This window comes from Pelodiscus sinensis, chromosome 14, assembly GCF_052426305.1.
Source record: "Pelodiscus sinensis isolate ZL-2025 chromosome 14, ASM5242630v1, whole genome shotgun sequence".
NCBI lineage: Eukaryota > Metazoa > Chordata > Testudines > Trionychidae > Pelodiscus > Pelodiscus sinensis.
Genome location: NC_143065.1, coordinates 46895067 through 46953459, shown reverse-complemented (window position 1 = coordinate 46953459; position 58393 = coordinate 46895067). Strand labels below are relative to the sequence as shown.

General features: G+C 70.7%; 1 protein-coding gene across 1 annotated transcript; it reads left to right on the top strand.

Moving 5' to 3' along the window:
* Positions 1-8634: 8634 nt before the first annotated feature.
* FES (FES proto-oncogene, tyrosine kinase) lies at positions 8635-58156 on the top strand. Its single transcript, XM_089781870.1, is given in 20 exon segments — positions 8635-8679; positions 9435-9496; positions 16563-16801; positions 19529-19702; positions 23684-23789; positions 24294-24536; positions 24539-24653; positions 24734-24853; positions 25917-26039; positions 28182-28344; positions 29155-29238; positions 30952-31161; positions 37582-37704; positions 39806-39859; positions 42364-42482; positions 45985-46079; positions 53884-54007; positions 54200-54357; positions 54656-54778; positions 57459-58156. Coding segments are annotated over 20 exon segments (2598 nt in total). The 5' UTR covers positions 8635-8659; the 3' UTR covers positions 57602-58156.
* The last annotated feature ends 237 nt before the right edge of the window (positions 58157-58393 follow it).

The following is a 58393-nucleotide window of genomic DNA, read 5'->3' as shown; positions in this document are numbered from 1 at the left end:
CCCCCCCTTGTCACATTGACCAGTAACATCCGGGCACTGAGCCCCCCCCGTGTGCAACCCCCCTCTGAGCCCCCAAAACTCCCCCCTTGTCACATTGACCAGTAACATCCGGGTACTGAGCCCCCCCCCGTGTGCAACCCCCCCTGAGCCCCCAAAACTCCCCCCCTTGTCACATTGACCAGTAACATCCGGGCACTGAGCCCCCCCCGTGTGTACACCCCCCCCCTGAGCCCCCAAAACTCCCCCCCTTGTCACATTGACCAGTAACATCCGGGCACTGAGCCCCCCCCCGTGTGCAACCCCCCCCCCCCAAAACTCCCCCCCTTGTCACATTGACCAGTAACATCCGGGCACTGAGCCCCCCCCGTGTGCAACCCCCCCCTGAGCCCCCAAAACTCCCCCCTTGTCACATTGACCAGTAACATCCGGGCACTGAGCCCCCCCGTGTGCAACCCCCCCTCTGAGCCCCCAAAACTCCCCCCTTGTCACATTGACCAGTAACATCCGGGCACTGAGCCCCCCCGTGTGCAACCCCCCCCTGAGCCCCCAAAACTCCCCCCCTTGTCACATTGACCAGTAACATCCGGGCACTGAGCCCCCCCGTGTGCAACCCCCCCCTGAGCCCCCAAAACTCCCCCCCTTGTCACATTGACCAGTAACATCTGGGCACTGAGCCCCCCGTGTGCAGCCCCCCCCCCCCCCCTCTGAGCCCCCAAAACTCCCCCCCTTGTCACATTGACCAGTAACATCTGGGCACTGAGCCCCCCCGTGTGCAACCCCCCTCTGAGCCCCCAAAACTCCCCCCCTTGTCACATTGACCAGTAACATCCGGGCACGGAGCCCCCCCCGTGTGCAACCCCCCCCTGAGCCCTCAAAACTCCCCCCCTTGTCACATTCACCAGTAACATCCGGGCACTGAACCCCCCCCGTGTGCAACCCCCCTGAACCCCCAAAACTCCCCCCCTTGTCACATTGACCAGTAACATCCGGGCACTGAGCCCCCCCGTGTGCAACCCCCCCCTGAGCCCCCAGGAGGCTGGCAGATGAGTTCACAGAGAGCCGGTCCGGGTGTGAACGGGAGTCCCGGAGAGAAAGGGAATCGCGCAGAGACCGGATCTCGGCTGAGCGACGGAGAGAGGCACCTCCGAGGTGAGCCCCAGGGACCAGGACCAGTCATCGATACCCCAGAAAACCAGCCAGGGCCTGGGCGGAGCCGACCCAAAAGGGCCCGCAGAACCTAACTTGCCATCGCTGTGGGCAACGAGGCCACAAGAGGTCTCAATGCACCAGGCGCAAGAACAGGTCCCATGACCTGGGACGTTCCAGGGTTAACAGGCTGGGGCGGGAGGAAGGGCAGGCTGCCCAGAGGCAGGGGCTGGCCGGCAAACCTCAGCTCAGAGTGGAGGGAAGGATGCTCAGTGCACCTCCCCTGGGAGGTCTGACCCTTGGGAGGAGGATTTCTCTGTATATCGGGTGGGGCAGGACGGCCCCTGCGGCGGGACTGCCTCGTACCCCTGGAGGTGGATGGTAGGAAGGTGACGCTGGCCCGACCCGGCATAGTGGCCCCAGACCGTATGCTACCCGACACTCAGCTGACACTGAGGGGCATAGACGGCACCCCCTTTAAGGTACCCGTAGCCAGGGTGCATCTGAAATGGGAGGCCAAGGAGGGCCTCAAGGAAGTGGGGGTGCACCCGCACTTACCCACCGAGGTGCTGATGGGGGTGACCTAGAGGAGTGGCCAGACGGACCCCACAGGACGCTGGTCACCACCCGTAGCCAGAGCAAGCGAGGGGCTGGCGGCCCAGAACTCATAAGAACATAAGAACGGCCGTTCTGGGTCAGACCAAAGGTCCATCTAGCCCAGTATCCTGTCTGCTGACAGCAGCCAACACCAGGTACCCCAGAGGAGATGGACTGAAGACAATGATCAAGCGATTTGTCTCCTGCCATCCCTCCCCAGCCTCTGACAGACAGAGGCCAAGGACACCATTTTATCCCCTGGCTAATAGCCTTTTATGGACCTAACCTCCATGAAATTATCTAGCTTCTCTTTAAACTCTATTATAGTCCTAGCCTTCACAGCCTCCTCTGGCAGGGAGTTCCACAGGTTGACTACACGCTGTGTGAAGAAGAACTTTCTTTTATTAGTTTTTAACCTGCTACCCATTAATTTCATTTGGTGTCCTCTAGTTCTTCTATTTAGGGAACTAATAAATAACTTCTCTTTATCAGCCCTCTCCACACCACTCATGATTTTATAGACCTCTATCATATCCCCCCTCAGTCTCCTCTTTTCCAAACTGAAAAGTCCCAGTCGCTTTAACCTCTCCTCATATGGGACCCGTTCCAAACCCCTAATCATTTTAGTTGCCCTTTTCTGAACCCTTTCCAAGGCCAAAATATCTTTTTTGAGGTGAGGAGACCACATCTGTACACAGTATTCAAGATGTGGGCGTACCATAGTTTTATACAAGGGCAGTAAGATATTCTGGGTCTTATTTTCTATCCCTTTCTTAATAATTCCTAGCATCCTATTTGCCTTTTTGACCGCCGCTGCACTCTGTGTGGAAGTTTTCAGAGAACTGTCCACGATAACTCCAAGATCTCTTTCCTGATTTGTTGTAGCCAAATTAGCCCCCATCATATGTACGTATAGTTGGGGTTATTTTTCCCGATGTGCATTACTTTACACTTAGCCACATTAAATTTCATTTGCCATTTTGTTGCCCAATCACTCAGTTTGGTGAGATCTTCTTGGAGTCCCTCACGGTCTGCTTCTGTCTTGACTGTCCTAAACAGTTTTGTATCATCTGCAAACTTTACTACCTCACTGCTTACCCCTTTCTCTAGATCATTTATGAATAAGTTGAACAGGATTGGTCCCAGGACTGACCCTTGGGGTACACCACTAGTTACCCCTCTCCAATCTGAAAATTTACCATTTATTCCTACCCTTTGTTTCCTGTCTTTTAAACAGTTCTCAATCCAAAAAAGGACCTTTCCTCTTATCCCATGGCCATGTAATTTACACAAGAGCCTTTGCTGAGGGACCTTGTCAAAGGCTTTCTGGAAATCCAAGTATACTATATCTACTGGATCCCCCTTGTCCGCATGTTTGTTAACCCCTTCAAGGAACTCTAATAGATTAGTAAGACAGGATTTCCCTTTACAGAAACCATGTTGACTTTTGTCCAACAAATTATGTTCTTCTACATGCCTCACAATTTTATTCTTTACTATTGTTTCAACTAATTTGCCCGGTACTGAAGTTAGACTTACCGGTCTGTAATTGCCAGGATCGCCTCTACAGCCCTTTTTAAATATTGGCGTAACATTGGCTACCTGCCAGTCAGTACGGAAGCCGATTTAAAGGATAGGTTACAAACCACAGATAATAGCTCAGCAATTTCCCATTTGAGTTTTTAGAACCCTTGGATGAATGCCATCTGGTGCCGGAGATTTGTTAACATTAAGTTTTTCTATTTGTTCTAAAACCTCCTCTAATGACACTTCAATCTGGGACAGTTCCTCAGATTCATCACCCACAAAGGACGGTGCAGATTCGGGAATCTCCCCAACGTCCTCAGCCGTGAAGACTGAAGCAAAGAAATCATTTAGTTTCTCCGCAATGGATTTATCGTCCTTGATTGCTCCTTTTTTAGCTCAATCATCTAGGGGACCCACAGGCTTTTTAGCAGGCTTCCTGCTTCTAATGTACTTAAAAAACATTTTGTTATTTCTTTTTGAGCTTTTGGCTAGCTGTTCCTCAAAATATTTTTTCACTTTTCTTATTACATTTTTACACTTGATTTGACAGTGTTTATGTTCCTTTCTATTTATCTCACTAGGATTGGACTTCCACTTATTAAAAGATACCTTTTTGTCCCTCACTGCTTCTTTTACATGGTGGTTAAGCCACGGTGACTCTTTTTTAGGTCTCTTGCTATGTTTTTTAATTTGGGGTGTACATTTAAATTGGGCCTCTATTATGGTGTCTTTAAAACTCGAGGAGGTTCCCCAACAGGGGGCCCAGGGCCCTATCCCAGCAGACATGGAGTTGGACCTAGGCAGTGGGGGGAACCACGCCCCTGTCCCAGCCCCAGCCACTGAATTCCAGGCGGAGGTGCGAGCGGATCCCTCCTTACAGTCCCTGAGGGACCGGGCTGACCTGGGTGCCGCTCAACCCCTAGGAGGAGATTGCCAGGAGAAGTTCCAGTGGGAGAGGGGATTTCTGTACCGGGAATGGCTTCCCCCTGGGAAGAAAGGGGAGTGGGGGCTCCAGCGGCAGCTGGTGGTCCCCCAAAGGTATCGCCGCAAGCTGCTACACCTGGCCCATGACATCCCGTTCTCGGGACACCAGGGGATCCGGCGCACCCGGCTGAGGCTGCTCCAAAACTTCTCCTGGCCGGGGATGTTTGCAGCTGTCCAGCGGTACTGCCGGTCCTGCGACTCCTTCCAGCGAGTGGGGAAAGCCCAAGACAGGAGGAAAGCTGCGTTGAGACCCCTGCCCATCATAGAGGAGCCTTTCCAGAAGGTGATGATGGATATTGTGGGGCCCTTCAAGAGAGTGACCCAGACGGGGAAGAAATACATCCTGGTGGGGTGGACTTTGCCACCTGCTACCCCGAGGCCATGGCCAACGGGCTGGTGGAGAGGTTCAATGGGACTCTGGAACAGATGCTATGGACCTTTATGCACAAACACCCGCAGGACTGGGACAAGTACCTACCCCACCTGCTGTTTGCGTACAGGGAAGTGCCCCAGGAGTCCACGGGGTTCTCGCCGTTCGTGCTGTTATATGGGAGGCGAGTGAGGGGCCCCCTGGACTTACTGAAAGACGAGTGGGAGGGGAAGGTCTCCCCGGAGGGTGAGCCGGTCGTGGAATACGTCCTGACGTTCCGGGAAAGACTTGCCGAGCTCATGGGCCTGGCCAGAGAGAACCTGAGCAGGGCCCAGAGGAAGCAGAAGGTCTGGTACGACCTCAATGCACGGGCCCGCGCCTACGCTACCGGGGACCAGGTGATGGTCCTGATCCCCATGCGGAAGAACAAGCTGCAAGCCGCCTGGGACGGCTCCTTCAAGGTGGTTAAGCAGCTGAACGAGGTGAACTACGTGGTGGAGCTGACGGGCCGGACGTGCGGCCAGCGGGTACAGGCAGTCCCCGGGTTACGTACAAGATAGGGACTGTAGGTTTGTTCTTAAGTTGAATCTGTATGTAAGTCGGAACTGGCGTCCAGATTCAGACACTGCTGAAACTGACCGCCAGTTCTGACTTACATACAGAATCAACTTAAGAACCCCAGGCGTCCCCAAGTCAGCTGCTGCTGAAACTGATCAGCAGCTGATTCCAGGAAGCCCGGGGCAGAGCAACTCTGCCTGGGGCTTCCTGTAGTCAGCGCTGGCCAGTTTCAGCAGAAGCTGACTTGGGGACGCCTGGGGCAGAGCAGCTGGGGTGCTACTGGACCAACCCAGCAGCACCCCATCTGCTCTGCCCCAGACGTCCTGATTCAGCCGCTGCTGAAACTGACCAGCAGCGGCTGAATCAGGACCTGGGGCAGAGCAGCTGGGGTGCTGCCGGGTTGGTCCAGTAGTGCCCACGGGCGCTGCAGGACCAATCGGCAGCGCCCCAGCTGCTCTGCCCCAGAGTCCAAAACAAAAGCCTGGTCTGCTGGGGGGGGGGGGGAGCACACTAGCTGCGCCCCCCCCCCCAGCAGACCAGGGACACGGGGAGCAGAGCCGCAGCGGCAGCGGGGTGCCGCGCCTCTGAGGCTTTGCTCTGGCAAAGCCTCTGAGGCGCGGGACCCCCCGCGGCTGCGGCTTCAGTCAGGGTGCCTGTGGTCTGCTGGGGACTGTCCCCAGCAGACCACAGGCACCGGGTCTCATGCGGCAGCAGCGGGGGTTCCCGCGCTTCTGAGGCTTTGCTCTGGCAAAGCCTCAGAAGCGCGGGAACCCGCCTGGTGCCCCTGGTCTGCTGGAGACGGTCTCCAGCAGACCAGGGGTACCGGAGCAGCTTACGAACGGGGCTTTCTCGCCCCGACTTCCGGGGCGAGAAAGCTCCGTTCGTAATTGCGGATCCGACGTAAAGTCGGATCCGCGTAAGTCGGGGACTGCCTGTATATCATGTTAACATGATGAAGCCGTACTGGGACAGGGAGAACTTGGTGCTGGCCGTGTGTAAGCCCTGGGAGGAGCAGGGGGAGGATCCCCTGGTGGGCCTGTTCCCTGGGACCGGAGAGGACTCTTCGCTGGAGTCAATTTCCCTCTCGGACCAGCTCACCCCGGCCCAGCAGGCCGAGATCCGAGAGGTGCTGTGCTCCCACCAGCAGCTGTTCTCCAACAAGCCGGGTCTCACCAACCTGGCTGTCCACCGGGTGCAGACGGGCACTCACTCCCCGGTGCGCTGCTCCCCATTCAGGGTCACGGGGAAAACAGCCCAGGACCTGGAGAGAGAGGTCCAGGACATGTTGGCCCTGGGGGTGATCCAGCCGTCCTCCAGCCCCTGGGCCTCTCCCATGGTGCTGGTTCCCAAGAAGGACGGGTCGATCCGGTTCTGCGTGGACTACCGGAAGCTCAACGCCATCACGGTGTCCGACGCCTACCCGATGCCAAGGCCCGACGAGCTCCTGGACAAGCTGGGGGGAGCTCGCTATCTCACCACCCTGGACCTCACCAAGGGCTACTGGCAGGTGCCGCTCGACCAGGAGGCCAGACTGAAATCGGCTTTCATCACGCCGCTGGGGCTCTATGAGTTCCTGGTCCTGCCCTTTGGCCTCAAAGGGGCGCCGGCCACCTTCCAGCGCCTGGTGGACCAGCTGCTGCGGGGAATGGAGAACTGTGCCCTAGCGTACATCGATGACATCTGCGTCTTCAGCCAGTCCTGGGAGGACCACGTGGCCCACGTCAGCCAGGTACTGGATCGGCTGAGGGAGGCTGGGCTGACCGTAAAGGCTGGGAAGTGCAAGGTTGGAATGGCCGAAGTGTCCTACCTGGGCCATAAGGTGGGGAGCGGCTGCTTGAAGCCAGAGCCGGCCAAAGTGGAGGCCATCCGGGACTGGCCTGTGCCCCAGCCCAAGAAGCAGGTCCAGGCTTTCATTGGGATGGCGGGGTACTACCGGAGGTTTGTGCCCAACTTCAGCTCCATCGCTGCCCCGATCACAGAGCTGTGCAGGAAGGGGAGGCCCGACAGGGTGGTCTGGACGGAGCAGTGCCAGAGGGCTCTCTGTGCACTGAAGGGAGCCCTGGCCAAGGCTCCAGTGTTGGTAAACCCAGACTTCGACAAGCCCTTTATCGTGTTTACGGACGCCTCGGACACTGGGCTGGGGGCGGTGCTGATGCAGGCGGACGAGAAAGGGGAACGTCACCCCATCGTGTACCTGAGCAGGAAGCTGCTGCCCCGGGAGCGGAGCTACGCGACCGTAGAGAGGGAATGCCTGGCCATGGTGTGGGCTCTGCAAAAGCTGCAGCCGTACCTGTTTGGCCGGCGTTTCACGGTGTACACCGACCACTGCCCCCTGACCTGGCTGCACCAGATGAAAGGGACCAACGCCAAGCTGCTGCGGTGGAGCCTGCTCCTGCAGGACTACGACATGGAAGTGTGATCCACGTCAAGGGGAGCGCCAACATCATCGCCGACGCGCTGTCCCGTGGGGGGGCCCGAACTTCCCTAGGTCACGAGTGGAGTGACCCTGCTCAGTTCGCTCTCGGAGGGGGGAGAACTGTGACGTAGTGGGGGTACTTGCTGGGCTGTGGTGACCTCTGCTGTCTGGTCATTATGCAAAGGGGGCTCCAAACCTGTCTGACCAGCCACCCCCCATGGAGAGGAGCAAAGGAAGGTGGATGCTGCCCTGGCTGGGGGCAGGGCTGGAGGAGAGGGAGTTAGTTTCTGTCTGGAATCATGGAGGAAGCAGCCTAAGCAAGGGGCTGGGATTTAGGGGCCCAGGCTCCCCCATCTCAAGGGGGGCTGAGGCATCCTAGCCCAGCTCTGTGACCAGATTCCATCTGTTCTGTGCTGTATCCTGGAGAGGCAATAAACTTCCTCTAGTCCACCGGCTGGTGCAGTCTGTTTGTGCCATTTCAGGGTGCAGGAGACGGGGGACCCCCAACGCACCGTCACAGCCCCCCACCTGCATGAGGCCTGGCCCCACCCCACCCCTCCTCTTCCCCCAGGACCCCGCCCCGGCCAGGCGGGAGGTTGGCTCTGGGGGCAGGGGCGGGGGCTGCTCCCAGGAGAGGCTGCTGGGTGGACGCTGCCCATGGCTGCGCTGTCCGCCTGTGCAGGGCGCCCCTCATGCTGGGGTTGAGTGGGAATGTCTCATAATCCTGTGTATGACCAGTGTGCCTGCCTCAGTTTCCCCAATGTGGGCAGCGGTTAGCTGGGTGGTGAGACAGGCTCGTTACAGGGCCCCGGGCGGGTGGGGGCCTGGCCCCATGCCCGTGGAGACTCAGACGACAATGGGTCTTTGATTGCCTGGGATTTGGCCAACTGCCCTCTGCAGGAGGCCGGCCGGGCACAAGCCGCTGGAGAGCAAAGGGCGAAGGAGGAGCCTGACTCCGTTTGCCTGACAGGGACAAAAGGTGGGGGAAGGGCCAGGCAGGTTGTCAGTGGGGCAGGTGGAGTGTTAACAGGGCGGCTGGGAGCAGAGTAGGTCGGGTGTTAATGGGGTGGCCAGGAGCAGGGTAGGTGGGTTGTTATGGGGCAGTTGGATTGTCAGTAGGGTGGCTGGGAGGGGGCAGGTGGATTGTTATGGGGCGACCAGGTGAGGGACAGGCAGGTTGTTATGGAGCGGCTGGGGGGGCAGGTAGGTTGTTATGGGGGGGCTGAGTGCGGGTCGGCGGGTGGTTGTGGAGAGGTTGGGGGGCAGGTAGGTTGTTATGGGGGGGCTGAGTGCGGGTCGGCGGGTGGTTGTGGAGAGGTTGGGGGGCAGGTAGGTTGTTATGGGGGGCACACAGGTTGTTATGGAGCGGCTGGGGGGGCAGGTAGGTTGTTATGGGGGGCACACAGGTTGTTATGGAGTGGCTGGGGGGGCAGGTAGGTTGATATGGGGGGTGGCTGAGTGTGGGGCCGGCGGGTTGTGGGGTTTGTGGGTGATTCCATTCCCCTGTGCGTGCGATGAAGCAGGGATTTTCGCTGAGTGTTGCACAAGGACTGTGGCTGATTCCGTCCCTCGTGTGCTGAGTGTGCAATGAAGCAGGGATTTTCTCAGCGCGTTGCACAAGGACACGGGGGCTGGGCTGGGGCCGGAGCAGGGCCAGAGGTGTAAAGGGGGACATTGGGGCACAGTGACCCTGCCCCTCCTTGTTCCCAGCTTGTCCTGGAGCAGCGACTCTGCAGGGGCTGGCGGGGCCGGGGCCGGGCGGGGCCGGGGGGAGGAAGTGTGGGAAATCGTGCAAGGTCGCTGGTCAGCGCAGCGTTTCCTGTTCCTCTTTCCCAGCTGGGGCCGTGCAGCGCCAGGGAACCCAGTGCACGGGGGGCTGGCCGGGGCTGCAGGCACAGGTGAGTCTTTCCGGGGTGCAACGGGCCCTTTGGCTCTGGCTCCCGCCCCCCCAGCACCGCTGCCCCCTGCACTGGCTCCCGCCCCCCCAGCACCGCTGCCCCCTGCTCTGGCTCCCGCCCCCCCCAGCACCGCTGCCCCCTGCTCTGGCTCCCGCCCCCCCAGCACCGCTGCCCCCTGCACTGGCTCCCGCCCCCCCAGCACCGCTGCCCCCTGCTCTGGCTCCCGCCCCCCCCCAGCACCGCTGCCCCCTGCACTGGATCCCCCCAGCACCGCTGCCCCCTGCATTGGCTCCCGCCCCCCCCCAGCATCGCTGCCCCCTGCTCTGGCTCCCGCCCCCCCCCAGCACCGCTGCCCCCTGCACTGGATCCCCCCCAGCACCGCTGCCCCCTGCATTGGCTCCCGCCCCCCCCCAGCATCGCTGCCCCCTGCTCTGGCTCCCGCCCCCCCCAGCATCGCTGCCCCCTGCTCTGGCTCCCGCCCCCCCCCAGCACCGCTGCCCCCTGCACTGGATCCCCCCAGCACCGCTGCCCCCTGCACTGGCTCCCGCCCCCCCCCAGCATCGCTGCCCCCTGCTCTGGCTCCCGCCCCCCCCCAGCATCGCTGCCCCCTGCTCTGGGTCCCGCCCCCCCCAGCATTGCTGCCCCCTGCTCTGGCTCCCGCCCCCCCCAGCATCGCTGCCCCCTGCTCTGGCTCCCGCCCCCCCAGCATCGCTGCCCCCTGCTCTGGCTCCCGCCCCCCCCAGCATCGCTGCCCCCTGCTCTGGCTCCCGCCCCCCCAGCACCGCTGCCCCCTGCTCTGGCTCCCGCCCCCCCCCCCGCATCGCTGCCCCCTGCACTGGCTCCCGCCCCCCCAGCACCGCTGCCCCCTGCTCTGGCTCCCGCCCCCCCCAGCACCGCTGCCCCCTGCTCTGGCTCCCGCCCCCCCCCCCCCCAGCATCGCTGCCCCCTGCTCTGGCTCCCGCCCCCCCCCCAGCATCGCTGCCCCCTGCTCTGGCTCCCGCCCCCCCCCCAGCATCGCTGCCCCCTGCTCTGGCTCCCGCCCCCCCCCAGCACCGCTGCCCCCTGCTCTGGCTCCTGGCCTTTCTCAAGCCCGAGCAACAAGTGCAGTGCTGGGCTCCCTCCTCTCCCTTCTGCCTGGCTGGAGCCCTCTCGGCTCCCTCCCCGGCCGGCCAGAGCAGCTCAGTCCCCCCCGCTCAGTGCCCCCGCCCCTTGCCAGCTGCGCCTGCCGGGCCCCCTGCCCCTCTGCCCTGCACAGAGGGGCTTCCCCCCCCAACGGCAAATGTCTGTGCAGCTCTGACGGGCCCATGGCTCGGCCTCTGGCTGCCCCCCGGGTACCCCTGCACTGCCTCTCCCCTCGCCTGTCACTCCTGGGGGCTGCTCCCCCCCCGGGCCGGGTCCTGCCCCCCGGGCACCCCCTGCACTGCCTCTCCCCTCGCCTGTCACTCCTGGGGGCTGCTCCCCCCCCCCGGGCACCCCCTGCACTGCCTCTCCCCTCGCCTGTCACTCCTGGGGGCTGCTCCCCCCCCCGGGCCGGGTCCTGCCCCCCGGGCACCCCCTGCACTGCCTCTCCCCTCGCTGTCACTCCTGGGGGCTGCTCCCCCCCAGGGCCGGGTCCTGCCCCCCGGGCACCCCCTGCACTGCCTCTCACCTCGCCGGTCACTCCTGGGGGCTGCTCCCCCCCCGGGCCGGGTCCTGCCCCCCGGGCACCCCCTGCACTGCCTCTCACCTCGCCGGTCACTCCTGGGGGCTGCTCCCCCCCCCGGGCCGGGTCCTGCCCCCCGGGCACCCCCTGCACTGCCTCTCCCCTCGCCTGTCACTCCTGGGGGCTGCTCCCCCCCCCCGGGCACCCCCTGCACTGCCTCTCCCCTCGCTGTCACTCCTGGGGGCTGCTCCCCCCCCGGGCCGGGTCCTGCCCCCCGGGCACCCCCTGCACTGCCTCTCCCCTCGCCTGTCACTCCTGGGGGCTGCTCCCCCCCCGGGCACCCCCTGCACTGCCTCTCCCCTCGCTGTCACTCCTGGGGGCTGCTCCCCCCCCCGGGCCGGGTCCTGCCCCCCGGGCACCCCCTGCACTGCCTCTCCCCTCGCCTGTCACTCCTGGGGGCTGCTCCCCCCCCGGGCCGGGTCCTGCCCCCCGGGCACCCCCTGCACTGCCTCTCCCCTCGCCTGTCACTCCTGGGGGCTGCTCCCCCACCGGGCTGGGTCCTGCCCCCCGGGCACCTCCTGCACTGCCTCTCCCCTCGCCTGTCACTCCTGGGGGCTGCTCCCCCCCCGGGCCGGGTCCTGCCCCCCGGGTACACCTGCACTGCCTCTCCCCTCGCCTGTCACTCCTGGGGGCTGCTCCCCCACCGGGCTGGGTCCTGCCCCCCGGGCACCCCCTGCACTGCCTCTCCCCTCGCCTGTCACTCCTGGGGGCTGCTCCCCTCCCGGGGCCGGGGCCGGGTCCTGCCCCCCGGGCTTCCAGCCCTTCCCCCGCCTCTCGGCTCCCAGCTCCTCCTGCCCTGGAGGGCCCGGGACTGGAGCCCTTTGGCCCCGCGGAGGCAGGCGGGGGCCCCCCTGTCTCTGGCCTGGTGGCTCGGGGGAAGCAGCCCCCCACCATGAGGGGCTGGCTCTGGCGCTCAGCGAGTAGCAGCAGCACCAGAGTCTATTTCTGACCCCACCACTTCCTCCCTCCGAGCTGTGGGAGCAGCCCCGGCCTTGCACGCCGGCTCCCCCCGGGCTGCTCCCGCCAGGCTGGGCCCCCGCTCGGCTCCGCTCGCAGGTCCGATCTGTGGGGCCGGGGCGCTTTCCCCAGCCCGCCAGGCTCCTTCAGGACCAGCCCCACGGCGCGTCCCTGAGCCACACAGACATGGTCTGCCATGGGGCTGTGCCCCGAACCTGCCCATGCTGTGTGCCCGGAGCCCCCGTGGGGCTGTGCCCCGAACCCTGCCCGTGCTGTGCCCGGAGCCCCCCATGGGGCTGTGCCCCGAACCCTGCCTGTGATGTGTGCCCGGAGCCCCCGTGGGGCTGTGCCCCAAACCTGCCCGTGCTGTGCCCGGAGCCCCCCATGGGGCTGTGCCCCGAACCCTGCCCGTGCTGTGCCCGGAGCCCCCCATGGGGCTGTGCCCCGAACCCTGCCCGTGCTGTGCCCGGAGCCCCCCATGGGGCTGTGCCCCGAACCCTGCCCGTGCTGTGTGCCCGGAGCCCCTGTGGGGCTGTGCCCCGAACCCTGCCCGTGCTGTGCCCGGAGCCCCTGTGGGGCTGTGCCCCGAACCCTGCCCGTGCTGTGCCTGGAGCCCCCCATGGGGCTGTGCCCCGAACTCTGCCCCTGCTGTGTGCCCGGAGCCCCCCATGGGGCTGTGCCCCGAACTCTGCCCGTGCTGTGTGCCCGGAGCCCCCCATGGGGCTGTGCCCCGAACTCTGCCCGTGCTGTGTGCCCGGAACCCCCCATGGGGCTGTGCCCCGAACCCTGCCTGTGCTGTGTGCCCGGAGCCCCCCATGGGGCTGTGCCCCGAACCTGCCCATGCTGTGTGCCCGGAGCCCCCCATGGGGCTGTGCCCCGAACCCTGCCTGTGCTGTGTGCCCGGAGCCCCTGTGGGGCTGTGCCCCGAACCCTGCCTGTGCTGTGTGCCCGGAGCCCCCCATGGGGCTGTGCCCCGAATCTGCCCGTGCTGTGTGCCCGGAGCCCCCCATGGGGCTGTGCCCCGAACCTGCCTGTGCTGTGTGCCCGGAGCCCCTGTGGGGCTGTGCCCTGAACCTGCCCATGCTGTGTGCCCAGAGCCCCTGTGGGGCTGTGCCCCGAACCCTGCCTGTGCTGTGTGCCCGGAGCCCCTGTGGGGCTGTGCCCCGAACCCTGCCTGTGCTGTGTGCCCGGAGCCCCTGTGGGGCTGTGCCCCGAACCCTGCCTGTGCTGTGTGCCCGGAGCCCCTGTGAGGCTGTGCCCCGAACCCTGCCCGCGCTGTGCCCGGAGCCTCCGTGGGGCTGTGCCCCGAACCCTGCCCGCGCTGTGCCCGGAGCCTCCGTGGGGCTGTGCCCCACCTCCTGTATGACCAGGTGTCCATTGGGGACCTTGTGGTTCTATTCAGCCCCTCCCCAAAGCCAACATGGGTGAGCCAGGAACATGCAAAGGGGACCCGCCTACAGGCAAATGAGCCAGGGAAGGGGCAGGGTGTGGGGCCAGGCACAGGACGGCTTGGGCACAGCGCCGGGGGAGGGGCAGGTGTCTCAGGCTGCGGGGAGGCCCCGGGCCCTGCACCCCTGTGATGTAGGGGGGGGGGGTGTCTGCCCTGTGACCCGGGTGGGGGTGTGTGATGGTGCGTTGGGGTCCCCGTCTCCTGCACCCCCGGAATGGCACGAACAGACTCCCCCAGCCGGTAGAACAGGGAGTTTATTGTCTCCCCAGCATACAGCCCAGCACAGATGTCACCAGGTCACAGGGCAGGCCTAGGATGCCTCAGCCCCCCTTGAGATGGGGGGGGTCTCGGCTTCTAAACCCCCCAGCCTGTTGCTGAGGCTGCTTCCTCCAGGCTCCCAGACAGAAACTAACTCCCTCTCCTCCAGCCCTGCCCCCAGCCAGGGCAGCATCCCCCTTCCTTTGCTCCTCTCCATGGGGGGGTGGCTGGTCGGACAGGTTGAGAGACCCTTTGCATAGTGACTCATCCTGTTTTGCTGGGTCGTGGTACCCACGGCAGCCAGTGGGGGTTACCCCAGAGCCAGCAGCCTAGAAACCAGCCAGGTACCCCCACTACGTCACAGGGTGTGATAGTGGGGGGGTCTGCTCTGTGACCCGGGGTCCCCCTGGCTGTGGGTGGGGGTGCGATAGTGGGGGGGTCTGCTCTGTGACCCGGGGTCCCCCTGGCTGCGGGTGGGGGTGCGATAGTGGGGGGAGTCTGCTCTGTGACCCGGGGTCCCCCTGGCTGTGGGTGGGGGTGCGATAGGGGGGGGGTCTGCGCTGTGACCCGGGGTCCCCCTGGCTGTGGGTGGGGGTGCGATAGTGGGGGGGTCTGCTCTGTGACCCGGGGTCCCCCTGGCTGTGGGTGGGGGTGCGATAGTGGGGAGGTCTGTGCTGTGATCCGGGGTCCCCCCTGGCTGCGGGTGGGGGTGCGATAGTGGGGGGGGTCTGTGCTGTGATCCGGGGTCCCCCTGGCTGTGGGTGGGGGTGCGATAGTGGGGGGGTCCGCTCTGTGACCCGGGGTCCCCCTGGCTGTGGGTGGGGGTGCGATAGTGGGGGGGGTCTGCGCTGTGACCTGGGGTCCCCCTGGCTGTGGGTGGGGGTGCGATAGTGGGGGGGGTCTGCGCTGTGACCCGGGATCCCCCTGGCTGTGGGTGGGGGTGTGACAGTGGGGGGGTCTGCGCTGTGACCCGGGGTCCCCCCTGGCTGTGGGTGGGGGTGCGATAGTGGGGGGGGTCTGCGCTGTAACCCGGGGTCCCCCTGGCTGCGGGTGGGGGTGCGATAGTGGGGGGGTCTGCGCTGTGACCCGGGGTCCCCCCCGGCTGCGGGTGGGGGTGCGATAGTGGGGGGGGTCTGCGCTGTGACCCGGGGTCCCCCCCGGCTGCGGGTGGGGGTGCGATAGTGGGGGGGTCTGCGCTGTGACCCGGGGTCCCCCCTGGCTGCGGGTGGGGGTGCGATAGTGGGGGGGTCTGCGCTGTGACCCGGGGTCCCCCCTGGCTGTGGGTGGGGGTGCGATAGTGGGGGGGGTCTGCGCTGTGACCCGGGGTCCCCCCTGGCTGTGGGTGGGGGTGCGACAGTGGGGGGGGTCTGCGCTGTGACCCGGGATCCCCCTGGCTGTGGGTGGGGGTGCGACAGTGGGGGGGTCTGTGCTGTGACCCGGGGTCCCCCCTGGCTGTGGGTGGGGGTGCGACAGTGGGGGGGTCTGCTCTGTGACCCGGGGTCCCCCCTGGCTGTGGGTGGGGGTGTGACAGTGGGGGGGTCTGCTCTGTGACCCGGGGTCCCCCTGGCTGTGGGGGGGGGGGTGACAGTGGGGGGGCTGCTCAGGACCCAGCCCGGGGGGGGGGGCAGGTGCAGGACGGCTGGTGCCCAGCGCCCGGGGGGGCGGGTGCAGGACGGCTGGTGCCCAGCGCCCGGGGGGGGCGGGTGCAGGACGGCTGGGGCCCAGCGCCCGGGGGGGCGGGTGCAGGACGGCTGGGGCCCAGCGCCCGGGGGGGCGGGTGCAGGACGGCTGGTGCCCAGCGCCCGGGGGGGCGGGTGCAGGACGGCTGGGGCCCAGCGCCCGGGGGAGGCGGGTGCAGGACGGCTGGGGCCCAGCGCCCGGGGGGGGCGGGTGCAGGACGGCTGGTGCCCAGCGCCGGGGGGGGCGGGTGCAGGACGGCTGGGGCCCAGCCCCCGGGGGGGGCGGGTGCAGGACGGCTGGGGCCCAGCGCCCGGGGAGGGGCGGGTGGCAGGACGGCTGGTGCCCAGCGGTGGGTGCAGGACGGCTGGGGCCCAGCGCCCGGGGGGGCGGGTGCAGGACGGCCGGGGCCCAGCGCCCGGGGGGGGGCGGTGCAGGACGGCCGGGGCCCAGCGCCCGGGGGGGGGGCGGGTGCAGGACGGCCGGGGCCCAGCGCCCGGGGGGGCGGGTGCAGGACGGCCGGGGCCCAGCGCCCGGGGGGGGCGGGTGCAGGACGGCCGGGGCCCAGCGCCCGGGGGGGGCGGGTGCAGGACGGCCGGGGCCCAGCGCCCGGGGGGGGGGCGGGTGCAGGACGGCTGGGGCCCAGCGCCCGGGGGGGCGGGTGCAGGACGGCTGGGGCCCAGCGCCCGGGGGGGGCGGGTGCAGGACGGCTGGGGCCCAGCGCCCGGGGGGGGCGGGTGCAGGACGGCTGGGGCCCAGCGCCCGGGGGGGCGGGTGCAGGACGGCTGGGGCCCAGCGCACGGGGGGGGGGGCGGGTGCAGGACGGCTGGGGCCCAGCGCCCGGGGGGGCGGGTGCAGGACGGCTGGTGCCCAGCGGCGGGTGCAGGACGGCTGGGGCCCAGCGCCCGGGGGGGGCGGGTGCAGGACGGCTGGGGCCCAGCGCCCGGGGGGGCGGGTGCAGGACGGCTGGGGCCCAGCGCCGGGGGGGTGCTCTGAGCTCAGCTCGGCTGCTCTCTCTCCAGCAGCGGGGGAGGCCTGGGGGCTCCGGATGGACCTGTGTGGCCCCCAGGCGCACGGCGCCCTGCTGCGGCTGCAGGACTCGGAGCTGCGCCTGCTGGAGCTGATGAAGAAGTGGATGGCGCAGCGCGCCAAGAGTGACCGGGAGTACGCGGCCCTGCTCCACGCCATGTTCAGCCAGCTGGAGAAGCAGGAGGGCCAGGCCCAGGCCCGGCCGGGAGACTACAAAAGCCAGATCAGCGAGGTAGGGAGCCCGGCCCCCAGCCGTCCCCAGCGCCTGCGGCCTCCGCTAGACATGGGAGGGGCTGGAGCCGAATAGGTCCCTGGAAGCACGGCACCTGGGCTGGCTCAGTCTCGGGGCTCGGGCTGCGGGTTTCACCGGGACTCGGGCTGCGGGTTTCACCGGGACTCGGGCTGCGGGTTTCACCGGGGCTCGGGCTGCGGGTTTCACCGGGACTCGGGCTGCGGGTTTCACCGGGGCTCGGGCTGCGGGTTTCACCGGGACTCGGGCTGCGGGTTTCACCGGGGCTCGGGCTGCGGGTTTCACCGGGACTCGGGCTGCGGGTTTCACCGGGGCTCGGGCTGCGGGTTTCACCGGGACTCGGGCTGCGGGTTTCACCGGGACTCGGGCTGCGGGTTTCACCGGGACTCGGGCTGCGGGTTTCACCGGGACTCGGGCTGCGGGTTTCACCGGGACTCGGGCTGCGGGTTTCACCGGGCTCGGGCTGCGGGTTTCACCGGGACTCGGGCTGCAGGTTTCACCGGGACTCGGGCTGCGGGTTTCACCGGGACTCGGGCTGCCCGTTTCACCGGGACTCGGGCTGCGGGTTTCACCGGGACTCGGGCTGCGGGTTTCACCGGGACTCGGGCTGCCCGTTTCACCGGGACTCGGGCTGCGGGTTTCACCGGGACTCGGGCTGCGGGTTTCACCGGGCTCGGGCTGCGGGTTTCACCGGGGCTCGGGCTGCGGGTTTCACCGGGGCTCGGGCTGCCCGTTTCACCGGGACTCGGGCTGCGGGTTTCACCGGGGCTCGGGCTGCAGGTTTCACCGGGACTCGGGCTGCGGGTTTCACCGGGACTCGGGCTGCCCGTTTCACCGGGACTCGGGCTGCGGGTTTCACCGGGACTCGGGCTGCAGGTTTCACCGGGACTCGGGCTGCGGGTTTCACCGGGACTCGGGCTGCCCGTTTCACCGGGACTCGGGCTGCGGGTTTCACCGGGACTCGGGCTGCGGGTTTCACCGGGGCTCGGGCTGCGGGTTTCACCGGGACTCGGGCTGCGGGTTTCACCGGGGCTCGGGCTGCGGGTTTCACCGGGGCTCGGGCTGCCCGTTTCACCGGGACTCGGGCTGCGGGTTTCACCGGGACTCGGGCTGCGGGTTTCACCGGGGCTCGGGCTGCCCGTTTCACTGGGACTCGGGCTGCCCGTTTCACCGGGACTCGGGCTGCGGGTTTCACCGGGACTCGGGCTGCGGGTTTCACCGGGACTCGGGCTGCGGGTTTCACCGGGCTCGGGCTGCGGGTTTCACTGGGACTCGGGCTGCCCGTTTCACCGGGGCTCGGGCTGCGGGTTTCACCGGGACTCGGGCTGCCCGTTTCACCGGGACTCGGGCTGCGGGTTTCACCGGGACTCGGGCTGCCCGTTTCACCGGGACTCGGGCTGCCCGTTTCACCGGGACTCGGGCTGCGGGTTTCACCGGGACTCGGGCTGCGGGTTTCACCGGGGCTCGGGCTGCGGGTTTCACCGGGGCTCGGGCTGCGGGTTTCACCGGGGCTCGGGCTGCGGGTTTCACCGGGGCTCGGGCTGCCCGTTTCACTGGGACTCGGGCTGCCCGTTTCACCGGGGCTCGGGCTGCGGGTTTCACCGGGACTCGGGCTGCGGGTTTCACCGGGACTCGGGCTGCCCGTTTCACTGGGACTCGGGCTGCGGGTTTCACCGGGACTCGGGCTGCGGGTTTCACCGGGACTCGGGCTGCGGGTTTCACTGGGACTCGGGCTGCCCGTTTCACCGGGACTCGGGCTGCGGGTTTCACCGGGACTCGGGCTGCGGGTTTCACCGGGACTCGGGCTGCCCGTTTCACCGGGACTCGGGCTGCGGGTTTCACCGGGGCTCGGGCTGCGGGTTTCACCGGGGCTCGGGCTGCGGGTTTCACCGGGACTCGGGCTGCGGGTTTCACCGGGGCTCGGGCTGCCCGTTTCACCGGGGCTCGGGCTGTGGGTTTCACCGGGACTCGGGCTGCCCGTTTCACCGGGACTCGGGCTGCGGGTTTCACCGGGGCTCGGGCTGCGGGTTTCACCGGGGACGGGCTGCGGGTTTCACCGGGACTCGGGCTGCGGGTTTCACCGGGACTCGGGCTGCGGGTTTCACCGGGACTCGGGCTGCGGGTTTCACTGGGACTCGGGCTGCCCGTTTCACCGGGGCTCGGGCTGCGGGTTTCACCGGGACTCGGGCTGCCCGTTTCACCGGGGCTCGGGCTGCAGGTTTCACCGGGACTCGGGCTGCGGGTTTCACCGGGGCTCGGGCTGCGGGTTTCACCGGGACTCGGGCTGCAGGTTTCACCGGGGCTCGGGCTGCGGGTTTCACCGGGGCTCGGGCTGCGGGTTTCACCGGGGCTCGGGCTGCGGGTTTCACCGGGACTCGGGCTGCCCGTTTCACCCGCTCTCGTGGCCCCTGACTCTCGTGGCCCCTGACTCTTGTGGCCCCTGGCTCTCGTGGCCCCTGACTCCCGCTCTCGTGGCCCCTGACTCTCGTGGCCCCTGACTCCCGCTCTCGTGGCCCCTGACTCTTGTGGCCCCTGGCTCTCGTGGCCCCTGACTCCCGCTCTCGTGGCCCCTGACTCTCGTGGCCCCTGACTCCCGCTCTCGTGGCCCCTGACTCTCGTAGCCCCTGACTCCCGCTCTCGTGGCCCCTGACTCTCGTGGCCCCTGACTCTCGTGGCCCCTGACTCTCGTGGCCCCTGACTCTCGTGCAGTCCTGGTGGGTGCTGGCGAGCCAGACGGAGGTGCTGAGTCAGATCTTGCGGCGCCATGCGGAGGACCTGGCCGCCGGGCCCCTGCACAAGCTGAGCCTGCTGATCCGGGACAAGCAGCAGCTGCGCAAGGCCTACAGCGAGCAGTGGCAGCAGCTGAGCCAGGACTACACTAGGGTAGGAGGCGCCCGGCCTGCCCCACAGCCCCCGGCAACCCCGCCCCCAGGGCTGCTGCAGGCGCCGGCCTGCCCCACAGACCCGCCCCCAGGGCTGCTGCAGGCGCTGGCCTGCCCCACAGACCCGCCCCCAGGGCTGCTGCAGGCGCCCGGCCTGCCCCACAGACCCGCCCCCAGGGCTGCTGCAGGCGCCGGCCTGCCCCACAGACCCGCCCCAGGGCTGCTGCAGGCGCCGGCCTGCCCCACAGACCCGCCCCCAGGGCTGCTGCAGGCACCGGCCTGCCCCACAGACCCGCCCCCAGGGCTGCTGCAGGCGCAGGCCTGCCCCACAGACCCGCCCCCAGGGCTGCTGCAGGCGCCCGGCCTGCCCCACAGACCCGCCCCAGGGCTGCTGCAGGCGCCCGGCCTGCCCCACAGACCCGCCCCAGGGCTGCTGCAGGCACCGGCCTGCCCCACAGACCCGCCCCCAGGGCTGCTGCAGGCGCCCGGCCTGCCCCACAGACCCGCCCCCAGGGCTGCTGCAGGCGCCCGGCCTGCCCCACAGACCCGCCCCCAGGGCTGCTGCAGGCGCCCGGCCTGCCCCACAGACCCGCCCCCAGGGCTGCTGCAGGCGCCGGCCTGCCCCACAGACCCGCCCCCAGGGCTGCTGCAGGCACCGGCCTGCCCCACAGACCCGCCCCCAGGGCTGCTGCAGGCGCCGGCCTGCCCCACAGACCCGCCCCCAGGGCTGCTGCAGGCGCCCGGCCTGCCCCACAGACCCGCCCCCAGGGCTGCTGCAGGCGCCCGGCCTGCCCCACAGACCCGCCCCCAGGGCTGCTGCAGGCGCCGGCCTGCCCCACAGACCCGCCCCCAGGGCTGCTGCAGGCGCCGGCCTGCCCCACAGACCCGCCCCCAGGGCTGCTGCAGGCGCCGGCCTGCCCCACAGACCCGCCCCAGGGCTGCTGCAGGCACCGGCCTGCCCCACAGACCCGCCCCCAGGGCTGCTGCAGGCACCGGCCTGCCCCACAGACCCGCCCCAGGGCTGCTGCAGGCGCCGGCCTGCCCCACAGACCCGCCCCAGGGCTGCTGCAGGCGCCCGGCCTGCCCCACAGACCCGCCCCAGGGCTGCTGCAGGCGCCCGGCCTGCCCCACAGACCCGCCCCAGGGCTGCTGCAGGCGCCGGCCTGACCCACAGACCCGCCCCAGGGCTGCTGCAGGCACCGGCCTGCCCCACAGACCCGCCCCCAGGGCTGCTGCAGGCGCCGGCCTGCCCCACAGACCCGCCCCAGGGCTGCTGCAGGCACCGGCCTGCCCCACAGACCCGCCCCCAGGGCTGCTGCAGGCGCCCGGCCTGCCCCACAGACCCGCCCCCAGGGCTGCTGCAGGCGCCGGCCTGCCCCACAGACCCGCCCCAGGGCTGCTGCAGGCACCGGCCTGCCCCACAGACCCGCCCCCAGGGCTGCTGCAGGCGCCCGGCCTGCCCCACAGACCCGCCCCCAGGGCTGCTGCAGGCGCCCGGCCTGCCCCACAGACCCGCCCCCAGGGCTGCTGCAGGCGCCGGCCTGCCCCACAGACCCGCCCCCAGGGCTGCTGCAGGCGCCGGCCTGCCCCACAGACCCGCCCCCAGGGCTGCTGCAGGCGCCGGCCTGCCCCACAGACCCGCCCCCAGGGCTGCTGCAGGCGCCCGGCCTGCCCCACAGACCCGCCCCCAGGGCTGCTGCAGGCGCCGGCCTGCCCCACAGACCCGCCCCCAGGGCTGCTGCAGGCGCCGGCCTGCCCCACAGACCCGCCCCCAGGGCTGCTGCAGGCGCCGGCCTGCCCCACAGACCCGCCCCCAGGGCTGCTGCAGGCGCCCGGCCTGACCCACAGACCCGCCCCCAGGCCCTGCTCCGTCGTGGCTCAGGTGTTTCCACTCATGGGAGACGCCCTGCCCTGGGGGTAGCTGGGCTGGCAGCCTCCTTCCCTGTTGCCCGCAGAGCCCAGCCAGGCCTGGGATACCCAGCCTCTGCCCCAGGCAGCCCCTCGCCCCGGCTCTGCCCCCACCCGCAGCCAGACGGACTCTGGGGCGGAACAGAAGGGTTATTGGCTGCCAGGGACACAGCGTAGCTCAGGCTTGTCACAGGAACCAGGAGCCGCCAGTGCAGCCCGTCTTGGCCCCGGTCCCCCCGCCCCCGGCCAGCCAAAACCTAACTCCCCCTCCCAGCCACTGCTCCGGCCCCCAGGCAGCCCCCCCCCGCTTCGTCCTGCTTCCAGGCCCAAGGTGCTATCTGCGCTCACCTGGGCCTCAGGCCGTGAGACTGAACACACTGCCCCAGTGCCGGGCCCGGCCTCCCCTCCTCGGGCGCAGTGCCCAGGGAAACCGAGGCACGCACCCAGAGTTACTCCAGAACAGCCCAGGACAGTAGAATCTCACACACTCAACAAAGCAAACCGGGCCCGGGGGGGCGCCAGGAACCCCAGCCCCCCAAGGCCCATGCCCTGCCCACGTGGGGGGGGCGGGAACCCCAGCCCCCCAAGGCCCATGCCCTGCCCACGTGGGGGGGGGCCAGGAACCCCAGCCCCCCAAGGCCCATGCCCTGCCCACGTGGGGGGGGGCCAGGAACCCCAGCCCCCCAAGGCCCATGCCCTGCCCGCAGGGGGGGGGGGGCCAGGAACCCCAGCCCCCCAAGGCCCATGCCCTGCCCGCGCGGGGGGGGTGCCAGGAACCCCAGCCCCCCAAGGCCCATGCCCTGCCCACGTGGGGGGGGGGGCCGGGAAGCCCAGCCCCCCAAGGCCCATGCCCTGCCCGCGCGGGGGGGGGGCGCCAGGAACCCCAGCCCCCCAAGGACCATGCCCTGCCCGCGCGGGGGGGGGGGCGGGCGCCAGGAACCCCAGCCCCCAAGGCCCATGCCCTGCCCACGTGGGGGGGGGCCGGGAAGCCCAGCCCCCCAAGGCCCATGCCCTGCCCGCGTGGGGGGGGGCCGGGAACCCCAGCCCCCCAAGGCCCATGCCCTGCCCACGTGGGGGGGGCCGGGAACCCCAGCCCCCCAAGGACCATGCCCTGCCCACGTGGGGGGGGGGCGGGAACCCCAGCCCCCCAAGGCCCATGCCCTGCCCACATGGGGGGGGGCCGGGAACCCCAGCCCCCCAAGGACCATGCCCTGCCCGTGTGGGGGGGGTGCCGGGAACCCCAGCCCCCAAGGCCCATGCCCTGCCCGCGCAGGGGGGCTGGGGGGGGTGCCAGGAACCCCAGCCCCCCAAGGCCCATGCCCTGCCCGCGCGGGGGGGGGGGCGGCGCCAGGAACCCCAGCCCCCCAAGGCCCATGCCCTGCCCACGTGGGGGGGGCCGGGAACCCCAGCCCCCCAAGGACCATGCCCTGCCCACGTGGGGGGGGGCGGGAACCCCAGCCCCCCAAGGCCCATGCCCTGCCCACGTGGGGGGGGGGCGGGAACCCCAGCCCCCCAAGGCCCATGCCCTGCCCACGTGGGGGGGGGCCAGGAACCCCAGCCCCCCAAGGCCCATGCCCTGCCCACGTGGGGGGGGGCGGGAACCCCAGCCCCCCAAGGCCCATGCCCTGCCCACGTGGGGGGGGCCGGGAACCCCAGCCCCCCAAGGCCCATGCCCTGCCCACGTGGGGGGGGCCGGGAACCCCAGCCCCCCAAGGCCCATGCCCTGCCCACGTGGGGGGGGGGGGCGGGAACCCCAGCCCCCCAAGGCCCATGCCCTGCCCACGTGGGGGGGGGGGCGGGAACCCCAGCCCCCCAAGGCCCATGCCCTGCCCACGTGGGGGGGGGCCAGGAACCCCAGCCCCCCAAGGCCCATGCCCTGCCCACGTGGGGGGGGCCGGGAACCCCAGCCCCCCAAGGCCCATGCCCTGCCCACGTGGGGGGGGGCGGGAACCCCAGCCCCCCAAGGCCCATGCCCTGCCCACGTGGGGGGGGGGCGGGAACCCCAGCCCCCCAAGGCCCATGCCCTGCCCCCGCGGGGGGGGGCGCCGGGACTGGCTCTGTGTCTTGCTCACAGACCAGCCAGCAGGAGCTGGAGAAGCTGAAGTCTCAGTACCGGAGTCTGGCCCGGGACAGCGCCCAGGCCAAGCGCAAGTTCCAGGAGGCCAGCAAAGGTGGGTGCTGCAGGACCACTGCACAGGTGCCCGGCTGGGGATGGGAGTGTGGGGGTGACTCCCTGCGGGAGGCTCAATGTCTCTGGCTGTCCTGGAACCTGAGCCTGGGGGGGCACAGCCAGGTGACCCCGAGCAAGGGGGCGGGGATCCTTGCTGGGTCTGGGCTGGCGGAGGATGCAGGGGCGCTGGGCCCCCTGTCTCAGGGCGCGGGGTCAGTCCGGGCCAGAGGGGACTCGCAGCCGGCCAGAAGCCCAGAGGGGTCCCTCTGGCACCACAGCGCGTGAGACCCCAGGGCTGCCGGACTCATTCCTTGGGGCGAAGGGGTCCCTGGGCGCAGCGTGAGGACCCAGGGCTGCCGGACTCATTCCTTGGGGCGAAGGGGCCCGGGCCCCTCTGACACCCTCCCTCGTCCTCGCCCTGCCGGGACTAACCCTTCCCACGGCCCTGCCCAGCCTGGTGCAGCCCGGCCTGCCCTTTGGCTCCCTTCTCCCTTTCCTGTGTGGGGAAACTGAGGCACACGCCCCCCCCCCCCCCGGCACAGTACAGCAAAGAGGGAATGTGGCAGCACCCCTCCCCCCAGTGGCATCGCACTGGCTGCGCCTGGCCCCTGGGAGCCAGTGACCCCTCTGGGCTCCCGGCCGGCTGCGGGTGGGGGAGGGCCCGGGGCTCCCCCACACCCCGGCAAGCTGGGCCCGGCCGGTGGGGCGGGGAGTCCAGCTGCCCGTGGCTGTGCCCGCAGGAAGGAGATCCTGCAGGAGCTGACGTCACCAGCCTGGTGCAGGAGGAGGTGGGCTCCGTGCACCAGGAGATCACGGGCGCCATCCAGGCCATCGACCCGGCGGCGGAGTACGACAGCTTCCTCCAGCAGCACAGGTCCGGCCCCCGCCCCGCGGCCCCCCGCGCCTGCCCCCCCGCGGAGCCGCGCCGGCCCAGCCCTGCCACTGTCCCCCCAGGTGTGCCAGCGACATCCCGGCCCCGGTGGCCTTCGACGAGAGCCTGCTGGACGAGGGCGAGGGCCTGGACCCCGGGCAGCTGCAGCTGAACGAGCTGACGATCGAGAGCGTGCAGCACGCGTGTGTACAGGCCAGGGGGCGGGGGGCAGCGGGCATGGGAGGGGGCGGCAGCTGGGCCCTGGGGTCCCCGGCTGGCTCCCCACTGCCCGGGGGTGTCAGGCCCGGCCCTGGCCCTGGGGGCCCCCAGCTGGCTCCCCACTGCCCTGGGGGTGTCAGGCCCAGCCCTGGCCCTGGGGTCCCCCAGCTGGCTCCCCACTGCCCTGGGGGTGTCAGGCCCAGCCCTAGCCCTGGCGGCCCCCGGCTGGCTCCCCACTGCCCTGGGGGTGTCAGGCCCAGCCCTAGCCCTGGCGGCCCCCGGCTGGCTCCCCACTTCCCTGGGGGTGTCAGGCCCGGCCCTGGCCCTGGGGGCCCCCGGCTGGCTCCCCACTGCCCTGGGGGTGTCAGGCCCGGCCCTGGCCCTGGGGGCCCCCGGCTGGCTCCCCGCTGCCCTGGGGGTGTCAGGCCCAGCCCTAGCCCTGGCGGCCCCCGGCTGGCTCCCCGCTGCCCTGGGGGTGTCAGGCCCAGCCCTGGCCCTGGGGGCCCCGGCTGGCTCCCCGTTCCCCGGGGGTGTCAGGCCCGGCCCTGGCCCTGGGGGCCCCAGCTGGCTCCCCGTTCCCCCGGGGGTGTCAGGCCCGGCCCTGGCCCTGGGGGCCCCCGGCTGGCTCCCCGTTCCCCGGGGGTGTCAGGCCCAGCCCTGGCCCTGGGGGCCCCCAGCTGGCTCCCCGTTCCCCCGGGGGTGTCAGGCCCGGCCCTGGCCCTGGGGGCCCCCGGCTGGCCCCCGGGGGTGTCAGGCCCGGCCCTGGCCCTGGGGGCCCCCCGCTGGCTCCCCGTTCCCCCGGGGGTGTCAGGCCCGGCCCTGGCCCTGGGGGCCCCCGGCTGGCTCCCCGTTCCCCCGGGGGTGTCAGGCCCGGCCCTGGCCCTGGGGGCCCCAGCTGGCTCCCCGTTCCCCCGGGGGTGTCAGGCCCGGCCCTGGCCCTGGGGGCCCCCGGCTGGCTCCCCGTTCCCCGGGGGTGTCAGGCCCGGCCCTGGCCCTGGGGGCCCCCGGCTGGCTCCCCCCTGCCCTGCTAGCTGGTGTCTCTTGCAGGCTGACGGCCGTGGACGAGGACCTGGCTGCTGCCACAGAGAGCATGAGCAGCAAAGAGCAACATGTCCAGGAGCTGCAGGCTGAGCTGCTGGGCGAGGAGAGGAGCCTGGGGCCCCGGGAGCGGTGAGGGAAGGGGGGACTCTGGGAGTGGCAGGGGCCAAGGAGCAGCAAGGCCCTGGGAGGCAGGGGAGGCGGAGGGGAGCGGGGGGGCCGGGCCGGGCGGGGGGGAGGGGGCCCCGGGGGAGGGAGGCGGGAGCAGAGAGGGGAGGGACCGGGCGGAGGGGGGGCGGGGGGGGCCAGGTCTGGGCGGAGGGAGGGGGAGGGGCGGGAGGGGGTAGCGGGGGGGCCGGGTCTGGGCGGAGGGGAGGGGGCCGGGCGGAGGGGTAGCGGGGGGGGCCTGGGCGGGGGGAGGGGGACCGGGCGGAGGGGGAGTGGGGGGGCCAGGTCTGGGCGGAGGGGAGGGGGCCGGGCGGAGGGTGGCGGGGGGGGCCGGGTCTGGGCGGAGGGGAGGGGCCGGGCGGAGGGGAGCGGGGGGGCCAGGTCTGGGCGGAGTGGAGGGGGGGCCGGGCAGAGGGGTAGCGGGGGGCCGGGTCTGGGGGCGGAGTGGAGGAGGGAGGGCGGAGAGGTGCGGGGGGGCCAGGTCTGGGCGGAGGGGAGGGGGCTGGGCGGAGGGGGCCGCGGGGGGGCCGGGTCTGGGCGGAGGGGAGGGGGCCGGGCGGGGAGGGGAGCGGGGGGGCCGGGTCTGGGCGGAGGGGAGGGGGCCGGGCGGAGGGGAGCGGGGGGGGCCGGGTCTGGGCGGAGGGGTAGTGGGGGGCCGGGCGGGGGGGGGTAGGGGGGGCCGGGTCTGGGCGGAGGGGAGGGGCCGAGGGCGGAGGGGTAGGGGGGGGGACGGGTCTGGGCGGAGGGGAGGAGGGGGCCGGGCGGAGGGGTAGCGGGGGGCGGGTCTGGGCGGGGGGGAGGGGGCCGGGCGGAGGGTAGCGGGGGGGCCGGGTCTGGGGCGGGAGCGAGGGGGCAGGGTCTGGGCGGAGGGGGGGCCGGGTCTGGGGTGGGGGGGAGGGGGCCGGGCGGAGGGGTAGCGGGGGGTCTGGGTCTGGGCGGAGGGGAGGGGCCGGGGCGGGGAGGGGAGCGGGGGGGCCGGGTCTGGGCGGAGTGGAGGGGGCCGGGCGGAGGGGTAGCGGGGGGGCCGGGTCTGGGCGGAGGGGAGGGGGGGCCGGGCGGAGGGGAGCGGGGGGGCCGGGTCTGGGCGGAGGGGTAGTGGGGGGGCCGGGGTGGAGGGGTAGCGGGGCCGGGTCTGGGCGGAGGGGTGTGGGGGGGCCGGGCGGAGGGGTAGCGGGGGGGACGGGTCTGGGCGGAGGGGGAGTGGGGGGGCCGGGTCGGGGGGGGAGGGGGGCGGAGGGGTGAGTGGGGGGCCGGGCGGAGGGGTAGCGGGGGGGACGGGTCTGGGCGGAGGGGTAGCGTGGGGCAGGGTCTGGGTGGGTGGAGGGGGCCGGGTCTGGGTGGAGTGGAGGGGGGCCGGGCGGAGGGGTAGCGGGGGGTCTGGGTCTGGGCGGAGGGGGGGGGACCGGGCGGGAGGGGTAGCGGGGGGGCCGGGTCTGGGCGGAGGGGAGGGGGCGGGCGGAGGGGTAGCGGGGGGCCGGGTCTGGGCGGAGTGGAGGGGGCCGGGCGGAGGGGAGGGGGCGGGGTCTGGAGGGGAGGGGGCCGGGCGGAGGGGGAGGGGGGGCCGGGTCTGGGCGGAGTGGAGGGGGGCCGGGCGGAGGGGGAGCGGGGGGCCGGGTCTGTGCGGAGGGGAGGGGGGCCGGGCGGAGGGGGGGCGGGGGGCGGGTCTGGGCGGAGGGGGAGGGACCGGGCAGAGGGGTAGCGGGGGGCCGGGTCTGGAGGGGAGGGGGGCGGAGGGGGAGGGACCGGGCGGAGGGGAGCGGGGGGGCCGGGTCTGGGCGGAGGGAGGGGGCCGGGCGGAGGGGAGCGGGGGGCCGGGTCTGGGCGGAGGGGAGGGGCCGGGCGGAGGGGGAGCGGGGGGGCCGGGTCTGGGCGGAGGGGAGGGGGCCGGGCGGAGGGAGGGGGGGGCCGGGTCTGGGCGGAGGGAGGGGGCCGGGCGGAGGGGGAGCGGGGGGGCCGGGTCTGGGCGGAGGGGAGGGGGCCGGGCGGAGGGGCGGGGGGGCCGGGTCTGGGCGGAGGGGAGGGGGCCGGGCGGGGGGAGGGGGGGCCGGGCGGAGGGGAGCGGGGGGCGGGGCCGGCTCTGAGATGCGCCTGTTGCTGGCGGCGCAGGGTTCACCTGCTGGGGAGGCGCCAGGCCCTGCAGGAGGCGCAGCAGCAGCTCCAGGTGGCTCTGTGCGCCCAGGCCAAGCTGCAGGCCCAGCGGGACCTTCTGCGCCGCACCCTGGACCAGCTGGACCAGCTGCAGGACGACGGGCAGTCCCTGTCCCCCACGGTGAGTGTGCCCCCGTGCCAGCGCCCCCCCCCCCCAGCCCTGCCCCTGCCCTCCCAGCCCTGCCCCCCAGCGCCCCCGCCCTGCCCCCACGGCCCCCCAGCCCCCCAGCCCTCCCTGCCCTGCCCCCCCCAGTCCCTGTCCCCCACGGTGAGTGTGCCCCCGTGCCAGCGCCCCCCGCCCTGCCCCCAGCGGCCCCCCCGCCACCCCCCAGCGCCCCCCCCGCCCTGCCCCCCAGCGCCCCCTCCGCCCTGCCCCCCCAGCGCCCCTCCCAGCCCTGCCCCTGCAGGACAACGGGCAGTCCCTCTCCCCCACGGTGAGTGTGCCCCCGTGCCATCACCCCACTGCCCTGCCCCACCCCACCTCCCAGCACTGCCCCTGCAGGACAACGGGCAGTCCCTCTCCCCCACGGTGAGTGTGCCCCCGTGCCATCACCCCACTGCCCTGCCCCACCCCACCTCCCAGCACTGCCCCTGCAGGACAACGGGCAGTCCCTCTCCCCCACGGTGAGTGTGCCCCCGTGCCATCACCCCACTGCCCTGCCCCACCCCACCTCCCAGCACTGCCCCCCACCGTCCTGCTCCCCAGAGTCGTGCCCCCCTCCCAGCCCTGCCCCCCAGTGCCCTGCCCGGCATAGCACCTATCCCTCCCCAGAGCCCCACCTCACAGCCCTGCCTCACGCCAGCCCCCCCCAGCGCCCCGCCCCGCCCTGCCCAGCTCTGGCCTCGGCCTTGCTCGGAGAAGTGGGTGCTGCTATGTGCTGAGCGCAGCTCCCCCCCCGGCCCTCGGCTCACCCATCTCTGCCCCCGGCAGGAGCCAGAGCCGGAGCGCCCAGGAGCCAGAGCGCTGGAGACCCTCAAGAATCACATCTCGGGCATCTTCCGGCCCAAGTACTCGGTGAGTGCCCCGAGCCGCTGCCTGCCCGCCCCGCCCTGCCCCATGTCTCCCCTCCCCCGCCCCGCCCCTGCCCCCTCCCCCGCCCCGCCCTGCCCCATGTCTCCCCTCCCCCGCCCCGCCCCGCCCCCATGTCTCCCCTCCCCCGCCCCGCCCCTACGTCTCCCCTCCCCCGCCCTGCCCCATGTCTCCCCTCCCCCGCCCCGCCCTGCCCCATGTCTCCCCTCCCCCCGCCCCGCCCTGCCCCATGTCTCCCCTCCCCCGCCCCGCCCTGCCCCATGTCTCCCCTCCCCCGCCCCGCCCCTACGTCTCCCCTCCCCCGCCCCGCCCTGCCCCATGTCTCCCCTCCCCTCCCCCGCCCCCCCCTACCCTGCCCCATGTCTCCCCTCCCCCGCCCCGCCCCTCTCTCCCCCTCCCCCCGCCCTGCCCCATGTCTCCCCTCCCCCGCCCCGCCCTGCCCCATGTCTCCCCTCCCCCGCCCCGCCCCTACGTCTCCCCTCCCCTCCCCCGCCCTGCTCTTCCCTCTCCTATCCCCTCCCCCGCCCTGCCCCTACGTCTCCCCTCCCCCGCCCCGCCCTGCCCCTACGACTCCCCTCCCCCCGCCCCACCCTGCCCCTCCCTCCTCCTCTCCCCCCCCCGCCCTGCCCCTACGTCTCCCCTCCCCTCCCCCACCCTGCTCTTCCCTCTCCTATCCCCTCCCCCGCCCTGCCCCTATGTCTCCCCTCCCCTTCCCCCGCCCTGCCCTTCCCTCTCTTATCCCCTCCCCCGCCCTGCCCCTACGTCTCCCCTCCCCCGCCCTTCCCTCTCCTATCCCCTCCCCCGCCCTGCCCTTCCCTCTCCTATCCCCTCCCCCCGCCCTGCCCCTATGTCTCCCCTCCCCTTCCCCTGCCCTTCCCCTCTCTTATCCCCTCCCCCGCCCTGCCCCTATGTCTCCCCTCCCCCCGCCCTTCCCTCTCCTATCCCCTCCCCCGCCCTGCCCCTACGTCTCCCCCTTCCCCTCCCCCGCCCTGCCCCTACGTCTCCCCTCCCCCACCCTGCCCCTATGTCTCCCCCCCCCCCCCCCGCCCTTCCCTCTCCTATCCCCTCCCCCCGCCCTGCCCCCGTATCCCCCCCCCGCCCCGCCCTGTCCCTACATCTCCCCTCCCCTCACCCACCCTGCTCTTCCCTCTCCTATCCCCTCCCCCACCCTGCTCCAATGTCTCCGCTCCCCTCCCCCGCCCTTCCCTCTCCTATCCCCTCCCCCGCCCTGCCCCTATGTCTCCCCTCCCCCCCCCGCCCTGCCCTTCCCTCTCTTATCCCCTCCCCCGCCCTGCCCCTAAGTCTCCCCTTCCCTGCCCCATGTCTCCCCTCCCCCTACCTTTCCCCTTTCCTCCCCTCCCCTCCCCCGCCCTGCCCCATATCTTCCCTCCCCCGCCCTGCCCTTACCTCACCTATCCCTTTCCCTTCCTCACCCCTCCCTACCTCTCCGCTTCCCTCCCCCACACCAGTGCATCCCCTCCCCCCGCCCTACCCACCTCCTTCCTTACCCAGCCCTGCTCCCTCCCCTTCCCACCGCTCCCCCCCGCCCCACTATCTCCCTCCCCCATTGCGCTAAACAACCCACCCATTCCCGCCCCAGTGCCCTGGCCCTCCCCCACCCGTCTCCTGAGCCCTCGGTCTGGGGGAGCAGGGCCCGGAGGTCCCGCTGGGCTCGCCCCTGAGCCTGTCTGTCTCCAGCTGCCGCCCCCGGTGCCGCTGCTCCCCGAGGTGCAGAAGCCCCTGTGCGAGCAGGCCTGGTACCACGGCGCCATCCCCCGGGCGGAGGTGCAGGAGCTGCTGCTGCAGCGCGGGGACTTCCTGGTGCGGGAGAGCCAGGGCAAGCAGGAGTACGTGCTGAGCGTGCTGTGGGACGGGCAGCCCCGGCACTTCATCATCCAGGCCTGCCAGGTGAGCGGGCCGGGGGCCGGGGCCGGGCCGGGCCGGGCGCGGCTTTGCAGGCAGCCCCAGGCCCCAACCTCCCGCTCGCTGGGCGCGGGGTGGGGCGCTTTCCTGCTGCTCCCTGAGCCCCGTTGGGCCCTTGTCCCAGCCCCTCGCCAGTGCCTGGTGTGCTGGGCCGGGCCGGGTCTGGGCACCGCTCGGGGCAAATTGCTCAAAACCAGGGCTGGAGACCTTCAAACAGGCCACAAACACCCCTCAGACACCCCATCTCTCCCTGTGCCACAGCCAGCCCTGGGCCTAACACACAGGTGAGGGGCTGTAGAACCCAACCTCAGCTCCCCCGAACGGATCCTCCCGGTCCCAGATCCCCGGTCAGTTTGCACTCTGGCTCTCCCCCACAAGACCTCGCGGGCCGGTCCTTTAGCATCTACACTCGAAAGAGTTATTACCAAGAGAAAGAAAAGCCCGAGAGTCAGGTCGCTAAGGAGAATACGTGACCTGCACCAGTTGCCGAGTTCTGGGCAGGCCTCATCACCGCAAGGTCGTCACAGAGACAAGATCCTTGCCGGTTTTACAAACCCGCGGGAAAGCTTGGTAAGAGCCACAGCGGATCGGATCTGCTTTTGCAGCATGATCCCGTGTGTCAGGTGGTCATGCCCAGAGCAATGAAAATGGTAAAGTTGTCCAGGCCAGCTCTGGCAAGTGTCTGAAATCCAATTAGCACCGAGTTAATTCTCATCCCCCATAGTGTAGGCATCTTGGCCCTTAGCCATGAAAACGTCATGGTGGTGTGCCTCAGTTTCCCTTTCCACACAGCATATTATGGCTGGAAAGAAGTTCCAAGACCAGTTCCAGGCCTTAACTGTGAAATCTCAACATCACAGGGTCCTTTAACAGCCAGTCTGTCCTTGGTACAACTCTTGTCGGGTTCAATGGTTTTCCAAAGCAGCCCGCGCATTGTCCATGTTTACAGTTCTTGGTGCCAACAGCCCATTGGTTACAAAAGTTAACACGAGTACCCGGGACAGCTCCGTCTCCAGTGGATATCGACGCCACTGGCTGTCAACATGCCACGTCTTTGGCTCCATCCCCTTGTAGTTTTGGCCCTTCAGGTTTAAACTGCAATTTTCCTTTGCCAAAGCAAATTTGGCCCTTCCCCCTTGCCCTGTGGGCTCCAAACCTGAGGTCTCTGGCTTAACCAAGACAAAGGGCTGGCTGGGTGTGTCCTCCCTGTTCACAATGGGCTTGGCGTTTTCATTCTCCCCCCAGTCAGCTGGGTAACAATAACAAGCCATAAATTTACAAAATCTCTGTCCTTTCACCTCCAACCTCTGCTCCCACATGGAACCAGTTAAGTTCCCTGATCAGTTACGAGTGTCCACCGTGTCCAGAGATGGGAGCGTAACCGCCATCTCCTGCATCCTGGGGAGAGTGACACACAGCCGTTCTGCTCTGCACACTTGGCTACACAGCCCTTCTCCTGAATCGGAGACACTCACTGTCCACCCTCCTCGGGCACCCGGGAGCAACCCTGTCCCGACCACACTGGCTTCCCAGCAAGCTGGCCACACAGTCACTTGGTTAGCACAAGCCTGCTCCAATCCGCGGGCTGTCTCTGCCTCACCTGGAACAACCCTCAGTCCCTCGGAGACCTCTCCACTGCGCCAAGCACAGCCAGGGCTCTCTTCCCCGTGAGCTTCCTTCACCGCAGCCCCCCCGCCCCTGGCCCTGCTGAGCCCCAAGCAGCTCCTGAGATCCCCTTGCCCCCGAGCCATCTCTGGCCCCTCCGGCGATTCCTAGGCAGCCCCCGCAGGCGGATGCGTGAGACACGAGGCTGGAGATGCCTCCCTCGGGCGAAACACAAGCCTGTCTGATCTCCGGGATCCGGGCGAGACACTGCCTGGATCTACCCCAGTCGCAGCATCCCTCCCCAGCAGACACCGACCTAGGGCCACCCCGTCTGGGCCTTAGCCGTATCCAGACCCAACTCGGACAACAGCCCTGCTCTCAGCCATCACAGGCGGAGGGGCGCCTTCTGCAGGCACAGGACAGGAGGAAACCCTCCCCTGTCTACACTGCAGCCCCAGTTCGAACTAGGGTGGTTAATGGCGGCATTCCAAGTTGCAAATGAAGCCCAGGATTTAAATATCCCAGGCGTCATTTGCATCTTGCTGGGCGCCGCCATTTTTAAATCCCCGGTAGTTCGGACTCCCTGCCCGCGGCTACACGCGGCTACACGCGGCTACACGCGGCTACACGCGGCACGGACTAGGTAGTTTGCATTAGGCTTTCTAATTCGAACTATCATTCCACCTTGTTCCACGAACTACCGGGAATTTAAAAATGGCGGCGCCCAGCAAGATGCAAATGAAGTCCTGGATATTCAAATCCCGGGCTTCATTTGCAACTCCGGTTGCCTACATTAACCACCCTAGTTCGCACTAGGGAGCTAGTGTAGACACACCCAGACAGAGGACCAGAGCTCGTCTCTCCTTCGCCCCAGCACCCCTGGCTGATCTCAGGCACACGGCCCGGGACTGAGCCAGCTTCCTTCACTGACACACTGCCCCTCCCAGCAGCCAAACTGCCAGTCTCCACACACTGCTCCCTCGCACGACTCGCTTCCCGCTTGTGCAAGTGCAGTTTCACAAGCACCACCAGCCAACAGCCCATCCCCCTCCAGAACTTTATCTTCTTCCTCAGTGGGGAATTCAGCCCGGCCACCCCCTGCAACCTGCCCCCGAGGGGCATTGCCCTGACCCCTGGGCTCTTCCTGCCCCGCTTCTGGTCCCAGCCTCACCCCTGAGGCATCAGACAGGCCCCAGAACCCTCCCTCCCAGGCCCGCTGCTCCCCTGCACCGGCACACGGCCACCGGCCTCAGGCAAACATTTCAGGAACTCCCCTTGGTCACAGCAGAAGCGGCCAGCCACAGACACCTGCCCGGGTCACACGCACACCCAGTGCAGCCCTCCGCTAGCTGCAGGGGAGAGAGGCGTTGCATGCATGCTCTGGGGCTGGCTAAGGCATCAGCCGGGTTAGACACGTCTGCCCTGCCAGAATCCCCCGCACAGCCCAGGGCGACACACCGAACTCCCAGGGGCACGCAGGCTCTTCCGCTCTTCTATCCTCTGCAGCTGAAGTTCAAGTCTGGCAGCTCTCTCATTGGCCTGTCTGATCCTTCGGCCCGGCCCGGCCCGGCCCTCCTCTGTGTGTGCTCAGGCTCGCGTCTGCTCCCCCAGCAGCTTCTCTTCCTGCCTCAGCCACGCTCTGCCTGGCCCGCAGACGGATCCCTCCCGTTCTTGATTTTGGTGTTGCGATCCCCTCGCTGCACCCTGCCTGCTCCTTTCTTCTGCAGCGTCTCTGCCGCTCCCGAAGAGCTCAGCTGTGGCCCAACGCCAGGCCTCCAGCGCCTCTGCCGACTCATCGCAGCTGCTCTTTACCCAGCCGAGCTCTCAGCGCCAAACCGAATGTAGCAGAGCGGAGTCCTGACCCAAAGCTCACTTGACCAAGTTCTGCGGGTCCTGCCGACTACGCCACTGGGCCGGGCCAGGTCTGGGCGCCACTGAGGGCTCCGCCCAGGACAAGTGGCTCAAAACCAGGGCTCCTTGCAGCCCCAGACTGGAGACAGACCAGTCCCACCGAGCACTTCAGCTGCCAATCCGGCCGGCAGGAACCCCCCGAGCCAAACCCCTCGGGCACCCCAGCTCTCCCTGGGCCCCAGTCAGCCCCCGGCCTAACACAGGTGAGGGGCTACAGGACCCATCTCCCCTCCCCCGAACGGGTTCTCCCAAGAAACCAGCCACAGGTCCTAGGGCAGTTTGCACTTGGGATCTTACCCACAAGGTCATGCTGAGCCCGTCCTTTAGAATCTAAATTCACACGCTAATGGACTCAATCTTGATTGGGGTTGGAGGGTGCTCACAGCTCTGAGCGGTACCCTTCCTGTCCCAGCAATCTGTCTATTGACTTTGATCTTCATCTGCTGAGGTTGAGCACCCATTCTCCAGGTACTTAAAGAAAAAAACAGGAAGGGGGGAGGGAGACAAAGCATCATATCCCCCCCCCCCCCCCGACACACACACTTTCCCTTCTCCTATTTATTTCAAGTTTTCAAATCCCCTACTCATAACTCCGGTCATCTGAAGACGTGGGCTGCACCCACGAAAGCTCATGATCCCATCGACAGGATTTGTTAGTCTATAGAGTGCTACCAGACCATTGGTTGGTTTCTTCTGTAAGGGTCTGTCTACACTAGCCCCTAGTTCGAACTAGGGCGGTAATGTAGGCAACCGGAGTTGCAAATGAAGCCCGGGATTTGAATTTCCCGGGCTTCATTTGCATAAAGCCGGGCGCCGCCATTTTTAAATGTCCGCTAGTGCAGACTCCGTGCTGCGCGGCTACACACGGCACGGACTAGGTAGTTTGGACTAGGCTTCCTAATCTGAACTACCGTTACTCCTCGTGAAATGGGGAGGAAGCCTAGTCCGAACTACCAAGTCCGTGCCGTGTGTAGCCGCGCGGCACGGAGTCCGCACTAGTGGACATTTAAAAATGGCGGCACCCGGCTTTATGCAAATGAAGCCTGGGAAATTCAAATCCCGGGCTTCATTTGCTACTCCGGTTGCCTACATTACCGCCCTAGTTCGAACTAGGGGCTAGTGTAGACAGACCCTAACAGACTAACTTGGCTACCCCCTGAAGCTCCTAAAAGCTAAAGGTTTATCACTGAAAGAAAGCAAAGCATGAAAGTGAGGTTGTTAAGGAGAATACATGACACGCACCGAATTGCCCAGTTCTCGATACAGGCTCTCAGCAGAGATGTTACAAACTGCCAGCTTAGAAGTCTCTGGTTACATCCTATGTCAGGATGGGTCAGCATCCCTCCCCAGCCCTGTCCCTCGAAAGGCTGCACCCGGGATCAGTAGCAAGATCACAGACAAGATGGAGACGCCCTCATGGCACTTTATATCCATTCCCGGTGACTCCCAAGCTGGAGCGGGTCACGTGGTCAAGTGACCTGTCTCTGTTCCACACGCCGGCAGCCATTACGCCCCGGCTGGTTGCAGGTTTCCAGACGCATCCCTCAGGTGTATTGGCCTCTCCGAGAGCCGCTGTCCTCGAAGCCGTGCTAATTAGCACAGTCCTTCCTTGGACAGTCCTTCCGTGCAGCAGCAGGCCAGGCAGAGAACGGTCACAGGACCAGCCCCGAGTCCATAGTCGTAGCTCCGCAGCGCACAGAGTCAGGAGAGCGTGAGCTTTCATTTGACAGCTCCCATGGCCCCTTGTACAGACTTTGGGACAGCCCTCCCATGGGTGCAGCAGAGACCTGGCTGCACCCCTTAAAATCCAGCAGCCAGGGAGGCGGAAAGGGCTGGCTGGCACTGCCCTGCACGCCGTGGCTTTGCCCGGGGTGTTATGCTTATAAGCAGGGCTCGCCAGCCGCGCAGTTTCCCGTGGTTCTGCGCATGCGCTGATCACTCTGCGCCAGCTCTTCCAGGTCGTAATCTCCTCGCCACGGGCAAGTCGATGACATTGTTTGTCGAGCCCTGCTGATAAGAAGACGAGACCAGGAGATTGGTGCAAGTCGCTCCATCTTTTATAGCACTTTTCTCCCATTCAGGTCTATGCATTTTGCTTCATCAGCTCTTAATCAATCCCCATCCGTTCTGCTTCATCCCTGTGTCTCTGGGAGTTCTTCTTTGCTCTGACATCGTGTGTTGGTGTCTCCTTCCCAGGGTTATTCCCAGGCTGCCTTGTTTGTAACAGAGCACTTGCTTTTTAACACTCCAAGGCCGGCCATATGGCCTCTGTCGGTCTGCTTTGTACTGGGCCCAATTTGTGGTACCTTGGTGCCTCTGAGTCTTCCAGTCCCCTCCCCTCATCCACCGTCTGAACTCTGAAAGTGTTGTCTCCAAACACTCACACTCCATTCACTCCCCCTCCCAGGAACTACACAATCAGTCCGCACATGGGAAAGGGACACATTGTCCATACAACAGGTATCAGTCTCATTCCTGGCACAAAGCTTCTATTCGTATCCACTGCTAAGGTTTGATGATATTTTCTTCACAACACAATCTACATTCTTGACTCCTAAGAGCGGCAGTGTGATCCCGCTGAATCACAAGGGCCCTGCTGAGCTTTCTCTCTTGACATCAGCGACAACCACAAGCAGTGTGCCTGGTGGATCTTTATTAGCGCCTAGAAGACTGCTCCTCCCTGCTACCCGGAGAGGGGCTGGCAGAGTTAGAATTGCGTCATCTTTATTTTCACACGCCCCATTAAGCGCCTCAGACAAACCTGTGGGCTGCAGGGAGTGCTGGGGGGTGGACGGGGGAGGCTGGGGAAAGGGGGGGTGTAGGGGCGGGTGGGGCTGCGTGAGCAGGGCTGGCACGGGGGTGAGAGCCCAGCCACTCCTCCTCTCCCAGGACATGTACCGGCTGGAGGGGGACGGCTTCCCCAGCATCCCGCTGCTCATCGACCACTTCCTGCAGTCCCACCAGCCCATCACCAAGAGAAGCGGAATCACCCTGGCCAGGGCCGTCCCCAAGGTACCGTGTCTGGCGGGGACCATGGGCCAGGAGGGCCCCACAGACCACGGGTCGGAGGGGCCCGGCCAGGTTCCTTGTTAAGCGAGGTGGAGTGATGGGTGTCAGTGGGCTCCACCGATCCCCCACACCCGTAGCCTAGCAACCGACTGACTGTCGTGGGAGACCCCCGCCCCCGGCAGGTACAGACAGCTACCCCTCACTGCTGCCATGCCTGGGTGGGGCCCTGTGGGGAGTGGGGCCACGGTCTCCCAGAGAGCCGGCGGTCCCGTGTGCTTTCCACTCATGTCCAGTGCCGATGGCTTCTGCCCCGGGCCTGTTCTCAACGCCTGCTTTGTGCTCTCAGCCCTGTTCGTGCCACGTTCTGTGAGCAGGAGTGTCACAGCGGGTGGGGGCGTCACCGGGCCTGCACCCCTGGGACATAGAGGCGACTGTATTCACTCCTGTAGTCCCTGTATTCACCCGGTTTGCTTTGTTGTGTGTGAGATTCTACTGTCCTGGGCTGTTCTGGAGTAACTCTGGGTGCGTGCCTCAGTTTCCCTGGGCACTGCGCACGAGGAGGGGAGGCCGGGCCCGGCACTGGGGCAGTGTGTTCAGTCTCACGGCCTGAGGCCCAGGTGAGCGCAGATAGCACCTTGGGCCTGGAAGCAGGACGAGGCGGGGGGGGGGCTGCCTGGGGGCTGAGACTAGTTGCTGGGGGTGAGTTTAGTTTCTCAGCTGGTTTAGGGAGAGGGGAGTCTAGCTGGCTGGGGGGGCGGGCAGGGGCGCTGGCCCCCCCTACCCCCAAGATGGATTGTACTGACTGCCCTGGTTCCTGGAACAAGTCTGTGCTGTGTCCCTGGGAACCAGTAACCCTTCTCTTCTCCCTGCCGCCTGAGACTCCCCCTGGCTGTGGAGGGGGGCAGGGCCCGGCGACTCCCCCGCACCCCGTGACAACCCCCACCCGCGGCCCGGGGACTCTCAGGCGGCAGGTAGACGAGAAGGTCTGTGGGGTCCCAGGGACACGGCCTAGCCCAGACTTGTTACAGGAGCCGGGGCAGCCGGCCCAGCCCAGCCTGGGGACGGGGCCCGGAGCCAGGGTCCTCGGCTCCCTGCCCCCCAAGCTAGAGCCCTGCAGGCAGCCCCGCCCCCAGGCTCAGGTTACGGCCGCCGGAGCCCTTGTGCAGCCCGGGCGGCCCCGCAGGGAGTCACACCCACGGCTCCCGTCCCCAGCCCAGGGAAACTGAGGCACCCACAGAGCAGCGCAGGAGAGTAGGACTCAATACAGCACGACCAAGTGACCACAACCCCCGTGCGCCACAAGAGGCTGCCTCTGCCTCTGCCTCTGCCCCACAGCGAAGCTTTGTGCCCCCTGCCACGTGTCCACTGACAGCCTGGGCCCTCCTGCTACCACACGTGCTGGGGGCATCCCGCTCAGGGCTCTGCAGGGGGGGGGATCCCCGCTCAGGGCTCTGCAGGGGGGGGAGGGGATCCCCGCTCAGGGCTCTGCGGGGGGGGGCATCCTGCTCAGGGCTCTGCGGGGGGGGGGGATCCCCGCTCAGGGCTCTGCGGGGGGGGGGAGGGGATCCCCGCTCAGGGCTCTGCTGGGGGGCATCCCGCCCAGGGCTCTGTGGGGGGGGGGGAAGGGGATCCCCGCTCAGGGCTCTGCGGGGGGGGGATCCCCGCTCAGGGCTCTGCGGGGGGGGGGAGGGGATCCCCGCTCAGGGCTCTGCTGGGGGCATCCCGCCCAGGGCTCTGTGGGGGGGGGAAGGGGATCCCCGCTCAGGGCTCTGCTGGGGGGGGCATCCCGCTCAGGGCTCTGCTGGGGGGGAGGGGATCCCCGCTCAGGGCTCTGCGGGGGGGGGGAGGGGATCCCCGCTCAGGGCTCTGTGGGGGGGGGAGGGGATCCCCGCTCAGGGCTCTGCGGGGGGGGGGGACTTATGGCCAAGGGCAGCTGAAAGTCTCCGGGGAAACGGGCCTGGGTCTCTGTTGTTGGGAGATTTGTTAAGTGGGGACGACGCGGAAGGTCTGAGCCCATGGGGTGCCCCCCCGCGCCCTGCGTCTGCAGGCAGAGCCGGGGCAGAGGGGCTGGGCCCGCCCTTTGACTCCTGCCTCCCTTCCCCAGGACAAGTGGGTGCTGAACCACGAGGACGTGCTGCTGGGCGAGCGCATCGGCCGGGTGAGTGCAGGGCACCGCGGGCCGCGCCCCGAAATCCTGCTCTCACCCTGGGGCTCAACATGCCCCCCTCCCTGGGCTCCAGCATAGCCCGGGCTCCGGCGTCACCCCCTCAGTGTAGCCCCTCCCCCCAGGCTCTGGCGTCACCCCCTCAGTGTAGCCCCTCCCCCCAGGCTCTGGCGTCACCCCCTCAGTGTAGCCCCTCCCCCCAGGCTCTGGTGTCACCCCCTCAGTGTAGCCCCTCCCTCCAGGCTCCGGCATCACCCCCTCCCCCCAGGCTCCGGCGTCACCCCCTCAGTGTAGCCCCTCCCCCCAGGCTCCGGCATCACCCCCTCCCCCCAGGCTCCGGCGTCACCCCCTCAGTGTAGCCCCTCCCCCCAGGCTCCGGCGTCACCCCCTCAGTGTAGCCCCTCCCCCCAGGCTCCGGCATCACCCCCTCCCCCCAGGCTCTGGCGTCACCCCCTCAGTGTAGCCCCTCCCCTCCCTGGGCTCCCTTGTGACTTGCAGGCTGCCAGTCTGCAGGGCCTCTGAGCAGAGAAGGACCCTGCCGGGCCTGAGCTCGGTAACTGCCCCCGCAGGACGGGCTCCCCGCCCCTCGGCCCCGGGAACTCGGCTCACTGGCCGGGCAGGCCCAGGTCCCTGGGGCGCTGGTTGCTGAGGCCTGGCAGCCCGGCCTGGGGCGCTGGGCCCCCAAGAACTTCCTGTGGGACCAGGACACCTGGGCCAGCCCTGCTGGGGTGTCACTGTGACGGCGCGTCGGGCCCCCAACCCTGCACCCCCGGAGCAGCAAGAACAGGCTCCCCCAGGCAGTAGAACGGGGGGTTATCGCTGCTCCAGGCGCAGCCCCGCACAGACGGGACGTGGCTACAGGGGTCAGGGCCAGGCAGCCGCAGCCCCCTGAGATGGGTCCCTGGCCCTGGGTTCCAGCCCCTCCTTAGACTGGTTCCTCCATGATTCCAGCCCCAGACTGCCCTTCCCCGACCCTCACCTCCTAGTTCCCTCGCTGCCCTCAACCGGTCAGACCGGTCGGGTCTTACGCAGCCCACCTGCTGGCAGTGCTCTGGACACCGGCCAGTAGGGGTCACCCACAGCCCAGGCCTAGCGACCAGCAAGGTACGGACACTACAGCACAGCTCCGGACCAGCCCTCCCTCCGGCAGCCCCGCCCGGCCTGGCCCGGTGCCACCTGGCCCTTTGCAGCAGCAAAGCCCCGCGGGGCCCCAAGGACCAACCAGTGGGGCCATCGGGGGGTCACACAGCCGGGCCTGGCCGAGCTGAGCTCCCTACAGCCTGGCCCCCACCCCGTCCCCCCAGTCCACCCCGGTGCGTGGCTCGCTGAGCCGGCCCTGTCTCTGGGACGGGCAGCCTGTGTCCCTGACACTCGTGGGCTGCCCGTCCCCGCGCCGGGCCTGGCCGAGCTAGCTCCCTACAGCCTGGCCCCCACCCCGTCCCCCCAGTCCACCCCGGTGCGTGGCTCGCTGAGCCGGCCCTGTCTCTGGGACGGGCAGCCTGTGTCCCTGACACTCGTGGGCTGCCCGTCCCCGCGCCGGGCCTGGCCGAGCTAGCTCCCTACAGCCTGGCCCCCACCCCGTCCCCCCAGTCCACCCCGGTGCGTGGCTCGCTGAGCCGGCCCTGTCTCTGGGACGGGCAGCCTGTGTCCCTGACACTCGTGGGCTGCCCGTCCCCGCGCCGGGCTTGGCCGAGCCGCGGGCCTTGAGTCTGCCTGCAGAGAGCGGCTTCTCTCGGCACGTGGGGCCCGGGGGCCCAGGGGCCCACGGCGGGGGGGGCCAATATGCACATTGGTTTCCATTCAGCACAAGCAATCGGTGGCAGGTGTCTCAGCCCCGCCCCCGCCGGTCAGCACTCGGCCCGGTGCTCTGGCCCTACGCCCCAGGCCTGGCCACTGAGCTACCCTGGCGCTGCCAGGCCGGGAGCCCCCGCGAGCCTGGGGGACTCTGCCTGCGGGCGCCCGCCCTGCGGAGGACCCTGCTGGGGAGGGAGTCGCCCCCTGCTCCCGACTGGCGCCGTCGCCCTGTGCCAGCTCTCCAGCCCCCGGGAGCGCAGAGGGGACACCGGCTCCCAGGGACACCATGCAGCCCTGCCTGGGGAGAGGGGGACCCAATGCCCCAGCTCTGGGCCCTTGCCTGGCCCCCCCGGCCAGCCAGACCCCCCCCAGCCAGCCGGAAAACCAAACTCCCCACCCAGCCCTCCAGGCCGCCCGCCCCCTCCTTCGTCCTGCTTCCAGGCCCAGGGTGCTGAACACACGGCCCCGTGAGTCGGGCCCTCGTCCAGCTAGCGCTGCAGTGCCCGGGGAAACTGAGGCACGCACAGTCACTCCAGAACGGCCCAGGGCAGTAGGGTCACACACGGCAAAGCGAACCGAGGGACTCCCGTCCCCGCCCTCACGCCCTCACCCGCGGGGCGGGCTGGGGGGGGCAGGGCAGACCAGGGCCCGGCCCGGCGGGACTCGGGGAGCAGGGGCAACGCCTGCGTTTGCGTCGTCCGCAGGGGAACTTCGGGGAGGTGCTGAGCGGCCGCCTGCGCGCTGACAACACCCCGGTGGCCGTGAAGTCCTGCCGCGAAACCCTGCCCCCCGAGCTCAAGGCCAAATTCCTGCAGGAAGCCAGGTCTGTACAGAACCCCACAGGTGTCGCAGGCCTCTCCCCGGCCCCACTGGCCTCTCCCCGGCCCCACTGGCCTCTCCCCGGCCCCACTGGCCTCTGCCCCCCAAGCGCCGCGGGCCTCTCCCCGGCCCCACTGGCCTCTCCCCGGCCCCACTGGCCTCTCCCCGGCCCCACTGGCCTCTCCCCCGCCCCACTGGCCTCTCCCCAGCCCCACTGGCCTCTGCCCCCCAAGCGCCGCAGGCCTCTCCCCGGCCCCACTGGCCTCTCCCCGGCCCCACTGGCCTCTGCCCCCCAAGCGCCGCAGGCCTCTCCCCAGCCCCACTGGCCTCTCCCCGGCCCCACTGGCCTCTGCCCCCCAAGCGCCGCAGGCCTCTCCCCGGCCCCACTGGCCTCTGCCCCCCAAGCGCCGCGGGCCTCTCCACGGCCCCACTGGCCTCTCCCCGGCCCCACTGGCCTCTCCCCGGCCCCACTGGCCTCTGCCCCCCAAGCGCCGCGGGCCTCTCCACGGCCCCACTGGCCTCTCCCCGGCCCCACTGGCCTCTCCCCCGCCCCACTGGCCTCTCCCCAGCCCCACTGGCCTCTGCCCCCCAAGCGCCGCAGGCCTCTCCCCAGCCCCACTGGCCTCTCCCCGGCCCCACTGGCCTCTGCCCCCCAAGCGCCGCAGGCCTCTCCCCGGCCCCACTGGCCTCTGCCCCCCAAGCGCCGCGGGCCTCTCCACGGCCCCACTGGCCTCTCCCCGGCCCCACTGGCCTCTCCACGGCCCCACTGGCCTCTGCCCCCCAAGCGCCGCGGGCCTCTCCACGGCCCCACTGGCCTCTCCCCGGCCCCACTGGCCTCTGCCCCCCAAGCGCCGCAGGCCTCTCCCCGGCCCCACTGGCCTCTGCCCCCCAAGCGCCGCAGGCCTCTCCCCGGCCCCACTGGCCTCTCCCCGGCCCCACTGGCCTCTGCCCCCCAAGCGCCGCAGGCCTCTCCCCAGCCCCACTGGCCTCTCCCCGGCCCCACTGGCCTCTGCCCCCCAAGCACCGCAGGCCTCTCCCCGGCCCCACTGGCCTCTCCCCGGCCCCACTGGCCTCTGCCCCCGAAGCGCCGCAGGCCTCTCCCCAGCCCCACTGGCCTCTCCCCGGCCCCACTGGCCTCTGCCCCCCAAGCGCCGCAGGCCTCTCCCCAGCCCCACTGGCCTCTCCCCGGCCCCACTGGCCTCTGCCCCCCAAGCGCCGCAGGCCTCTCCCCGGCCCCACTGGCCTCTCCCCGGCCCCACTGGCCTCTGCCCCCCAAGCGCCGCAGGCCTCTCCCCGGCCCCACTGGCCTCTGCCCCCCAAGTGCCGCGGGCCTCTCCCCAGCCCCACTGGCCTCTGCCCCCCAAGCGCCGCGGGCCTCTCCACGGCCCCACTGGCCTCTCCCCAGCCCCACTGGCCTCTGCCCCCCAAGCGCCGCGGGCCTCTCCACGGCCCCACTGGCCTCTCCCCAGCCCCACTGGCCTCTGCCCCCCAAGCGCCGCGGGCCTCTCCACGGCCCCACTGGCCTCTGCCCCCCAAGTGCCGCGGGCCTCTCCCCAGCCCCACTGGCCTCTGCCCCCCAAGCGCCGCGGGCCTCTCCACGGCCCCACTGGCCTCTCCCCAGCCCCACTGGCCTCTGCCCCCCAAGCGCCGCGGGCCTCTCCACGGCCCCACTGGCCTCTCCCCAGCCCCACTGGCCTCTGCCCCCCAAGCGCCGCGGGCCTCTCCACGGCCCCACTGGCCTCTGCCCCCCAAGCGCCACGGGCCTCTCCCCGGCCCCACTGGCCTCTGCCCCTGGCCCCACTGGCCTCTGCCCCCCAAGCACCGTGGGCCTCTCCCCAGCCCCACTGACCTCTGCCCCCCAAGCGCCACGGGCCTCTCCCCGGCCCCACTGGCCTCTCCCCGGCCCCACTGGCCTCTGCCCCCGAAGCGCCGCAGGCCTCTCCCCAGCCCCACTGGCCTCTCCCCGGCCCCACTGGCCTCTGCCCCCCAAGCGCCGCAGGCCTCTCCCCAGTCCCACTGGCCTCTCCCCGGCCCCACTGGCCTCTGCCCCCCAAGCGCCGCAGGCCTCTCCCCGGCCCCACTGGCCTCTCCCCGGCCCCACTGGCCTCTGCCCCCCAAGCGCCGCAGGCCTCTCCCCGGCCCCACTGGCCTCTGCCCCCCAAGTGCCGCGGGCCTCTCCCCAGCCCCACTGGCCTCTGCCCCCCAAGCGCCGCGGGCCTCTCCACGGCCCCACTGGCCTCTCCCCAGCCCCACTGGCCTCTGCCCCCCAAGCGCCGCGGGCCTCTCCACGGCCCCACTGGCCTCTCCCCAGCCCCACTGGCCTCTGCCCCCCAAGCGCCGCGGGCCTCTCCACGGCCCCACTGGCCTCTGCCCCCCAAGTGCCGCGGGCCTCTCCCCAGCCCCACTGGCCTCTGCCCCCCAAGCGCCGCGGGCCTCTCCACGGCCCCACTGGCCTCTCCCCAGCCCCACTGGCCTCTGCCCCCCAAGCGCCGCGGGCCTCTCCACGGCCCCACTGGCCTCTCCCCAGCCCCACTGGCCTCTGCCCCCCAAGCGCCGCGGGCCTCTCCACGGCCCCACTGGCCTCTGCCCCCCAAGCGCCACGGGCCTCTCCCCGGCCCCACTGGCCTCTGCCCCTGGCCCCACTGGCCTCTGCCCCCCAAGCACCGTGGGCCTCTCCCCAGCCCCACTGACCTCTGCCCCCCAAGCGCCACGGGCCTCTCCCCGGCCCCACTGGCCTCTGCCCCCCAAGCGCCCCAGGCCTCTGCCCCCCAAGTACCCCAGGCCTCTGCCCCCGGCCCCACTGTCCTCTGCCCCACCCAGGCACCGCAGGCCTCTGCCCCCTCTTACACGTTGTGCTGCCCTGGGGTGTCTGCCAGCGGGGGCTTTGGGGACGTGGGCCTTGCTTACACTTCAATCAAAACAGCTTTTCTGGATGAAAATCTTCTCCTGGAGCATGGGGCACCCCTAGCGCTGAGGGCCGGGGGTCCCCATCAGGGTCAGGGGGTCCCCATTAGGGTCAGGGGGTCCCCTCAGAGCCAGGGGGTCCCCATCAGGGTCAGGGGGTCCCCATAGGGCCAGGGGGTCCCCTCAGAGCCAGGGGGTCCCCATCAGGGTCAGGGGGTCCCCATTAGGGTCAGGGGGTCTCCATCAGGGTCAGGGGGTCCCCCTCAGGGTCAGGGGGTCCCCATTAGGGTCAGGGGGTCCCCTCAGAGCCAGGGGGTCTCCATCAGGGTCAGGGGGTCCCCATAGGGCCAGGGTGTCCCCCTCAGGGCCAGGGGGTCCCCTCAGGGCCAGGGGGTCCCCTCAGGGTCAAGGGGTCCCCTCAGAGCCAGGGGGTCCCCGGGAATCCCAGCAAGGCCGAGGGGTTCCAGCAGGGCGGGGTCCCCAAGCCCGGGCTCCTGGGGGGAGCTAGGTCCAGCCGAGCTGTGGGAGGCCCTGGCAGCCCCCTTGCTGCCGATGGCCTGGCCCCTGCCCCGTGCGTGACGGGGGCCGGCTGCCTCGCCCAGGATCCTGAAGCAGTACAGCCACCCCAACATCGTGCGGCTCATCGGCGTCTGCACCCAGAAGCAGCCCATCTACATAGTCATGGAGCTGGTGCAGGGTGAGTGCCCCCCGCAGCCTGCCCCACCCCGGGGGGCCCTGCACCCGGCCACCCCCCCCAGCCTGCCCCACCCCGGGGGGCCCTGCACCCGGCCACCCCCCCCGCAGCCTGCCCCACCCTGGGGAGCCCTGCACCCGGCCACCCCCCCCAGCCTGCCCCACCCTGGGGAGCCCTGCACCCGGCCACCCCCCCCAGCCTGCCCCACCCTGGGGAGCCCTGCACCCGGCCACCCCCCCGCAGCCTGGCCCCACCCCGGGGAGCCCTGCACCCGGCCACCCCCCCGCAGCCTGGCCCCACCCCGGGGAGCCCTGCACCCGGCCACCCCCCCGCAGCCTGGCCCCACCCCGGGGAGCCCTGCACCCGGCCACCCCCCCGCAGCCTGGCCCCACCCCGGGGAGCCCTGCACCCGGCCACCCCCCCCAGCCTGCCCCACCCCGGGGGGCCCTGCACCCGGCCACCCCCCCGCAGCCTGGCCCCACCCCGGGGAGCCCTGCACCCGGCCACCCCCCCGCAGCCTGCCCCACCCCGGGGGGCCCTGCACCCGGCCACCCCCCCCAGCCTGCCCCACCCCGGGGAGCCCTGCACCCGGCCACCCCCCCGCAGCCTGCCCCACCCCGGGGGGCCCTGCACCCGGCCACCCCCCCCAGCCTGCCCCACCCCGGGGAGCCCTGCACCCGGCCACCCCCCCCAGCCTGCCCCACCCCGGGGAGCCCTGCACCCGGCCACCCCCCCCAGCCTGCCCCACCCCGGGGGGCCCTGCACCCGGCCACCCCCCCCAGCCTGCCCCACCCCGGGGGGCCCTGCACCCGGCCACCCCCCCCAGCCTGCCCCACCCCGGGGGGCCCTGCACCCGGCCACCCCCCCCAGCCTGCCCCACCCCGGGGGGCCCTGCACCCGGCCACCCCCCCGCAGCCTGGCCCCACCCCGGGGGGCCCTGCACCCGGCCACCCCCCCGCAGCCTGGCCCCACCCTGGGGAGCCCTGCACCCGGCCACCCCCCCCCGGCCTCCTCTGCCCCCCCGCAGCCTGCCCCACCCCGGGGGGCCCTGCACCCGGCCACCCCCCCCAGCCTGCCCCACCCCGGGGGGCCCTGCACCCGGCCACCCCCCCGCAGCCTGCCCCACCCCGGGGGGCCCTGCACCCGGCCACCCCCCCCAGCCTGCCCCACCCCGGGGGGCCCTGCACCCGGCCACCCCCCCGCAGCCTGGCCCCACCCCGGGGGGCCCTGCACCCGGCCACCCCCCCCAGCCTGCCCCACCCTGGGGAGCCCTGCACCCGGCCACCCCCCCGCAGCCTGCCCCACCCCGGGGGGCACTGCACCCGGCCACCCCCCCCAGCCTGCCCCACCCCGGGGGGCCCTGCACCCGGCCACCCCCCCCAGCCTGCCCCACCCCGGGGGGCCCTGCACCCGGCCACCCCCCCGCAGCCTGGCCCCACCCCGGGGGGCCCTGCACCCGGCCACCCCCCCGCAGCCTGCCCCACCCCGGGGGGCCCTGCACCCGGCCACCCCCCCCAGCCTGCCCCACCCTGGGGAGCCCTGCACCCGGCCACCCCCCCGCAGCCTGCCCCACCCCGGGGGGCCCTGCACCCGGCCACCCCCCCCAGCCTGCCCCACCCCGGGGGGCCCTGCACCCGGCCACCCCCCCGCAGCCTGGCCCCACCCCGGGGAGCCCTGCACCCGGCCACCCCCCCGCAGCCTGGCCCCACCCCGGGGAGCCCTGCACCCGGCCACCCCCCCGCAGCCTGCCCCACCCTGGGGAGCCCTGCACCTGGCCACCCCCCCCAGGCCTCCTCTGCCCCCCGCAGCCTGGCCCCACCCTGGGGAGCCCTGCACCCGGCCACCCCCCCGCAGCCTGCCCCACCCTGGGGAGCCCTGCACCTGGCCACCCCCCCCAGGCCTCCTCTGCCCCCCGCAGCCTGGCCCCACCCTGGGGAGCCCTGCACCCGGCCAGCCTCCCGCGCCCGGCCGGCCACCCCCCCGGCCTCCTCTGCCCCCTGCAGCCTGGCTCTGCCGCGGGCCCCTCTGCTTCCCCCCCCAGCCTGGCTCTGCCGCAGGCCCCTCTGCTTCCCCCCCCCAGCCTGGCTCTGCCGCGAGCCCCTCTGCTTCCCCCCCCCAGCCTGGCTCTGCCGCGAGCCCCTCTGCTTCCCCCCCCCAGCCTGGCTCTGCCGCGAGCCCCTCTGCTTCCCCCCCCCAGCCTGGCTCTGCCGCGAGCCCCTCTGCTTCCCCCCCCCCAGCCTGGCTCTGCCGCGAGCCCCTCTGCTTCCCCCTCCAGCCTGGCTCTGCCGCGAGCCCCTCTGCTTCCCCCCCCCAGCCTGGCTCTGCCACGAGCCCCTCTGCTTCCCCCCCCCAGCCTGGCTCTGCCGCGAGCCCCTCTGCCCCCCCGCCCAGCCTGGCTCTGCCGCGAGCCCCTCTGCTTCCCCCCCCCAGCCTGGCTCTGCCGCGGGCCCCTCTGCTTCCCCCCCCAGCCTGGCTCTGCCGCGGGCCCCTCTGCTTCCCCCCCCAGCCTGGCTCTGCCGCGAGCCCCTCTGCTTCCCCCCCCCAGCCTGGCTCTGCCGCGAGCCCCTCTGCTTCCCCCCCCGGCCTGGCTCTGCCGCGAGCCCCTCTGCTTCCCCCCCCCGGCCTGGCTCTGCCGCGAGCCCCTCTGCTTCCCCCTCCAGCCTGGCTCTGCCGCGAGCCCCTCTGCCCCCCCCCCCAGCCTGGCTCTGCCGCGGGCCCCTCTGCTTCCCCCTCCAGCCTGGCTCTGCCGCGAGCCCCTCTGCTTCCCCCCCCCAGCCTGGCTCTGCCGCGGGCCCCTCTGCTTCCCCCCCCCGGCCTGGCTCTGCCGCGAGCCCCTCTGCTTCCCCCCCCCCCCCCGGCCTGGCTCTGCCGCGGGCCCCTCTGCTTCCCCCCCCCGGCCTGGCTCTGCCGCGGGCCCCTCTGCTTCCCCCCCCCAGCCTGGCTCTGCCGCGAGCCCCTCTGCTTCCCCCCCCCCGGCCTGGCTCTGCCGCGAGCCCCTCTGCTTCCCCCCCCGGCCTGGCTCTGCCGCGGGCCCCTCTGCTTCCCCCCCCCGGCCTGGCTCTGCCGCGGGCCCCTCTGCTTCCCCCCCCCAGCCTGGCTCTGCCGCGAGCCCCTCTGCTCCCCCCTCCAGCCTGGCTCTGCCGCGAGCCCCTCTGCTCCCCCCCCAGCCTGGCTCTGCCGCGAGCCCCTCTGCTTCCCCCCCCCCCGGCCTGGCTCTGCCGCGGGCCCCTCTGCTTCCCCCCCCAGCCTGGCTCTGCCGCGAGCCCCTCTGCTTCCCCCCCCAGCCTGGCTCTGCCGCGGGCCCCTCTGCTTCCCCCCCCCAGCCTGGCTCTGCCGCGGGCCCCTCTGCTTCCCCCCCCCGGCCTGGCTCTGCCGCGAGCCCCTCTGCTTCCCCCCCCGGCCTGGCTCTGCCGCGGGCCCCTCTGCTTCCCCCCCCCAGCCTGGCTCTGCCGCGAGCCCCTCTGCTTCCCCCCCCCCGGCCTGGCTCTGCCGTGGGCCCCTCTGCTTCCCCCCCCCGGCCTGGCTCTGCCGCGGGCCCCTCTGCTTCCCCCCCCGGCCTGGCTCTGCCGCGGGCCCCTCTGCTTCCCCCCCCCGGCCTGGCTCTGCCGCGGGCCCCTCTGCTTCCCCCCCCCGGCCTGGCTCTGCCGCGAGCCCCTCTGCTTCCCCCCCCCGGCCTGGCTCTGCCGCGGGCCCCTCTGCTTCCCCCTCCAGCCTGGCTCTGCCGCGAGCCCCTCTGCTTCCCCCCCCCAGCCTGGCTCTGCCGCGAGCCCCTCTGCTCCCCCCCCAGCCTGGCTCTGCCGCGGGCCCCTCTGCTCCCCCTCCCAGCCTGGCTCTGCCGCGAGCCCCTCTGCTTCCCCCCCCCAGCCTGGCTCTGCCGCGAGCCCCTCTGCTCCCCCCCCGGCCTGGCTCTGCCGCGGGCCCCTCTGCTTCCCCCCCCCAGCCTGGCTCTGCCGCGAGCCCCTCTGCTCCTCCCTCCAGCCTGGCTCTGCCGCGGGCCCCTCTGCTCCCCCCCCCAGCCTGGCTCTGCCGCGAGCCCCTCTGCTTCCCCCCCCCAGCCTGGCTCTGCCGCGAGCCCCTCTGCTTCCCCCCCCCCCGGCCTGGCTCTGCCGCGGGCCCCTCTGCTTCCCCCCCCCCGGCCTGGCTCTGCCGCGGGCCCCTCTGCTTCCCCCCCCCCAGCCTGGCTCTGCCGCAAGCCCCTCTGCTTCCCCCCAGCCTGGCTCTGCCGCGGGCCCCTCTGCTTCCCCCCAGCCTGGCTCTGCCGCAGGCCCCTCTGCTTCCCCCCCCCCGCCTGGCTCTGCCGCGAGCCCCTCTGCTCCCCCCCCCAGCCTGGCTCTGCCGCGGGCCCCTCTGCTTCCCCCCCCCAGCCTGGCTCTGCCGTGGGCCCCTCTGCTTCCCCCCCCCGGCCTGGCTCTGCCGCGGGCCCCTCTGCTTCCCCCCCCCAGCCTGGCTCTGCCGTGGGCCCCTCTGCTCCCCCCCCCAGCCTGGCTCTGCCGTGGGCCCCTCTGCTTCCCCCCCCCAGCCTGGCTCTGCCGTGGGCCCCTCTGCTTCCCCCCCCCAGCCTGGCTCTGCCGCGGGCCCCTCTGCTTCCCCCCCCCAGCCTGGCTCTGCCGTGGGCCCCTCTGCTCCCCCCCCCAGCCTGGCTCTGCCGCGGGCCCCTCTGCTTCCCCCCCCCAGCCTGGCTCTGCCGTGGGCCCCTCTGCTTCCCCCCCCCAGCCTGGCTCTGCCGTGGGCCCCTCTGCTTCCCCCCCCCAGCCTGGCTCTGCCGCGGGCCCCTCTGCTCCCCCCCCCAGCCTGGCTCTGCTGCGGGCCCCTCTGCTCCCCCCCCCAGCCTGGCTCTGCCGCGAGCCCCTCTGCTCCCCCTCCCAGCCTGGCTCTGCCGCGAGCCCCTCTGCTTCCCCTCCCAGCCTGGCTCTGCCGCGAGCCCCTCTGCTTCCCCCCCCCGGCCTGGCTCTGCCGCGAGCCCCTCTGCTCCCCCCCCCCGGCCTGGCTCTGCCGCGAGCCCCTCTGCTCCCCCCCCCGGCCTGGCTCTGCCGCGAGCCCCTCTGCTCCCCCCTCCCAGCCTGGCTCTGCCGCGAGCCCCTCTGCTTCCCCCCCCCAGCCTGGCTCTGCCGCGGGCCCCTCTGCTCCCCCTCCCAGCCTGGCTCTGCCGCGAGCCCCTCTGCTCCCCCTCCCAGCCTGGCTCTGCCGCGAGCCCCTCTGCTCCCCCCCCCCAGGCTGGCTCTGCCGCGGGCCCCTCTGCTCCCCCCCCCAGCCTGGCTCTGCCGCGAGCCCCTCTGCTCCCCCTCCCAGCCTGGCTCTGCCGCGGGCCCCTCTGCTTCCCCCCCCCAGCCTGGCTCTGCCGTGGGCCCCTCTGCTTCCCCCCCCCAGCCTGGCTCTGCCGCGGGCCCCTCTGCTTCCCCCCCCCAGCCTGGCTCTGCCGCGGGCCCCTCTGCTCCCCCCCCAGCCTGGCTCTGCCGCGGGCCCCTCTGCTCCCCCCCCCAGCCTGGCTCTGCCGCGAGCCCCTCTGCTCCCCCCCCTCCCAGCCTGGCTCTGCCGCGAGCCCCTCTGCTTCCCCCCCCCGGCCTGGCTCTGCCGCGAGCCCCTCTGCTCCCCCCCCCAGCCTGGCTCTGCCGCGAGCCCCTCTGCTTCCCCCCCCCAGCCTGGCTCTGCCGCGGGCCCCTCTGCTCCCCCTCCCAGCCTGGCTCTGCCGCGAGCCCCTCTGCTTCCCCCCCCCAGCCTGGCTCTGCCGCGAGCCCCTCTGCTCCCCCCTCCCAGCCTGGCTCTGCCGCGAGCCCCTCTGCTTCCCCCCCCCAGCCTGGCTCTGCCGCGGGCCCCTCTGCTTCCCCCCCCCGGCCTGGCTCTGCCGCGAGCCCCTCTGCTCCCCCTCCCAGCCTGGCTCTGCCGCGAGCCCCTCTGCTCCCCCTCCCAGCCTGGCTCTGCCGCGAGCCCCTCTGCTTCCCCCCCCCGGCCTGGCTCTGCCGCGAGCCCCTCTGCTCCCCCTCCCAGCCTGGCTCTGCCGCGGGCCCCTCTGCTTCCCCCTCCAGCCTGGCTCTGCCGCGGGCCCCTCTGCTCCCCCTCCCAGCCTGGCTCTGCCGCGAGCCCCTCTGCTCCCCCCCCCCGGCCTGGCTCTGCCGCGAGCCCCTCTGCCCCCCCGCCCAGCCTGGCTCTGCCGCGAGCCCCTCTGCTCCCCCCCCAGCCTGGCTCTGCCGCGAGCCCCTCCAGGCGTCCCCTCGCTCCGGCCCCAGGAGCATTGTGCTGGTCTCCAGGCGCGCGTAAGCAGCAGGGTCTATGGAGCGTCTGAGTCCAGCCCAGGAAACTCTGCGGGCCCCAGGCCTGGTCCCCCTCAGCACTTGGAGGTCTCCTCTGCACCCTCTGCTCTCCCTTGGGCCCCCCCAGCTCCTCTCCGTCCGGCCCCTCCACTCGCTCCTGAGGCGGGGAGTCCCTGGGCCCTGTCCCCACCCCGCGGGGGGCTCCCAGCCGGCAGGGAGCACAGGAGGGGCCCCGAGCCAGCCAGCGTCACTCCTACCCCCCTGCGCCAGCCCCACCTCCGGGGCAAAAGGGGTCCCTTGTCACGTCCAGAGAGCCTTGGCCCTTGGGTACGGGCTGGGCTGGGCAGCCTCCCTCAGTGAGCCCTGCCCAAATTCCCTGCCCCGTCCAGGCACCGGTGCCGTGCCCAGGGAAACTGAGGCAGGCAGCACAGGAGAGTAGAAACCAGGCGCAGCATGACAAAGGGAGCAGCGTAAATCCAGCCCCACTTCCTCACAGCCTCGCCCCAGCCTGCGGCAGCACACAGGGAAACTGAGGCAGGCCTGCAGTGTGCAGCTCCCCCCCACTAGCTCACGAGCTCTGCCCCTCCTCCCGCAGGGGGGGAAACCGAGGCAGGCCCGCAGTGTGCAGCTCCCCCCCCACTAGCTCACGAGCTCTGCCCCTCCTCCTGCAGGGGGGGAAACCGAGGCAGGCCTGCAGTGTGCAACCCCCCCGCTAGCTCACGAGCACTGCCCCTCCTCCCGCAGGGGGGGAAACCGAGGCAGGCCCGCAGTGTGCAGCTCCCCCGCCACTAGCTCACGAGCCCTGCCCCTCCTCCCGTGGGGGGGAAACCGAGGCAGGCCTGCAGTGTGCAGCCCCCCCCACTAGCTCACGAGCCCTGCCCCTCCTTTCGCGGGGGGGAAACCGAGGCAGGCCTGCAGTGTGCAGCTCCCCCCCCACTAGCTCACGAGCCCTGCCCCTCCTCCTGCAGGGGGGGAAACCGAGGCAGGCCTGCAGTGTGCAGCCCCCCCACTAGCTCACGAGCCCTGCCCCTCCTCCCACGGGGGGGAAACCGAGGCAGGCCTGCAGTGTGCAGCCCCCCCACTAGCTCACGAGCCCTGCCCCTCCTCCCGCGGGGGGGGAAACCGAGGCAGGCCGGCAGTGTGCAGCTCCCCCCCCACTAGCTCACGAGCCCTGCCCCTCCTCCCGCAGGGGGGGAAACCGAGGCAGGCCCGCAGTGTGCAGACCCCCCACTTGCTCACGAGCCCTGCCCCTCCTCCCGCGGGGGGGAAACCGAGGCAGGCCCGCAGTGTGCAGCCCCCCCACTTGCTCACGAGCCCTGCCCCTCCTCCTGCAGGTGGGGAAACCGAGGCAGGCCCGCAGTGTGCAGCTCCCCCCCCACTTGCTCACGAGCCCTGCCCCTCCTCCCGCAGGTGGGGAAACCGAGGCAGGCCCGCAGTGTGCAGCTCCCCCCCCACTTGCTCACGAGCCCTGCCCCTCCTCCCGCAGGGGGGGAAACCGAGGCAGGCCCGCAGTGTGCAGCCCCCCCACTTGCTCACGAGCCCTGCCCCCCCTCCCGCAGGTGGGGACTTCCTGAGCTTCCTGCGCGCCGAGGGGCAGCAGCTGAGGGTGAGGGAGCTGCTGCGGATGACGGAGAGCGCGGCCGCTGGGATGGAGTACCTGGAGAGCAAGCATTGCATCCACCGGTGAGCCTGCGTTCCTGCGGCCCCTTGGCCAGGGCTGCCCCGAGGGCAGTGTCCCGCCCCACGCGCCGGGCGGGCCCAGGCTCTGGCCAGCAGGCCTAGTGCCGCCGGGAGCCAGGCGGGGGGGCCCTCCGGCGGGCTGACTTGGAGCCGTGCCTGCCAGTGGGTGAGGGGCTCTCGGCTCTGCCCCCGCAGGGACCTCGCGGCCCGCAACTGCCTGGTGGCGGAGAAGAACGCGCTGAAGATCAGCGACTTCGGGATGTCGCGGGAGGAGGAGGACGGGGTCTACGCCTCCACGGGCGGCATGAGGCAGATCCCGGTGAAATGGACGGCCCCCGAGGCGCTGAACTACGGTACGGGCGCCGGGCCCCGCCAGGCTGCCCGGGGCCTCGCTCGCCCCTCAAGGGGCACCCGCAGGTGCAGGCTGGAGCCCCGAGGCCACATGGCTCCTCCTGCTCCCCTCCAGCCTGACGTGGGGCAGCCCCTTGCCTGCAGGGATTTACTGGGCTGGCTGGGTCCCTCTGGCGGGCAGCGGGAAGTCATGGGAAGGGGGGTCAGATGCCAGGCCTGGCGGAGGCTGCTCAGGCCGCCTCAGGGTCCGGGCCTGCCTGGGAACCCTGCAGGGACCTGCCTAAAGCCCCGTCTCCCCAGGCCGCTACACCTCCGAGAGTGATGTCTGGAGCTTTGGGATCTTGCTGTGGGAAGCCTTCAGCCTGGGCGCCGTCCCCTACTCCTCCCTGAGCAACACCCAGACGCGCGAGGCCATCGAGGCGGGTAAGCAGGGAAACCGAGGCACGCTCACAGCGTTACCACAGCGGCCCCCGGTGGAGCTGGCCCTGCCCGAGCAGGGCGCCCGTGTGACGGCTCACAGGTGGTGCCCACACTCGGCCTGCCTGTCCCCGGGCGGATCCCCCCAGGGCGGCAGCCCCCCTCGGGGGTCCCCCCTCCAGCGGCAGTGGGACAGCCCGTTCCCAGGGGCCACTCCAGTGCGGCTACCCTCTCTTGGGGGGCCACTCTCACCTGGGGGGGCGCCCCTCCGCCTCCGGGACGGCGCCTCTCGGGCCCTCCAGCCGCCTGCCTCTGGCGTGAGCCCCTCAGGGGTCCCCTCCCCCGGCCCCCAGGGCCCCCCCCAGGGGACTAGCCCAGAGCGACCCCCAGCCAGCGCCCAGCAGGAGGGCGATGGAGCTTTGAACCCAGCGAAGGATCCCTCGGGCCAGTCGGCCTGGGCCCCCGGCCCCACGTCAGTCTCCCCGCAGCCGGCTGAGTCCTGCCTGCCCTGCCCTGCCCCCCAAAACAGCCCCGTCTCCCAGCAGAGCCCCCAGTACCCCAGCAACAGCCCCTCCCCCGCCATTGCCTCTCCCCAGGTAACCGGGTCGCCTGGGCCCCTCTTCTCCCCCCCTTCCCGCCCAATGTCCCCCCCTCGCTGGGACCCGCTGGGCCGGTCGGGTCCCCTCTGAGCCCCTTGTCTGTGTCTGGCCGGAACCGGCCGTGTGCTCTGAGCGGGGCCAGGGCCCCAGGGCACCAGACACCCCGGCTCCAACTCTGGGCTGTTCCCTGCAACAACCAACTCCCCCCCCTTGTCACATTGACCAGTAACATCCGGGCACTGAGCCCCCCCCGTGTGCAACCCCCCTGAACCCCCAAAACTCCCCCCCTTGTCACATTGACCAGTAACATCCGGGCACTGAGCCCCCCCCCGTGTGCAACCCCCCTCTGAGCCCCCAAAACTCCCCCCCTTGTCACATTGACCAGTAACATCCGGGCACTGAGCCCCCCCCGTGTGCAACCCCCCCTGAGCCCCCAAAACTCCCCCCCTTGTCACATTGACCAGTAACATCCAGGCACTGAGCCCCCCCCGTGTGCAACCCCCCCCCCCCCCCCCCCCCCCCCCCGAGCCCCCAAAACTCCCCCCCTTGTCACATTGACCAGTAACATCCGGGCACTGAGCCCCCCCCCGTGTGCAACCCCCCCCTGAGCCCCCAAAACTCCCCCCCTTGTCACATTGACCAGTAACATCCGGGCACTGAGCCCCCCCCCGTGTGCAACCCCCGAGTCCCCAAAACTCCCCCCTTGTCACATTGACCAGTAACATCCGGGCACTGAGCCCCCCCCCGTGTGCAACCCCCCCCTGAGCCCCCAAAACTCCCCCCCTTGTCACATTGACCAGTAACATCTGGGCACTGAGCCCCCCCATGTGCAACCCCCCCCTGAACCCCCAAAACTCCCCCCCTTGTCACATTGACCAGTAACATCCGGGCACTGAGCCCCCCCCGTGTGCAACCCCCCCCGAGCCCCCAAAACTCCCCCCCTTGTCACATTGACCAGTAACATCCGGGCACTGAGCCCCCCCCCGTGTGCAACCCCCCCCGAGTCCCCAAAACTCCCCCCCTTGTCACATTGACCAGTAACATCCGGGCACTGAGCCCCCCCCGTGTGCAACCCCCCCTGAGCCCCCAAAACTCCCCCCCTTGTCACATTGACCAGTAACATCCGGGCACTGAGCCCCCCCCCGTGTGCAACCCCCCTGAACCCCCAAAACTCCCCCCCTTGTCACATTGACCAGTAACATCCGGGCACTGAGCCCCCCCCCGTGTGCAACCCCCCCCGAGTCCCCAAAACTCCCCCCCTTGTCACATTGACCAGTAACATCCGGGCACTGAGCCCCCCCGTGTGCAACCCCCCCTGAGCCCCCAAAACTCCCCCCCTTGTCACATTGACCAGTAACATCCGGGCACTGAGCCCCCCCGTGTGCAACCCCCCCTGAGCCCCCAAAACTCCCCCCCTTGTCACATTGACCAGTAACATCTGGGCACTGAGCCCCCCCCCGTGTGCAACCCCCCTCTGAGCCCCCAAAACTCCCCCCCTTGTCACATTGACCAGTAACATCCGGGCACTGAGCCCCCCCTCGTGTGCAACCCCCCCCTGAGCCCCCAAAACTCCCCCCCTTGTCACATTGACCAGTAACATCCGGGCACTGAGCCCCCCCCCGTGTGCAACCCCCCCCTGAGCCCCCAAAACTCCCCCCTTGTCACATTGACCAGTAACATCCGGGCACTGAGCCCCCCCCGTGTGCAACCCCCCCCTGAACCCCCAAAACTCCCCCCCTTGTCACATTGACCAGTAACATCCGGGCACTGAGCCCCCCCCCGTGTGCAACCCCCCCCTGAGCCCCCAAAACTCCCCCCCTTGTCACATTGACCAGTAACATCCGGGCACTGAGCCCCCCCCCGTGTGCAACCCCCTCCGAGCCCCCAAATCCCCCCTTCCTCACAGCCGGGCGCTACGGCCCCTCTCCCCGCGCCGGAGCCGGCTCTGCCGAAGCAGGAGGTGCCTGGCCCGTCCCCCAGCCCGGCAGTGCCAGGCCGACACAGGGAAGGAGCCATGCTGCCCAGGGGCTCCCGGTGTTTCTGGCTCTCCCGCTCCAGGGCTCTGAGCCTGCTGCCTGTCTCCCCAGGGGTGCGGCTGGACCCCCCCGAGCAGTGCCCGGAGGACGTGTACAGGCTGATGCAGCGGTGCTGGGAATACGACCCTCGGAAGCGGCCCAGCTTCAGCGCCATTCACCAGGAGCTGGTCAGCGTCCGCAAGAGGCACCGGTAACGGCCGTGGCTTCGGCAGCCCCATGGCCCTCGCCTGCCCCGCCTCGCTCCCAGCCCCCCTCCGTGGCCCCTGTGGCCGGCCCGGCTCTGTCCTGCCCGGCGGTGCTGTGGCGCCCCCAGGGGAGGCCGGGGGCACTGCAGGGCCCGGGCTGGCCCCAGGAGCAGGTCTCTGGCCTGCGTGGCTGGGCCGGGGCTGGGCCCACGGGAGCGGGACGTGTGCTGGGACCGGGCTGCGGCCCCCAGCCCTTGGCACCCCAGCAGCGCACGGACACGGTCAGCAGGCCACCGGGCAGAGCCCAGCCCTGGCTAAGCGGCTCCAGCAGGGGGCAGCGTGGGCTGCCACGGACGTTAGCAGGACCTTGCCCCAGGCAGACAGCCCCGCCCCAGGGAGCTGCAGGCCACGCTCAGGGCCACACGGGGGTGCTGTGCCGACTGGCAAGTTTTGCAGGTTGTAATGTGTGCCTCAGTTTCCCTCTGTGCTTTGCACTGCTGTGCTGCCACAGAGCTGCAGGCTCTCCTCTGTGCCTCTGCCATTAAAGAGCCCCTTGGAATGCCCCGTCAGTGTGCCTGCCCCCCGCGGCCCCTCCTCCCTCGTGGCAGCCTGGCGCCGAGGCTCCTGGTTTGCACTGCGAGTCCTGCCTGCGTGTCCCCTGGCTGCCTGCTCCAGCCCAGCCTGGGTTTGTTAGTCCCTGGCACAGGCCGTGGGCCTGCGGTCGGCCTGCCCCACGGCGGGCTCCAGGCCCCACCGCCAGGCTGCTACAGACCCTGTTTGGCTGCGTCTGTCGGTCCCGCC